Source organism: Stegodyphus dumicola, chromosome 3, assembly GCF_044657685.1.
Source record: "Stegodyphus dumicola isolate Sdum_Otavi_A_Nest chromosome 3, ASM4465768v1".
Classification (NCBI taxonomy): Eukaryota; Metazoa; Arthropoda; class Arachnida; order Araneae; family Eresidae; genus Stegodyphus; species Stegodyphus dumicola.
Window position 1 is genome coordinate 25834166 of NC_140770.1, and position 72089 is coordinate 25906254.

Here is a 72089-nt window from a genome sequence, read left to right on the forward strand (position 1 = left end):
TTTATACTCAATAAAAATGTCTAGTTAAGGAATTGCTCTTTAATGTACTTAATAACACACAGAATGATACTAAAAATGTAAGTAGTATAAAAAGTTACCTCTAGAATCAATACACAACTATTCTGATGGCAAATAAACTCTTGATGGTATATACCTCATTCATTTAGTTTCACGTTAAATAATTTATTGAAGACGGTACGTCACATAAAACAAACATTCAGTATGATGCATGTGTTAAATGTGAGTATGGAAGGCAATCTAATTGTTTATTTATCATTAAAAATAATAAGTGTTTGATATGTAAATTATTTCTCTAATTTCCTTTGTGAATAGTACTTAAAGAGTGCTTCTAAGTCACGTTGTTTGTTTAAAACGGGTTGTGATAAACTTCTGGAACTGATAAAAGCCAGCTATTGTGTGTATTATACGTATTTTGCTAAAAATTTGATAAGGTCAGCCATTATAATTGTAGCTGATAAGAACAAATGATAATAATGGCAATAATAATTCGTTTCAGAAGAAGAAGAAAAAAAAAAAAAAAAAAAAAAAAAAAAAAAAAAAAAAAAACGCTTTCTGTGAGATTTGATCATTTAGATTATATGGTTATTTTCTGCTTAGTAAGAGAAAAAATCATTTCCAGATCGTGAAACTAGAGTATAATGTTTCAGCTTAATAAAAGAAACACTTGAATTTTTAACACACACGCATACGGTTACAGCCGAAAACATCGCGAACGAAAACGTCGTGGAGAAAACAACGCAAAGCGAAAACGTCGTGGTACAAAACATCGTGGAAAAAAAGAAAGCAAAGAGAAAACATCGCAGTTCTAAAAGATCATGCTACAAATCATCTTGGTTGAAAATAACGCGGTTAAAAAAACTTCGCAATTTAAAAAACATTGTCGTCAAAAATATCGTAGTAAAAAATAAAGTACCTAAAAATCATCGCATGCCGATAACATCGCACACATGTGTTTTCAGGTTTTAAAAGTTCTAAATGCATTTTCGCATAATGATTTTAGAGAACAAGAAGTAAAGAGGAAAAGAGAGTTAAAATGTTAACGACATTTTGAGAATAAACGGAAACAAAACAAGATATAATTTTCACTAAAACAATAACAGATTAACAAACGTGAAAGAAAATAATTTGATAATTAACTAAGCAATTTTTCTAGAGATAACCTCATACAGTTATTTACTGTTTTTTTTTTCGAAGTATTTTTAGACTTTATTTTTAATAAAAAAAAATTATCAGTAAAACTTATTAAAAGAAGGTTAATATATTAATTAATTATGTAAATTTAAAATTCTATTAAGTTTTATAAGTTGCATTAATTTTCTACTCATTTTCACTTTTTTACCACTGTATTTTCGTCGACGATGTTTTTAAACTGCGAAGTTTCTGAACCGCTTTGTTTTCGATCACAATATTTTGTACCATGATGTTTTAGAACTGCGATGTTTTTCCTTTGCTTTCTTTTCTCCCGCGATGTTCTGTACTACGACGTTTCCACCTGACGTTGTTTCTCCGCTACATTTTCCTCCGCGATGTTTTTGCAGCGATGTTTTCAGCGGATACCACACATACCCCAAAAAACTGCTTTCCATATTTTGCTTCAGTAACCTACTAATTTATGTACGTTTTATGTATCTTTTAATTAAAAAGGAGTCAAATGTGTGTTTCTTATCTCTTTAACTAAAAGAAGTAAAAAAAAAAAAAAAAAAAAAAAAAAAAAAAGAGGTTCTTAGAATTATTAGGTTATATTGAAGCAGAAACAGGAAGAATATGTACTACCCCCACAGAAATTCGAACTCAAGAGCTCATGAAAATGCGCTAAACGGGCTTTCAGTTACACCACGAAGGTATTCGGAAAGGAGGGAGTAAATACCTTACATAGTCCCCCTTTTAAACCCTTTTAAAGGGCGACTGAGGGTGACGCGACCCAATCGCCAAATCCTGGTGGTGAAGAATTTTCGTCCATCACCTTTTTAGCTGAAATATAAATGAAGTAAACGGAAAAATATGTTTTAAATGCATGAAAATATTCACCGATTGTGAAAGTATGAACAGTGATGAATACTGGTATTAAATTGATAAAATAACTTTTACAATTAATTGCACTTACAAAAAATTTTTAAAAACTAATTCTGTGATAATTTCTATTTTTATTCGTGATTGACATAAATCATTATTATACTAGAATAGAAAATTTAAAAAAAAAATCTAATTAAAATGTTGGAGACGCCGCTTAATGTGATCATGGTTAATGCTATCATTCGGATAATTTTACCGAATTTCCAAAGTCCATCCGTATACGTCCATGTATACGAATACAAGGAAAATATTTATCTTATTGTCATAACAACAATTTGGATAATATGATAAAAATATTATAAAATAAAATTTTTAAGCTGAATTAAATTCATAAAATAAAGTCAGAATAGTTTATGAAAATTAGAAAGTAACAGAGAAATGTAGAATAATAAGGAATTAAGTCACCAAATTGCTTGGTTTAGATTGTAATTAACCATTCATATTAAACGAAAAAGGAAACCTTAGTTTGGCTTAAATTTGAATATATCTATTGATTTTGAATGCGATCAGACACAGGTCCCTGTTTTCAGAAGGAAAGTTAATTCTACAGAAATTTTTTGGAATTTTCTTCACTTTCTGCAGAATTCTGTAGAATTTTCTTTCCCCTTTCTGCTGAAAACAAAATCCATGAAAATATTTATTAATTTTGTTTTTGCCTTATTTTTAATTGCACATTGGCATGTTTTCTTTCAAGAAAGGACAAGTGTCACGAGCAGTTCATAAATGAACTTTTGCTTTGAAGACATTACGAACAGTTCATCAACAAATGTTTACCTTTTTTCAATTAAAATGCTACGAAAACTACTTTATATATGCTTATGATTATATTGCTATTAAATTAGTTAAATTCTATTGATACTTTTATGGCATTTTTTTCTCTTCGTTTAATGTTATCATTCGGCTAATGCTATCGAAATAGTGGTGGACAAACTTGATCACATTCAACAGCGACGTCGCCTACTGTATATAAATATTAAATTACAAACATTTGATAGTAATACATAAAATCAAAGCTCTTGATTTGGATTTCATAAAGTCATCCATTTGAGGCGTTTAAATGTGGATGATTCTGGAGGCAAAGAAGACACCCATTTCTGAAGTCCAACTGTAATCACAGAAAAACTAATTAAAACGGCTCCGCTGATGCTAAAAGCATCCGGAACTTCACGGAAAAATAGCGTTTGCCACAAAAATGCGAGCACAATATCTGCGGCTGCTCGCATAGTCGAAATAGGTCCCGCGTTTTCACACTGCAAAGCTATCGTTAGCATAGTCTGTCCTATATAACTGATTATCCCTAAAACAACGATGAGGATACTGTCCAAGCCACAAGAATGCCACTTGAAATTCCCAAGTAATAAAGTAAGTATTACAGATTCTATTATGGCCACCCAACTCGAATTGAACATGATGACAGCATGATGGACACTCTTCACTTTTCGCAGGACAATGAACCTACCTGTGCTGAAAATTAATGAGGCGAAAGCTGCTAAGATGCCATAAATAAACTCGGTTGAATAAGTGAAAGAACTCCCTGCCAGCCTACTGGGAATCTTGGTATTAAACATTATACCGACCACTGTTAAGAAAACGGTAAGCGTTTGGAATATACCGCAAGGTTCTTTTAGGAATATTTTAGCTGCCACTGTGACAAATATTGGCACGCTGAAGATGATGATAGCAGCTTCACCGAGAGGAAGGTAACGGAAAGCTATAAAATTTAGAAATAAGTTTGTAGCACCAAAGATTCCGCGAATCATGAGCAAGAAACGAAGATTTTTAGGTCCTAGTATATTTTCACCACTTTTTATTGATTCTGGAAAAGAAAAGGTAAGTACTGCCAGAAATCTGTACGTCGCAAGTTGTCCCGGATGGAGGCCAGTCATTTTTTTTACAATCACAGCAGTTGATGAATAAAATAAACCAGATAAAAGTGCAAGCAACAATCCGGTGAAAACAGAGAATTTGCTTCCACTAGGTTTCGTTTGCAGCTCCAATTTTTCTTCGGAGTGCTGGAGATGAAACTTCTTTTTCTTATGGATCATGATTTTAACTAAACATGTAGAGTAGCATTTCCATAGCATATCGATGACGTCTGTAATCCTCCTTGGTGAAAAGCTATGAAAGATAAAAGAATAACTTTTAAAAAGTAAAATACCACTTAAATTGAAGGGAAAGTTTACAAAAACTCCTTAAGAAAGGATTTGTAATAAATTAATACAGATTTAATCCATAACCCGTAATTTTAAATTTGCATGTTTTTTAATTTTATATTTATTACTACGTTTGAGCAAGATAAAAATTTCAATAAGCGAAACTTATTTTAAAAAGCTTAACTTATCGTTAATATTGTTCATTTTATACACTGTAATACTATAGCCAAGAATATTTAGAAACCTACTGCATATTAAATCCTTAATAGAAGGAAGAAAAGAAGGTGAATCTTCGGATTATGGTAACTTGGCGATTTTTTGGTAATTTTTACTATCCATCATCTTAAAGTAGATGCATTTCTAACCATAACTACAAAAAATTAGACTTTTTTATTCAAAATTTCTGAAAATGTATATGAATTTATACATTGGCGCGTTTAGAAATTCGGCATATTTGTTGAAAGCGATAATAACATCAAATGTGGTTATTCAGGTTCTTTTTTAAAATTGTTTAAAAGTAGGAACTAAGTGACTTTTTTGCCGCTCTCGCACAATGTAAAAAGGAAAAGAGGTTGCCATATATTAAGAAGTTCGCCTAGTGAATTATTCTTGGCGCAAACTGGAAAAAAGATTAATAAGATAAATTTTTCTTTTTTTTTTGGACGCCATTTTGTTTTCACAAAGTAAATGCATGTTTATTGTTGTGTTTTTTAACTCAATATTTTTCTAACAATCTGCTAGCCGAATTACGCTTATGCTAGAACTTTTATGGAACAAAAGTGCTTAATCATGACGAAGATTAGGGGCGTAATTGGGAGAAAGTGCAGAATCGTCCACTGCTTGCCGCGTTTTTAAGAATTGCACATACACGGTATCCATGTACACGTCGACATATTTTCACTTAAAAAAATCTCAGAATTGCACAAAAATGGCATTGTGCACACTCTTGACTTTATCCATGTACACATCGACTCATTTTCACTTAAAAAGTTAAAGAAAATTGACACAAATCCAATTCTTCTTACTCTTATAAAAAGCCTCAAACAAATAAGTGGACGATTCTGCACTTTAGCGGCGAAATTGTTTCTAAGTGCTTATTAGCTAAAATTACGATTGCAATTTTCCAGAAAATGTTACATTACATGTCTCATGATCTCTCATTTCTCTGAGACAAAATAATCTGCATTCGAACTGTGTACTTCTCAGATCATTGCTAAAGTCCTAGCTAGTAACCTTTATCGCCTTACCAAAATGTCGCCAAACTACCTGTTACCATATTCCAAAGATTAGCCGAAAAGAAAATAAACAAGAAGTAGAAAATTTAAATTTGTACTTAAAATGAACTGTACTCGTGTTTTAAAATTTTCGAATCAAAAATACATTGATAAAAATCAGAGTAAACATTCCTTTAACTGCTAATGATTAAATTTTGTTTTTGTACATCTTTTGTGCTGATGTAGACTTTTGTTCATTAATTTATATTTCATTCGCTTTGTGATAAATTTGTGTGCATCTATTTTGTATCTATACCTACATTTGTTTTATTACGCTCCAAATTTTGTATAGTAACCATTTAGTACTTGTAAACAACTATCATAAAGGCACAGAAACTAACTAGATTAGCAACGTTTTTCGAAAAATCACCAAATTTGACCATTTCTGAGGCATTTAGAAATTATGATTTGAAAGATGGGCAGACACTTTCATGAAGAAACGTTCTGTACATTTGCACTCAATAAGTATGTCAGTGGCAGTTGAGAAAAAATAATTTAATGGTTTCTCTTTAGTTAAGTGACAGAATCTGCAATTTTATAGACACATTTCCATCCAGTTTTGGTTTTTTCAACTAGTGTTTCGAATAACATTCACGTTCTTTGCCCTCAGAAGCTATTTTGGAATGAAATTGACGTTCGATTGCTTAACTGTGTGTTGTCAAAGAATAATAAATATAACAGCTGGGTGGAAAACCACTGGTGAGTAATCCAAAAGTGCCAAAGAGTTTTCCAGAGAAAGCCGGAAAGCGTGAAAAATCTACTTATCTAAGAAATTCCGCGAGCAACCAAGAAGTATGAAACAGAGACGAAATGATGACCACGACACGACGAAAGGTCTAGGCAGTAGCCGAGAAGACAGCGTGTTCCACGACTGAAATAACCTATTTGGGGATTACTTTGAGGAGAAGAACAGCTAAGCATAACAAGAGCAAGTAGCTCAGCTGAAATTCCTTTGTTTTCCATTTCAAGTGGAAATTTGGTCATTTTTGTCTGTGTAATTGTTAGTCGCGATATATTTACCTAAATGAAGATGTCTCAATTTAAAATCATAAGTAGAATATTCTTTTGTTTAAAAATTTTAGTCTAAAATATAAAATTTACGTTTTGTCACAAAAGTTGTGCCACAAACCTGATATTTCTTAATCAAAACTGTAAACAGTCTGGCAATCTCAAAGTCATGCTATTGTGAACAGTCGCAAATTTTTGCATGAAATTTGTGCTTATCTGAAATCACCTGAAATTAATATCAGTAAATTCAAACATTATTTTGAAAAAATTATGAAAGTGGGCCATTAAAAAATTCCTTTCATTTTCATGCAGTACAGTATAGACCTAATGTTTTTTTGAAGAAAATCATTTATGAATATCGTGAATTTTGAAACTCCTGAGAAAAGTATAAAATGCAATAGACAAATTCGCACCCTGAAGCGAGCGTTAAAAGTCACGTTCCTTGCCATGTGATATTCGAAACGAACTGAGGATGTATTTCATGCTTTGCCAATTTCTCATTTGGTATTCTACAGAATGCCTAGGAAATGCTAACTGTTTCATACATTACCGGCCAGTTTTTGGTATTCTATAAAATGCCTAGGCAGCCTAGGTATTTCCGGTAACGTAGTCAAGCCTTACGCGGGAATCGAACCCACATTTGACCAATTTTCGGACTAGTAATTTGCTTGTACTAACCACTGTACCATTCAAGGCAACAGTTTCCTAGATTTGTGTTCATAATGTTCATCAAAACTTAAAATAAATACATAATATTATAAATATTTAATTTTATATATACAATATTTGATGTAATTTATTATAAAATGTATAAATGATCTGATAAGATGAAATATGAATGTATCATCATGAATATCATATGAATATGATGAAAACATCTGAATCTCAGGGAAAGGATCAAATATCCACAGCTACGCGATTCATGATTCATTTTCCGAAAAATCTGATGTGGACATAACATGACTTCCTTGTATGGCCTATTAAATTATACACATTTTCTGCCGAATTTCATTTAAACTTAATCTTCTCAAGTTTCATTACAGATATAATTCTCATTCAATGAATTCAGTTCTCCCTTCGCGGCAAAGCAAAAACACATAAAATCTCAAAACACCTTAATTAAAAATTGTGAAACACCTGATAGTATTAAAACAGTTTTAAAAAATGTACAATTAAAATTGCAGTTTTTACCTAAAAACAAGCAATTCGGCTTACGGAAGAGTAGGCAGTTTTTTTTTTTTTTTTTTTTTTTTTTTTTTTGTGCAAAAGAACTGAATGTCTTTTTAATCCCACTCGGCAAAAAGACATTGAAAGTGCAGAAACAGAGTTAATTCACTATTCTATTGCGTTTCAAATGTAAAAAGATGACGGTTCATTAGGATTAACCCGCCACTTTAAATTGTTGATAATTCTGCAACTATTTGCCTGCAGATAAATTAAAGGCATGAAAACCTTAACAGGGACATAAAAGCCATATAATTCAATCACTTTTAAAGCAAAAAAAAAAAAAAAAAAAAATGCAAATTTTACCATCATATAAGAAAAATAAATTAAGCTCACCAAGCCAGGTAACATAGTGGGAACATATATATATTTATATACGATTGCTACAGCTTACTGAAACGAAAAAGAGGTATGCACAGCTACATGTTATAGTAGCCAGGTTACCAAGCCAGGTAACATAGTGGGAACATATATATATTTATATACGATTGCTACAGCTTACTGAAACGAAAAAGAGGTATGCACAGCTACATGTTATAGTAGTCCCATATACAAAATTTCAACGTTCTACGGCTACTCGTTCTTGTTATGCGAGATACATACGTACGTATGTACGTACAGATGTCAAGAAGAAATATCTTCTGAATCCATTTTAAATCTAGTTTACAAACTTTTCTGCCAAAAATCGTCCATTATTCTGTCCGTGCGCACAGATGTCACGCAAAAATATCATTCAAATGTTTTTGGGAGCGCTTGAAATGGATATTTTCGTTGAAATATAATATCCTAAATCTTTCGCGATTACAATACTTCGTACAATTCCTTTATTGCGTACAAGGAAGTAAAAAAGGATATTTTTAATTTATTGAAACATGTTTATTTATTATAGATTAAAAAATATCGTATTGTTCTAAATATTTTAACTGAAGTGCGAGGATTAATGATGAAAGAGGTGTTTTAACTAATGATTTTGTTTTATCGAATAATGTGATTTTATTTAATAGTTTTAATTCACCCCCAACGTTTGTGTCATCAATGGTTGAAGGATATACTGATCTTATTATTGGTTTTCCGGGTATAAATGTTGATGATTACGAGTTTGAAATACTGGATGTTGAGAGTTTAAGTAACCATTGGTACCTTGTTCTGAAGAAAAAGAACTTGAATGTTATCAAAACAGCAAGGACCAAATTCTCTAATAATCCGAAAAGGATTGAAGCTTTCTGTAAAACGATTAGGAAGGATATTTACTGCTTTTATTCGAAATTAAAGAATATTAACGGTAAGAAAGAATTGGAGGACATTGTGTCCGAACTGGAAAAAGTAGTTGTTGAGAAATCAAATAAATGTTTAAAAGTTAAATTCAAAAGACACTATACGTCTAGTTGGTGGAACGATCAACTTCAGACAATAAAGAGAAAAGTGTGAGCTTTGAGGAAGAGTGCTCAGGTGAATGCGATTTCTGAAGATGTTAAATTGAATAGGAAAATATTGTATAAAAGAGAATTGGCAAGATATAAAAAGTTAATTAAGAAAGTAAAAAGAGAGAATAAAATAAAGCATTTTTGAATACTACAAGGTACTATGATGGATTTTTTAAAATTGCTACTGATAAACTTAAAACAAGGACTGTATTTCATAGAGATGGAGGTGGCTGTCAAGAAAATTTTGATGAAATTTCGACAAAGATTATTTCTGAAGTTTTGGATATACAGAGAGAAAATTCCCAGGAGAGGTTTGGTGTAATTGAATTTAATAATGAAGAATACATTTCGCAGTGTAGTGAAACTGAGATCTCATTTACAGAAGATGAAATCAGAGCCGCAATTAAAAGATTACGGAATAAAACTGCTCTTGATTCAGATAACATCAATGCTGTATTGTTAAGGAATATGTTTGTGCGCTTCTCTAAATTTTATGTTTTGCTTTATAATAAATGTTTTGAATTGAGCGTCTTTCCGGGTAAATGGAAAATAGGAAAGATTGTTTTGATTCCCAAGGAGGGCGGCAAATACCGTCCAATTTGTCTTTTGAAGACTCATACAAAAGTCCTTGATATATTGATTTCTAATAGGCTAAACCATTTTGTCACTAAAAATTGTATAATTTCACAGAATCAATTTGGGTTTAATGCTAGAAAGTCAGCGGACGACGCGTTATTTGAATTTAGTAATTTTATTAGAGAGAAAAGAGAAATGAATCATGTGACTGCTATAGCTTTTGATATACATAATTCTTTTGATATGCATGTCTTTCGATTCTATATATTGGCTTTCCCTCTTGTGTGTTGTAAAGCCACTGAACACTGGTAGTTCGGTCCGAGGTTCGAATCCCGCGAACGGGCTGGCTGCATTGGCGTTTTCGTGGTTTTTCCCCATGTGTAACGTGTATACGAACCAGTTTCCCTTAGAAAGTCCTCCACGAAGGCATCCCTCCCTTTAGGCAGATAGCCCTCGTGTGCTATGCTGTAATTGAATAATCCAATCCAATCCCGCGTGTACTACTTTGCATTATAGTACTGAGAAACTGTTTTGAAATTTTGATAAACTATTTTCAAGATAGACAAGTTGGATTTTCTGTAAGTTCTTTTGGGGATAAATTGTTCAAAGTCAAGAAAGGATACCCATAAGGATTTAATAGCGCTCCGCTGCTTTGGAATTTGGTTACTAACGATCTTTTACTTGCGGAATTCCTTTCAAGTGTGAAACTGATTTGTTACGCAGATGATTTGATGTTATTAATTGCTGAGACCTCCCTTGAAAAAATATAAAAGGTATTTTGTCAGATTTCAGATATTATGGAGAATTGGCGACTAAATAGAAAACTAAAGCTATCTAAAACGTAATATCTAAAACGAAAGCGTTCTTTTTTTCCAAAAGGAGGAAAGAACGTTAGAAACCCATTGCTGAGATATAAGAGAATAAAAGTCAAAATTGTTGAAAATCTGAAATATTTGAGAGTTATTTTTGATGAACATTTTAAGGCTATACATAGGAAAACTGACTCTGTTTTACAGTTTTATAAGAAATCGTTTTCAAACTCGATTTTGGCCACAAAGAGTTATATATTGAAACAAATCTATAATTGTGTAGTTGTCCCCACAGTCACATATGGAATTCGAGCATGGGGCGCCAGGGCGGCGGAGCTGCTGAGGATTAGAAATAAGTTAAACTCTATCCAGAGGGGCTGACTGTTGTCCATAACGAGATTATTTAGAACTGCGTCCGTTGAGATTGCGAATGTTTTAGCGGACATTCCGCCCCTCGCATTGCACCAGGAATTTTATTTATAAAACTTTTTACTGAGAACCAAAAGGATTGACTTTTGTGAATATGGTCAAGATTTTGTTTTTAATACAGACTTTTATGTATTTAATTATCATGTAATACACCGAAAAGGTAGAATTTCTATTGGATTTAATAAACAAATTCCTGTTTGTAATGAAATCGACGTTTATACTGATGGTTCGGGGTTGGAGGAGAATATTGGATTTGCTTATGTCATTTACTATCATGGAATAGAGATCCAAAATAACAATTATGAATTAGAAAAATGCAATTCTGTATAGCAAGCAGATTTGCTTGCAATGCAAAAATCTCTAGAATAGCTAAACAAGAATCTTGGAGAATCCTACGATATTGTTATACATTCGTATTGTTATGTCTGTTCTCCAGTCCTCTCCAACCCCGTCCAACAAAACTTGAATATTCAAACTGCGAAGGAACGTTATGTTCAAATCAGGAAATATCACCATTTATATCCATGTTAAGGCTCACAGAGGATATATGGGCAATGAGAGGGCGGATGCTTTGTTGAGATTATGGATGTTCAAGCTTCGAGATGAAATGTATTGATATTATGAAAAATGGGAAAATCAATGAAAGCTGTCCGTTACATAATACTGATCTATTAAAAGAATTTGTTCCGGGTAAAAATATGAAAATAATAAATGATATTGATCTTAATCAACGTATTTCCCGACATGGCAGATTCCCTAGGTATCTGAAGAGGTTTGGGTTACGGCAAAATGATAAATGTTTAGTTTGTGATAAACTTGGTGACCATGTGCATTTCATCGAACAGTCTAGCTTAACAAAACGGTGTCCGCCGATAACATCGCGGCAAAAACATCGTGGACGAAAACGTCGCGGAGAAAACAACGCAAGGTGAAAACGTCGTGCTACAAAACATCGTGGGAGAAAACATCGCAAAGAGAAAACATCGCAGTTCTAAAACATCGTGGTACAAAACATCGTCGTAGAATATTAAGCGGTTCAAAAACATCGCAGTTTTAAAACATCGTCTTTGAAAATACCGTGGTAAAAAAATAAAGTATCTACAAATCATCGCATGACGATAACATCGCAGACATGCTTTTTTCAGGTTTTAATAATTGTAAATGGATATTCCCATAATGATTTGTGAGCGCAAGGTGTAAAGAAGGATAAAATTTTACTTTCACATATTTTATTAACTAATAAATTTTTGCTGAAAACGTAAGAAGGAAACTTAAGCATAGAAAATTAAATGTAACTTATAGATTATACTTTTCATGAAATATTACCAGTAAAAACTTTATAAAAATGATTTATTAATGGCCTTTGTTAGTTAACTATGTCGGTTTAAAATTCTATTAAGTGCTATAAGTTGCATTAATTTTTTATGCTTAAGTTTCCTTTTTATTTTCTCAGCAAAAATTTATTCATTAATTAAAAATATGCAAGTAAAAATTATCCTTCTTTCCATCTTGCGCTCATAAATCATTATGGGAATATCCATTTACACTTATTAAAGCATGTGTGAAAAAAGCATGTCTGCGATGTTATCGTCATGCGATGATTTGTAGATACTTTATTTTTTACCACGATATTTTTGACGACGATGTTTTTAAACTACGATGTTTTTGAACCGCTTTATTTTCGACGACGATGTTTTGTACCACGATGTTTTAGAACTGCGATGCTTTCTCCCACGATGTTTTGTAGCACGACGTTTTCGCCTTGCGTTGTTTTCTCCGCGACATTTTCGTGTGCAATGTTTTTGCCGCGATGTTTTCGGCTGTAACCTAACAAAACATGTGGTTTGTGCGGATCTTCAGTTCATGAGAAGAGGTATTGGAAAAGCAAAAGACACTGCCAGGGAAATCATGGAGATTATTAATGGAAACAGAGAAGTTATAGGCATAGGTTAAATGTTTGTGTGTTGTGTGTGTGGGTGTCTTGGTGTGTTTGTTGTTATACTAATATTTCTTTTATTTTATTTTTTATTATCAACTCCCGATTTTATTTAGTTATTTTACTTTTTTCTATTCTCCCGGTTTTATTTAGTTATTTTACTATTTAGTTATTTGGGTTAAAGGAAACTCCATCCCGGAGTTGAACTGTGACAGAGCCATATCGACTATCATAACCAGACTTAGGACAAATCACTTAAAAGGGATGAGGATTTCTGCAGACGGACAGCGTAGTTACACCAACATTTGTCCTCATTGCCCAGATGACATCCCACTGTCTCGCCATCACATCTTCAGCTGCCCAGCAATCCAGGCCAGACTGTTTAACATCGGCATTGAAGACCCAGTGGACCTACTTTATACTGATGAAGCTGCCGAGGTTGCAAAAGCTGTCTTTGACAGCTTCGAAGCTATGTAATTGCACTTTGTCATAGACACGACATCATCATCACTTTTATCTTCTTTCCTTGTGTGTTTAAAAATAAAAAGATTCAGCAGCTATATAAAGAAATGCTGACTCAACTCTGTTCCCCAGTCTATCTCCAGCCCCGTCCAACAAAACTTGAATATTCAAACTGCGAAAGGAACTTTATGTTCAAATCAGGAAAAAGCACCATGTATTATTTAATTGGGGTAAGGCTCACATGGGATATATGAGCAATGGGCAATGATTGTTTCTTTTGTTGCGGACTCGGGGCCTGGTTTCCCGGTGTTGTTGATAGTTTTTAGTTTAATTTTAGTTAGCTGCTTGGGACATGGCTGGGTTGCTGGATGCCTTCGTTTGTGGCTTTCGTTCGCAGCCCAAAGGAAGGCAAATTTCGATTTGCAAGAGGGAATGAACTTCTCACCGTACTCAGGAACTGGTGCAATAATAATTATTTCAAAATTTCTCAAAAATATAAATTTTCAACAAGGAGAAAATTTAAGAACTCTGCAAAGCGACTGTTCTGCTCTAATTTGACACCCAGATTTATTTAACTATGTAATAAATATATTAATACTTAATTATTTCGTTAAATTATGTATAAATCATCCTGAATGAACTTAGTTTTTATATAAATAATCTTAAAGTTGCATTCTTAGGTTTACATAAAATAAACGTAATGCACCAGTGCTTGGATTTTGGTGACCTAAAATTTCACTGAAAATGTTCTTAAAAATGGCAAACAAAAATGCGTTTAAAATGGGAAAAAAGTGCCCTTAAAAATTAAAAAAGAAGTTAGTAAAAATGTTTAATAATAATATCAAAAATGATGCAATTGACAAACGAATTAAACCTCAAACAACTGACATTTTACTGTTACTTGAATTTTATTTTTTCTTCCAAATATTAAACTTTAAACACATGTATTATGATTGCACTGAATTATTAAGTGCCTTTTGATCTTTTTGAAAGTTATGTCTGTTGTCAGTATGCAAATTTTTAGCAGTTTCGTGGGAAGCTTTCCTCAATATCTACTGCAGTTTTTGGAGCATACTTTGAAACCAACTGCATCTTTTAGCTTTAACTTTTCTTTAGTTTCAAAAGAATCTGCTTCTCCTGTCAAGGTAAGGGATATTTTCTGCATAGTTTGGAAGCCACAATTTTTAGTCGAAACAGTGTTAACAAATGCAGTATTTGAAACTTTGAATTTGGACTTTTTTTTAAAACGTCACCTAATTTACCAGCGTAATTTACTGTATCCGCCAGTTCTATATTTTGTTCTTGTAATTTTTTTTTCTGGTTTTCAACATTTCGTGCTCCACAAAGCATACTATGAGGCTTACAAAAATACTTTACAGCATTAACAAAATAAATAAACAAATGAACAATAACACTGAAAAGATGGAAATAAATTCTAACAAAAATAAGTAAAAGAAAAATAAGAAAATAAAAATTAGTAAAAAAAAATCTGAAAGCTTTCAGATTTTTATAATACGCACAAAAGAGCGTTTTTTCAACATTTTGTGTGTTACCTTTATTTATTAAATATTATTTCTTTTGCACTTAAACCATATAAAATTCAATTCAACAGCAGCATAATAAAATAGTTTAAAAACAGCATACCATAGAATTTCCGATACAATGTCTCGCGCACTGGAGATAAAAATGTTTTTTTCTGTACTTTTAGTGTTGCCATTGCTCGTTTCGAAATAGTTGAGTTTGATAATCAAAAATTCGTTAAAGTTTTATATTTGAAATAGATAATAAAACAAATACAAAATTTCAAAATTCTGGCTTCCAAGTGCCCCTGTTCGGATGGAGGACTACGCTATTAAAAACTGGATGGCTCTAGGTACCGCTGTGTTTTCACAATACGAGAAACCATCATGCATTCATGCAGATTCTTCATTATTTAGTTTCTTTAAATAAAATACAGGACGATAATATTTGGTGGCAACAGTCTGAAAAATGAATAAACGCAGAAACGGAAACGACGCGAAATGCCGTTTTGAGACAAGTAACACTTTGGGTCTAAAGCCCCTTTGGGCTAAACAAAAATTAGTAAAAGAAAATAAGTAATGCAAAAATATTTTTTGAAATGAAGAGAACTTAATCATCTTAATCGAGAACGAAATTCTGAATAGAAGAAATTGTCTTTATAGTCCAAAAATGTGCAGAAATAATTGGTGACCAAGTTACAGACAAATGTTTAAAAGTCGCCTGAAGTATCTTCCTCTACCGGAGATGATGAAAAGTATTTAATAGTTAAAAATTAGGATCGTGAAATTGGTTGCGATGTACGCATGAATTTCCTTCAATTTTGTCTGTGAAGAAAACGTTTAAATCAAAAAAGGACTATAGCATAGGGGGGGAAATATGTAAGCTTTCAGATTTTACATTACGCCCAAAGGGTCGTTTTTTTAACATTTTATGTGCTATCTTTATTTATTAAATATCATGTTCTTCGCCCTTAAACCATAAAATTCAGTTCAACAGCAATATCGCAAAATTCTTTTAAAATGAGCCTATCTTTGGAATTTCCGATACATAGCCTCGCACGCTGGAGATAAAAATGTTTTGTTTTCGTACAATGTTGTCATTCTTCTCTTTGAAATCGTTGAGTTTCTTAATCAAAAATTCTTTAATGTCTGACAAAATATGAGAAGATAATAAAAAAAATTCCATATTAGGGCTTCCAGATGCCCATATTCGCTGGAGGATTACGTTATTCAAAATTTGATGGCGCTAGGTACCGTTGTTTTATCACAATGCGAGGAACATCATTTATGTAGACTCTTCATTATTTAATTTATTTAAATATAATACAAGGCTGCAATAGTCGGTGGCAACAGTTTGAAAAGCGAATCAGCGCAGAAGATGAACAGACGCAAAATTCCAAACGAAATTAATAGCATTTCTGGGTTAACGCCCTTTGAGCTAAAGAAAAAAAAAAAAAAAAAAAAAAAAGGGGGGGGTTCTTCGAGTTTGAAAAACATATTGCATACAACTGTGAGTGTGTAATTCAAAGAATGTGTCTGTGGAGTAGCACTTTTCCCTGGACATGTAATCCTATGGAAAGAAGCATGCACAAAATATCATAAGAAGCTAAGAAATACTAGTATGGAAAAATTCTTAGAATTGACACTCATACCATGCGGAAAAAAATCTCTTGTGATAAATAGGACTAACAGATTACATAATCAGTTTTCTGTGGATAAAACATGCCTGCCTGCTAAAAAAAAAAATGAATTTACAGGAGTCGAGACAATGCTATTTCCAGGGTAACTTTATTTCTCAGTTTGGTTACTAGAATGTGCCTCAAAATGCTCTGAAATGCTAAAAAAATGACATGAAAAAAGTCATTCCACCAAAAAAAGTTGGAAAATTTTTAAAAATGGTTAATAGAGAAAGTAGTTATGGTTAAAAGAGAAAAGTACTCAAAATGAAAGATAAAAAATACATATATCATCAAAATCCGGATCATGACATTTCACAATATTTTTATCAGAAAAGTGTATTTAATCCTTTCCGGCACGCTACCTTTTAAAATTGGAGTTTTGATTTTAAAAAAAGGTAGGCAGTCTAATTAGGCCTAGAGTAGTACACAAGTAAAATTTTGTGAAGGTAGCACTTATCGTTTTAATTCTGTGGATGTGCCCAACATGGCACACTGATTGAATAGAGCTTCGAAAAGAGTGCTGAAACGAGCATAGTTGTCAATGAACTGACCGATGAGATGCGGAGAAACAAAGAATATAGACTCTCAGTTGTCCTAGATGATCGGTGAGCCCGGTCTGTGCACACCAAGGTTTCGCCGTTTGATTTTAGGCAAGATTTCAAGGTAAAAATTTTAAACTAATATAGAATAAGGAGATTAGCATACAGCCAAAAAAATAACATAGAAATTTCTTTTCAAACAATTCCTTTTATACCCTAAAAAAATCTGTAAGATTTCTTTGAGAAATGAAGGTCTTAAAAAACTAAACATGGCTAAAATATATGGACTGTTTTGTGTTGAGCTGCCATCTACCATAAATAAAGAAGGTTCAGAGTAACCTATAGTAACTTATAAATCCTTTTTTCATTCAATTTTTCTGGGCGTACAGAAGGAGATTTTTCGGTGTCCAAACAGGACACACTGTGCCGCTAGTTACACAAAACTAGAATTTTTAAATATTTCTTCGTAATCTCTGCGACTATACCATATCTCATAACAAAGAGGAAAAGGCAGTATATATGCTTGAATAGCATCCAATAAATATGTTTGAATTCATATAATAACAATAGAGTTGAAATAACATAATTTTCATAAGATAATTTAAGCATGAATTAATTTAGGAATTAATTACTAATGTTATCACTTTGTGATGTTCCTAATATTCAAATAAACGCCTATAACTAAATATCGAAGAATTAAGAATCAAACAAACCTATTTTAAATAAAAATCATTCAGAAGAATATGAGCATTATAATAAATGAACAAGTAATGTAATTGTCATATAACCACAATGATAAATATTTAAGCATTTATTTCTTACTTACTTAAAACATAAATTCTGAGCACTTCTCAAAGGCTTTCAGAAAAGAGATTTAAGAAAGAACGTTTCTCAGCAGCTGCCATTTACGAAATTAAGTTGCTGCTGTCAGTTAAAGAACTCAAGTAAAACTAACATATTATGTTCTTTGCTGTAGGTGTTTCGAACTCTTATGGAACAATTCAAGGTTATTTTAGTACTTTCAAAACTTTTTTTATGGTCTCCATATTACGCCCTTCTCACCTTTATTCTTAAGATTACGTTCAAGATATCATAATACGTTCTTAACTTACGTGTCCAAACAAAGAATTTGTGTTACAAAATAATCCTATCTCCTTTATTCTGCCAGTAATTTACGCCATTATTCGTCAACAAACCCGACTATTGCATTCAGACAGCTGATTGTTTGATTGCATTTTGAGTGACATTAGTTTGAAATCTAAAAGATGAAAAATATGCATGACGTTACGTAATATAATTACTAACCTGTTTAAAAACACTGACGCATCCTTCTTAAATGCCGCAACAAAGGAAGAGGCGAAAATGCGAAACAGGGATGCTTCCAGAAACTTAAAGGAATTAAAATATGCTTTAAAGCAGTAAAATAGGACTGAAGATAAAAATGCCTCCATGATATTTTTACCTCTATGAAAAGTAACAGTTTGAGAAGATTACATTGATTTATTAACGACAGCATTACCTTTCACTTGAAGTAAATGAATAAAAGTAATTTTTTGGACGTATTATTACCTCCTGCGTGCGTCTCCTTGCGTGCTCTTGACGCTCACAAACTACGCCGACCCGGCGGTAAAATAAAAATAAGAACCTGAAAAGAAATAATAACAAGACTCTAACTACGAGGCTCTCTAAACGTAACTAACATCACCGCGTTTTACAATACCGCTGCTAATTCAGCAAACTTTGAATATCACGTTGAACAATTAACAATTCTCCGAGGCAAGCACACAGGCCGAAACGCGGGGTTCTTCAATTTCTGGCTAACTACCTCCGCGCTCGTGAAGTACGAACAGCACACCTCGAACTCGTTTCCATTCTATTTAACTCAGAATACTTCCGCTGATAATTTGAATCCTTACGCGTTCTAGTAAAATTTACATACTCTGGCATTGGCAGTTCCAGGGGAAAGTAAGGCTTGACAGGAAAGATAGTTTAAACTTAAAATAAATGTTAGTTAAAATAAATTTAAACCCTACAACTTTACGAACAAAGATTTGTTTTCTTTTCTTGAGTACCTCTTAGTCACTGTAGGCGGATAAATTGTACCAAAGTTAGTTGTCATAGCTATGAAGGAATTGTCGTCCCATCGAATTACTGCAATGCCATGCTCTTCATCGAATGCTCTACGTTCTTATTCTTCCATTTTTTGTTTACATGTGTAATAGGACCATTTCCCAATCTGTATTCAAGAACTGCTCCAGCCGCAAGAACTCATTCAAATCCGATAACAACATGTGTAATGTAAAAAAGTTGCCGAAATATACAGAATGATTTGAAGAAACTTCCACTACTGTTAAAAGATGTATTACAACGTCTCCGTGTAATCCAAGGTCAGTCAATGTCTTTGAAGAATTTCCTGAATATATAGTTCGACCGCCTCATCCGCGACCATGAGCGCAAACATGCATGCGCCATTCGGACCGAATTATTCTCAAAATAGGGTGGAAGGATGGGGACTTTCTAGCAATTAACGAAGCGAAGAAAAACATGGAAGTAGCGCAAAGAAAACAGAAGTTATATTATGACATGAAATGACGGGAAGTGAATTATCAGGTAAGGAACGAAGTGTTAAAAATTAAGCATTCGCTTTCTTGAGCACCAGAAGATAAAATAGCCAAGTTCTGTCCACGATTTGAAGGACCATATGTGGTCGAAAGACTAACTCAGGCTATAGTGGTTTTGAAAGCAAAGAATGGTGAAACATTTAAGGCAAATATCGACCAAATCAAACCCTATTATAAGACATACAAGTCCTGACATAATAACTTTACCTTTTGACTCCAATACACAATCTAATGCTTCTAGAAGATTGGCGTGGCTTCGCAATATTATTTGATTGGTTGTACTTTCTACACAATCTACTCAAAATCAAAAGAAGAAACAACTTTTTTTTTTGCCCAGAAACAGTGAAGTTTTATCTGCAATATACCGACAAAAAAAGGTTTATGAAAATAACACTGTACAGAAGACGACAACAACAAAATGTTGTGAAAACACGTCATTCCTTAGTGGGTTTTAAACTGTTTTATAAAGAATGCTTACGCATATATTTTGCGATCGAGTAAATCTTAAATTAAAAACTCTTATAAAGCAAATTCTTTTTACATTCTTTGCGTTCTTTGCGCTGATAATGATTCAACAGTTTTTAGTTACATTTAATTGTTTTAGCAGTGATTGCAAATTCTATCGAAATTCCGATGCTTGAAACTCATGACAAGCGTAAGAAATTTAAAGGCCAAATGATAAATCTGCTGAAATTCGCAAGGAATCCTAAAATAATTAATACATTTTAAATTTTGTATATGAATTAAATACTGCATTTATAAAATCATAAATAGAACTATTTCAAATGGGAAATTTTCAAGTTTGAAATCTACTTGAGAAACACACAATATGAGCTTCTTTGTCTGACAAGACAGGTTACGTTGTTTGAACATGACAAACCAAGCAAAGGCCTAAAAGGAGGGATGCCTTTATGGAGGACTTTCCAAAGAAACCTGATTCGTATTGATGTTACGTATGGGGAAAACTGTAGCATTTAGCCAGTTTGTTCACCTGCCTTCAAATCTTGGACGAACTACCAGTATATAACAGTCTCTAATTGCTCAGCCACTGGTGCAGCATCGGATGGGACATAATTTGCAATCCAGCTTACCATAAACTGGAGAAGGCTTCGAAATTATTCATGCGATATTGCATAGTTAAATGAATTCACCCAGGATGAATAGCCTCTGCGCAATGTCTTTGAAGCTCATGAGTTATTCCTACTCTTTGAATTATTCATACTCTTGAATTATTCGTATTCTTGAATTATTCATACTCATGAGTTATTCACACTCATGTTGAATTATTCATACTTTTTCCAAAATATATTTCATGTTTTGCTTATTAATATCAAGTGAAACGAGTGGTACAAATGTTTTTTTTTTCTTTACATAGACTCACAGACAAGGCACTAGAAAGGAATCTTGGAAGACATGGCGGCTAATTCGTACATGTTTTCATCTTGAGCTGCTATTTTTCAATTAAAAATCTTGATGGCTTTTCATCCAAGGATTCGGAGACACTTATATGAAATGAGAAGAGTTTTCGTCTTGTTCAAGATGAGTGCTTTTGATTATTCCACGCGTTACGACTAAATCCATATCTCAAACATATTCAGATAATTAATTTCATTTGGGGTAATCTTCAAAGAGGGAAAATGGTCCAGAGACTTGGGTCTAGAGAATTACCCAGATAGCATTTATCTTGAACTAAATCATTTCATGCTGTGATTCAGCATGTGAAATTTATGAGCCCTTCACCGCCAATTTATGATAGTAATTTTGCTTTGCTATAAAACCAATATGGAGATTTTCAACAAGATTAATTTAGAAAATTAACTGTTAAAAAGTTAAAACTGAAAACGGTATCAAAGTTAAGAGATCATTTTATTTAATTTCTCCAGAAAACAGCAAAAAAACTAGAAAAATTTTTCTTTTTTACTTACATGGTTATATGTGCATATATTTAGCTAATACTTTCTTATATTTAATCCCCAAAAATAGAACATTTATTTAGGAAAACCCTTAGCATTTTAATCGAGAATTCTATTATTAGTAATATACACCGCTCAACCTCGGTAAGATCAATAACCCAAAGGAAGGGTCGCCCAGGTGGTCTAGTGGTTAGGGGAGGTAAACCGCTGAGTTGGCTTCCGACCCAGGTATAGATATATCCATGCAGAATTGGTTACCAACTCGGCGGGAGTCAACCACTAGCTACCAGGCCGCAGCCCTGGGCAGCCACGGCTGAGCAGACAACATTTATAAAATGCAAAAAAGAGATATACATATGCAAACAAGGCACTTGAAGAAGAGTACAACAATGTACAAAGAAATATATACATGTGCATGCAAGGCACTTGAAGAAGAGTACAATCAAAATATATGTATATACATATAAATACAAATTCATATACAGATATATACACACTTACATACATAGATATTCCAAAACAAATAAAAGCATACATACTCTCACTCATATTGATATATACACCCATACATATACGTTATCATGATAGTTAAAGTTAACAAGAAGCATGCCATTGAGGCACGCGTGATCCTTAGTATAAATTAGGTACCATAAATAAAAGATATAAACATGTACAGATACATTACAGCATTCAGATACAGTACGAACTTTATGTATGAGAACCTGGCACAGCATAAATACAAAATTACATATTGAACATACATATCACATACTCTGTTGCTGACATATTGAACTAGCTTATATAGACTTTTATGACTACTATCTTCCAGTTTCAGAAGAGTAATTGCTAGTACAGTAGTCAATTATTGTTTTCAGTTTCCGCTGGGCAACTCTGTTACTTTGTAGATTCTGGAACCAATTTGGCAAGAATCTGGCTCCTGGCTGCTTGAGGCTGTTAAGTGCTATGTGTGGGCAGGAGAACACAAAATGATCTGGATGACCCTCCTCCCCACATTCGCAGTTACCATTCTCTCTCAAGCCATAGCGGCAGAGGTATGAAGGAAAGGGCCCATGACCAGTGAGGAAATACGTCATGTAATTGCTATTAGTTTGGATTATTGTCTTGACCTTGGGAATGAGATAGTAAACACGTCTCCCTGTGGAGGCTTGATCCCAACGTTCTTGCCATATTCTTAGGAGCTGATGGAATGTCCGACTCTTTAGGTCCGAGACTGGTCTAAGAGTCGGGACTTCTCGCAAAGTGGATGAATCCGCTGCTTCTTTTGCGAGAACATCTGCTGTCTCATTCCCTTCTATTCTCGTATGAGCGGGCACCCAGATGAGTGAGGGTCTTTGCGAAGCAGGCATGTGTGTTAGAATGTCTCTAATGCTGCTGACGATTGGACTGCGAGAACGAATTCCAGCTATCGCAGCGAGGCTTGAGGCTGAGTCTGTGTAGATGATATTGGGCACTGTGGGATTATTCTTCAGGTGGAGAAGAGCTGCTCTGATTGCTATGAGCTTCGCCTGAAAGACAGAGTTTTCGGGAGCCTACCGCGATACCGAAGGGTCCGGGTTCGAATCTCGGAGAAGGCAAGGATATTTGCAAATGTATAGTGTCTTTGCGGCATGAGGGCACTCTAAATATAAAGCGAGCCGAAAGTCCTCTCGAAAGATTGGTGGTAGAGGAATAAGGGTCTGAGACTGTGGAATCCGTTCCTCTGGGGTGCTCTCCATCAGAACTGGGGGCGAAACTAAGCGAAGTCCTACTGCCACCGGTATGGTACTCAAGACTCTTGCCAAGGACAGGCTCAATCTTGCTTTCCTTGCCACGATGAAGTTCCCGGACTTGTTCTGATGCTACTATCAAACAAGTGAGATAAGTCACAACACAACAACACTCTAAAAAGGAAAGGTCCTAAAACTGTACGAAATGGTAAGATAGCAGTAGATGTGCAAAAAAAGAGAGATAGAGGGAGAAAGTTTACACACGATCAAAATATTAAGTGTCTGGCTCCACCCAGCGAACTACAGGATAAGCTGAAATGATTTTTCAGGTAATTACTCCGTCTTTTATAGAATAAATAAAAAAACATTTGTTTCTTTTCGAAGAGAACGACAAATCTATACAAAGTTTTTTCTAATAGAAGCTCCGTGAAAGAATAAGTCGGGTTGGTTTGAAACAATCCAGTCATCAATCCAAGTTTTAATAATGCCTGATTGAACTGAATCGGTTTCCCAAAAGATCATTTGATTGGATCAAATTAAATGGTAGTCCAAAGGAGAAATACCTGATGTAGACGGTCAGGTGGTGCAACAAATCCAAGCTAAGTACTTTAGAATTTCCTTGACTGGTCTTGCAAAATGTTAACATGTCAGAAGAGAACATTGTCGTGTCTGTCGAACTTCTTTGCTTCTTTTCCAACTGATTAGCTGTTGTCTGTAACATTCAACATAGATTGTTTGACTCCGTTGCAACAGCTAAAATTTTTGGTGGTGTTTCATGCTCTTTCATATGTGTATCGAAATCATTATTTTTGATTCATCGAAATCACTTTTTGAAGTAGCACTTGATAAAGCATATTCATTGTAAACTTCCAATAGCAATGGCAGGTTTCTGTTATAGTTCCCTTTGCAAAAAATGCAATGAAGTAGAACTTCTAGCAAATGCTGTCTTTTTGGCCCAAAGCTCGACATTTCAATGAGAAAAAAATAATTTTTAAACAGATATTAGATAAATTGCTTAAAGATTGCTATAACACAAATCTTTCAAACACAAGAATGCTAATGTTCAATTACTACGTGCTAGCAGTATTATTAATGATCTATGTCCGAAAAGAACGAAATAACAATTATACACATAAAAGAACCCTTATCTAATGCAGTTTTTGTTTCTAGTACATAAAATAGAAGTCGAATTATAGAATAGAAGGCTTATAGTTTGAGAAGGTGATTTATTGAGTTCATCGACGGTCTGCTTGTTAAATCACCTGTCACAAACGCACAAGGACAAAATCCTTGAACCTTGATATGTTTGTTTATCACTTTGGCAGATCACTACGTTTTGGGTTGAAACGTTGGAGCTGTTAAACGTTGTGTACCCCACTGTTACGAAATTAACGACGGACTCGGATGACAGCAAGCAATGAGCAGAGGTGAACATGTGCTTGGAAAGATCGTCAGCGTAGAACAACGGCACTTAGAGATCATTACTTTGTAAGGATCTTAAGTTTTACTAACGTTTATTTTTATTTTAAATCTTTACTATCACTTCTTATTTTCTACTTCCGGCCAGAATTAAAAGCGTTAACTTATTTATGCAAAATTTGTCTGGCGAACGCCAAGTACTTAAGTTGTGGCTTTTTGCCAAGCGAGAGAGAGGAAGGAGTTAGTCGAAGCAGGCCGCTTACCTTAGCAGTTTTACTCAGCTGCTGGTTGCCTTCCAGGCCAGAGGTTTAATCCTCATGATAATTTTTAAACGTTTTGTAGTGTTAACAGTTCTCTGTACTACATATGGCTTCCTGTTAATATAAGGCCAATCTTCCCCGTAGACCCTTGTTTATTATTCCAAATTTAAGTTAGAGTTTATTTAGTATTTTTATATTCTTACGTTCAGACCACAAGTAGTTGGTCTCTGTATTCCGAAGTACGGAAATTATTGTAAAGAGTGAAAAATAAAGGGTTTCGTATACCCTTCCCGTGTATCTTGTCTACTTCCCACATTTATTGAACATAGCTTTAGTAAGCTCCCTGTTCCGAGTCAGGTCTGTGCATGTTCCCAAAGAAAGTAAGACGGAACACTGAACCTGATAACTTTATTGTTAGTACATACGAATGTCACATGCTAAACTTAGGCGGCACAGCAGTATCTACTAAGCGATGGTGCTTCCACGAAATTGAGCCAGCATATAGGCGACCAGTAAAAAGTATTCCATCGACCCTAAATCACTGCCCTCAAAGATTATCATGGCATGGATGTCATTAGAAGCTAGAACTAAAAACTATTTTCTTCAGCGATGGAGATCGCTTTTGTCTGGAATGCAGTAATGCCAGGAGATCGATCTGAAGACGACGTGGCCAACACCATCAACAAATTTTCACGGGAGACCAAGGCCATCAATAATCCTTCACAAGCGATTTTCATACCGAATCTGCTACTGGAATAAAGAACAGAAGTGGCATAAGAAATGGTAAGCGTATCTCTCTACACTGATTCAGCAATCATTCAACGTTATACTGATTTCGTCGTGAAACCAGTGATATAGCTATTCTTATAACGTGTTCCACGATATTTTTTTGACTCGATTGCATTATACTGCATGTTGTAATCATAATTATGTGAATAGCTGTACTGAAGAATATTGTGAGTAGCCTTCATAGAGCCTAAAGTGCTATTTTGGCTTGTTTCATCTTCGAATTTATTTTTCATTGAACACATTTGAGAATCTCGATTAGTTGCAAAAGAAGCAGTCAGCTGCTCATCTCATGTGTTGCCGTGTCCAACTGCTTACAGCATGGCAAACCGCTCCTAGGAAGGGTGTCCGCCGATAACATCGCGGCAAAAACATCGCGGACGAAAACGTCGCAGAGAAAACAACGCAAGGCGAAAACGTCGCGCTTCAAAACATCGTGGAAGAAAACATCGCAAAGAGAAAACATCGCAGTTCTAAAACATAGTGGTACAAAACATCGTCGTCGAAAATAAAGCGGTTCAAAAACTTCGCAGTTTAAAAACATCGTCGTCGAAAATATCGTGGTAAAAAATAAAGTATCTACAAATCATCGCGTGACGATAATATCGCAGACATGCTTTTTTCAGACTTTAATAATTGTAAATAGATATTCCCATAATAATTTGTGAGCGCAAGATAGAAATAAGGATAATTTGTTTTTCATATTTTATATTAACTAATAAATTTTTGCTGAGAAAATAAGAAGGAAACTTAAGCATAGAAAATTATTATGCTTAAGTAATGCAACTTATAGCACTTAATAGAATTTTAAACCGACATAGTTAACCAACAAAGACCATTAATAAATCTTTTTTTATAAAGTTTTACTGGTAATTTTTCATAAAAATTATAATCTATAAGTTGCATTTAATTTTCTATGCTTATGCTTCCTTCTTACTTTTTCAGCAAAAATTTATTAGTTAATAAAAAAATGTGAAAGTAAAAATTATCCTTCTTTACATCTTGCGCTTACAAATTATTATGGGAATATCTATTTACAGTTATTAAAGCCTGACAAAAGCATGTCTGCGATGTTATCGTGATGCGATGATTTGTAGATACTTTATTTTTTACCACGATATTTTCGACGACGATGTTTTGTACAGCGATGTTTTAGAACTGCGATGTTTTCTCTTTGCGATGTTTTCTTCCACGATGTTTTGTAGCACGACGTTTTCGCCTTGCGTTGTTTTCTCTGCGACGTTTTCGTCCGCGATGTTTTCGGCCGTAACCCCTAGGAAGATAATTATTGATCTCATTGGAAGCATCACAAGGGATGCAAGAGGTGCATTTGCCATCATAGCCTTCATATTCTATACTTAATAAATCAAGATGATTTGAATTATTTTCTTTATGATATCTCGTGTTTATTACAAATGTCAATTACTACTTTTTATGGAATTTCCTTCTTGGTGTTGCATAAATTCTAGTACTGAGTGATTGGGCAAAATATTTCGTAACTCTGTTCATTCGATGTAAAACAAGTCCATTTCTCCTCAGAAAAACATTGGTATTTAGAAGAAATAACCCTCGTATTCTTCCCAAATTACAAGCAATTACGTGTACTCCATCATATTAGTGCCCAAACACTTTATTAAGGAAGTAAACACATAATCAACCAGTTTATATAAGACTGCATACATATGTTAATTTTATAGGTTAGTTATAAATATGTATAGCAAAACGTTCCTCTGCAAGCAAGAGTTTTCGGTATGAAAAGGCTGCTTATTAAAGAAAATTATTATTAAAGAAAGCGATTAAATTAGATTTTGCGTTATATTTTGACAAAATTTAAACTAATGTTGACACACTAGCTAGACCAGGGATTTCCAATCCTTTTCTTGCATCGACCACTTTTCAAAAATGGTTTTTTTATCGATCCCCCTTACATTTTTCTCTATCATAGGTTTCAAACAGCATAATCAAAATGCAAACAACTATATGTAAAATATAAAAATATAGCTTTCAAATAATAAATTAAATAGACCTTTAACTTCCGTTCCATTCTAAAAATAACACAACAATAATTTTTCTAACTAAACGAAAAAGATGCGACGTCATTTCAGTCAGGGAAGCATAAGTAGTGCAGAGTTGTTTGCATGGCAGAAGTCAGGAATATAGGGAAGCGTGGTACTCGTGACTCAGTATTTATACTTCCGTAGGTGCAAAGAGTATTCTAAGCTATGATTGGTCAATATTAGTTTTAGTTACCTTTTTCAAGCAGTCTTATGTAATTTGGAATGATCTCGAATTTGGGAGAGCAGATGAACTTAGGGGGGGGGAGAGCACCAAATTTAGAATGTGAATTTTGAGGTCGCCAGTTATTTTTTAAAGCAGCCATCGTGTTTTATTATATCTTATATGTATAGTCTCCATAGAACCTAAAGTGCAAACAAACTTAAAAGAGAACAATTAAACGAAGTACGAGCAAAAGATTTGAAGAAATGGTTTATTAGATTTATGCTTTATTTTTTGTATTATGATGTTTTTAATTTTAAATATAAGAACTAGTTTTCAGAAACAAAACCACAGACACTAATTGCACAAAAATTCGATTTTAATGAACGTGACAGGACAGCTGGATTTCATAAAATATTGTTAATTTTTTCCCTATCGCGGACACGTGTCATCATACAGACGTTGGCCACTACTAAAGCCAGAAGTGGTGATCTTTTTATTATGGAGGCACCTAATAGGTGAGGCACCTTTGCCTCCTATGAAGGGACGGACAGTTACAACCATGCCTTCTCCGTGATGTACAAAAGCATTCTGTACCGCGCCATGCTCTTAGGGGAATATTCATACTTATGATTGGACATACTTTCCTATGACATCGTTTTCTTTTGGCGTAATGACGTTTAGGAGGAATTATTACGGTTTTGGTTCGTTGAATGACGCGCAAAGCGTGAAGATTAGCGTTTGTTTTCTTCGAAACAACAACAAAAAAAAAAAAAAAAAAAAAAAAAAAAAAAATTAGCTGCAGCGTTCTGCAGACGGCTTTCTATGGAATAATAGAATTATAAAATCTTCCAAAGATGCTGTTAATATCAGAAGCAGGTTTTAAGTGTTTAGATTATATAAATTGCTGAGTTGATGACTTTAGTGCAAAAACCAAAACACAACTATTTCGATCCAACTATAAAGGGCATTGTGTGCTAGTTCAGTATATTATTATTATTGGAATTTTGTTGCATTCTGTCCGTTTCACATTGCAGAAAATATTTCCTTTTCAAATGTGCTATTTCCATGTTAATGCATTTCTAATATTCAGCTGTATTAAAGGAAAAAAATCAGTACTGTCGCTGAATTTAATACATGTGTGTAAGATCTGTGTACATATTTATCCCCTTGGAATTGCCGCCAGAGCGGACCACACACTACGGCCTATGAGGAACATTACTGAACAGCCCATGTGTGTAAGAAAGAAGCTTCCTTCTCTGACAAGCCCTATTTTTATGCAAAACTACAATAGATGTTATACATTAAAAAAGAGCCAATATTCATAAAGTAATATCATTCAATTTAAAATATGTATCTCTATTTCTCTGTTCGAAATCTGTATTAATCTAACTTCAAAAATAAATATATATAAAAAAACAAAATCTGAAATGTTTCAGATTTTAAATTACGTCCAAAGGGGCGTTTTTTAACATTTTGTGTGTTACCTTTCTTTATTAAATATCATGTTCCTCGCACTTAAACCATAAGATCCAGTGCAACAGCAATATCGCAAAATAGTTTTAAAACGAGCATATCTTTAGAATTTCCGATACAGAGACTCACGCGCCGGAGATAAAAATGTTTTTTCTGCACAACGTTGCCATTGCTCGCTTTGAAATCCTTGAGTTTGTTAATCAAAAATTCGTCAAAGTTTTAAAAAATAGGAAATCGATCATAAAACAAATTTCAAATTTGGTCTTCCACATGCTCATATTCGTTGGAGGATTACGTTATTCAAAATTCGATGACTCTATGTACCGTTGTTTTATCACAATACGAGAAATATACATACATTTATGCAGATTTTTCATTATTTAATTTCTTCAAATATAATGCAGGACTCTAACATTTTGTGGCAACAGTTTGAAAAGTGAACCGACATTTATGAGTCCGACACAAAATGCCAAAACGAAACTAATAGTCCTTCGGGATTCAAATCCCTTTGGACTAATAAATTTTACTTTTCCAGACTTGATTATAAATATTGCGAATTTACTGTGTACTACGTTAGTTCCCAACTCGTAATAATCTTTTCCAAGATATAAACAAACGGTATGGAAGAGTAAAGTCAATAGCAAAGTCAATGCGTTCCTAAGCATGGAGGAAATGACGTCAATGGAAGCCATATCCAATCACGAGGAGGGTTTTTCCATATGTGCGTGGTACGGTACAGAATGCTTATATGCCTGCGGGATTAGAAGCCCGGCCTTCTGGTATCACAATCGACTGTTCTAACCACTATATCGTCTGGAAGGCATACCGTTAACTTTTAAAATTTTAAAAATATTAGTGTATTTTCTCCTTTATATTAATTTTCTAATTTCGGTCTTATTACAAGAATATTATATGAATAAAGAATTAACTATCAATTTCACTAATATTTTCGGGGGATTAATGGGATCTTCATTATGCCGATCAGTTGTCGGTGCATATTCCACTATCGACCTCCAATCCACTCCTTGATCATCATTGGCCCACCTTTAAAATTTTTTCGATCCCCAAAGAGTCAATACCGACTTCGTTGGGAATCCCTAAGTCTTAAATCCTTAAGTCTTAGGGACCGCTAAGTTCCTAAAGCCTTAGGAAGTCTTAGGGACTGAATTTCATTATTTTAAATATTCCATTTTTGGAATACTTAAAATGTTAAAAATATGAATATTATATGCCTCCGGGACTCGAGTCCGGGCCCTTTGGTATCACAGTCGACTCCTCTAACCACTATATCGTTTGGGAAGCATACTGTTAACGTTTAAAATGTAAAAATGTTAGTGTATTTTCGCCCTTATGTTAATTTTCTAATTTCTGTCTTATTGCAAGTATATATTAGAACTGTCTACCTATAGTTACGAATGATTTTGCGGAGGACGTTCCAAAACTTTGTAGGGACATTAGGTATTTTTTGGAAGCAGGCAAGATGAAAAATATGCAATGTCCTTCCCGGGAATCGAAGCGCGGACCTCTCAATTACGCGCTGAGCTTGCAGACTACTACACCACGAAGGCTCGCTAAGAAGGCAAGAGAAATACCTTACATATTTCCTCTTTTAAAAGGCGACTGGAGTTTTTTTAGGGGACCCAATTGCCGAATCCTGGTTGAGGAGAATCATCATCCAACATCCTTTTAGTTCGGGCGCCACTGTAGAGACATTAGGTATTTTTTGGAAGCAGGCAAGATGAAAAATATGCAATGCCTTCGCCGGGAATCGAACCGCGGACCTTTCAATTACGCGCCGAGCGTGCACACCACTATACCACGAAGACTCGCTAAGAAGGCGGGAGAAATACCTTATAATATGAACCATATTTACTTTTCGTATTATAAGAAAAGTAACTATGTAAAATATGTAAAATAATAAGTATGTGTAATGGGTAATAAGTAATAATGTGTAATAAGTATGCAAAATAATAAGTATGTGTAATGTGTAATAAGTATATATGTAAAATATGTAAAATAAGTAAATTATAGAATTTCCAAGTACTTTCTGTTCCAGCCTTTTATCGCTGGAACAGGAAAGCAGCATTTGTCATTCGGTTACGGGTCACTTAAGGGAAGTGAATATTTTAATGATTAGATCAGAAGAATAGTGTGTCGGCATTAAAATTTTAATATCTTAATTGAAAAGAGTTTGATATCTTATTCTGAATGATGTTATCCTAACCAAATTCTTAAATTCTGACAATAACTTAGTTTATTAAATTACTTAAGCCAGATACATAACAGCAAAGGCCTATTTCTGGACGTGCGAGCACAGCCCCACATGGAGAAAACATGAAGTTTACATAAGGTGCACAGCTGTGCAATCAGATCTCGTGACTGGAAAAACTACACAGAAGAAAATATCTCTAGTTTACTTCAACATCTTAATTACTTCAACATCTTAAGCGTGTCATCATTTTGAAAGACTTCCATAATCGAAAAGAGATTAGGGTGGCAAGTTTGGGAGATAAAATAATTTTACAAAATGTGCTTATACCCATTCCTTTATTTGGCACACAATTTTTACTTCCTTGTACGAAGTAAAACGGAAGTATTGTAATCGCGAAAAGTATCGGGCAGCATATTTCAACGAAAATATCCATTTTGACCGCTATCGAATGCAATTTAACGATGTTTTTGCGTGATATCTGTACGTAAGGACAGAATAAAATACTCTTTTCCTTCAAAAAAATTACAAAACTGCTTTAAAATTAATTCTGAAGAGAATTTTTCGTGGCGTCTGTACAAACGTATGTACGTACGTGTCTCGCATAACTCAAAAACGAGTAGCCTCAGAACGTTGAAATTTTGTATATAGGACTGCTATAACATGTAGATGTGCACCTCGTATTTCGGTGGCAATCGGCCGCACCAAACATATATAAATATATTTATATATATATCCACTCTGTCACCCGGCTCAGCGATCTCAGTTTCTTTACTCTTATATGTTTGTAAATTGTACATTTTTTGCTTTAAAAATGATTGAATTATGTTATTCTTATCTTCCGATTAAGACTTTTATGCCTTTAGTAAATCTGTATGCAATATTTTTAGAATTATCAACAATTTTAAAGTTGTTTAAGTGCCGCTAAGCCTAATAACTTTTTTGATGGCGGCCATTGCTTGTTTATATTTGAAACAGCAGAGTAGTGGATTTGTTGCCAATCTAGAGAAAAGTAGCTACGCAACAACAAAGACAACGCCTTCATTTATTATTGCCAATTAAATCATGCTTAATCCTTTCTGGAATTTTTTCGAGGAAATAAGTGTTTGAGATATACTTCATAATTTTTACTATAGATATTTTGAGTTTTTATGTATTTTTGTCTTCTCGCGAAGTGAGAACTGAATTAATTCAATGAGAAATACTCAATCGTCTGTGAAAAACTGTTTGTTTTTTGTTTTGTTTGCTTAATATCTTTTATACCTCATTCTAGCTTTATTATATTATTTGAATAGAACATGTGGCAACGATTAGATAATTCTATTCTTTAAATGATATAAATTTTGTGTATTAAGAGTTATAATATGAACGAAATATATACGTTAACTGTTATGTAATTATTGGATTATATAACAGTTAACTTAGTTTCCGTTACATAATTATTATATAAGTTAACTGTTATATAATTATTAATACTGTTAAGTGAATCTAGCGCCAGAGTGTCGCTATGGTTAACAAATACTAGAGTGAATTTTAAAGAATGCATTTATTCTATTGTGGTTTATGCGCTGTCGGCGAAGTAGATTTAATTCAATCCAATAAGTTTAAAATGTGCGTATAATTTAATATTCCACTACAAGGAAGTCATGTGGTGTACACATCAGATTTTTTAAAATTCAAATTAATGATAACAAGCCCGATAAAAACACTATCTTGTCATCAACCTTCTGCAGCGTGACTAGAAATCTTTATGCCGTTATCAAGAAGCTTTATAATTTTAATGATGTTTAATGAGCTCGCATCATTATGTACTTAAAAGATACATGCTACAGTACAGTAGGTGCCGCATTATCTGATCATGTTTATCCACCGTTATTTTGTTAATATTAAACGATGATACTTTGATAATATTATATAAATATTTGATAATATTATATCATATGATGATATTTTTATAATATTATATCATATGATGATATTTTTATAATATTATATCATATGATGATATTTTTATAATATTATATCATATGATGATATTTTTATAATATTATATCATATGATGATACTTTGATAATATTATAGCATATGATGATATATAGATAATATTATATTAGTATTATCAAAATAGCAATGCCTACCGCTATTTTGATAATACTAAACGATATCCAGAATAGCAGTAGAAAATAACCAATTTAATATAAATATAACTAAAAATATATGAATATTTTTATCTTGCAGAGTATTTTAATTAGAAAAAGGCAAAAGTTTGCTCATTAAGTGTTCATAATATCTCTCTGAAGTAAAAGTTCACTTGTGCATGGTTCATAACATTTCTGGAAATTGTTTGACCGATATAAACCCATAATTTTTATATTCGGAGAACATTTCTCATCGAAAGAGATCTTGCGCATGCAAAATTTTAAATTAGAAGTTAGAGGAGAAAAACTTAGCTTATACCGGTGTTGTTTAATCGCTCTCGAAATCTATAAGAGTTATTATTTGGGTACTTTATTTTATTAAAAAAAGTGTATTCTATAATAGTTTGATCGTATTAAACGAATTGTTGATCACGATAAGGAAAGTACATTTTCTATGTTTTCGTATACAAATGGCGAGACTTCACGGCAACTCAATAACAGTATGCGAATGATAACATTAACCACGATCATATTATGCGGTGTCTATTGTGTAACTACTATTACAAGCAGCTTTAATGGATAGAGTGTATACTAGTCAGTTTCGCTTAGAAAGTCCTCCACGAAGATATCGCTCCACTTACGCAGATAGCCCTAGTGTACTTTGCCATAATCTATCAAAACAAACTAAGCGGCGTAAACAGAACTTCGTCGCTTACGCCGCTTGGTTACGCCATCGCACATACGTATATCTCGCATAACTCAAAAGCAATTAGCCGTAGAACGTTGAAATTTTGTATATGAGACTGATATAACATCTAGTTATGCACTTCCCTTTTTTCAGTGCAGCACCAAAAGTATATATTTATACATAAACTCCCCTTACTTGGCTTAAATGTTCTTTACCCGGCCTTTATTTTTGCAATCGTTGGTTGCAGTCATATACTTCCAATTGCAGAAGTGTATTAAATGACGAAAATATCCCCGTTTTGACAATGTAAACTTAAAAAGAAATTAATTTGGGCAAATGACGAAATCTAACTGTTAATGCTTTCTTCCGCCTTCTATATTTGGGAAAGATTTACATTCGTTACGAAAAAATAAAATCGTAGGAAGTTTGACTTCCGTACGAAAAAAATTGACCGGGATATTTAATTTGAAAATTTGAAATTTTTTATGCGACTTTTATTTTGCTTTGAAAGACTGAGTTAAATATGTTAGAAAAATTAGAAAAAAGTCTGTTGAAATGAAGTGCAGCGAAAAATGTATTTAATTTAATAGACCGTACAAAAGAAGCCATGTAGTATCTACATCAGATTTTTTTTTGGTGGGGGTCGAAGTCCGACACTAATAAGAAATTAATTTTAGAATTACTACATAAACGTTAGATTTAGAAATATTTTGGTCATCATTGGAAAGATTGAGAGTAATAAGAATAAGAAGAGAAAAAAATAATTTCAGAAATATATATATGTATATAGTGGTGGCCAAACTTGTGAACACTTTTGGAAATTTTTATGTTTTTGAACTTTGTATGCTTATAGAAAACGTTACGTTTCACAAAATGCAAACTTGTATATATCATTTTAAAGAGAATTTATTACTCAATTCGATACAAAACACAAAATTCAATTACTTGCAATACAAAAAAAGTTAAACGATAATAGTTATCGATATACATTAGATAGTGATGATTGCAGTAAGTTATCAGTACTTAGAAGGGTACCTTTTATTTTTGATTACAGTTTCACATCGACGTTTCATCGAGCTGACAAGAGTTTTAAGCTCTTCTTTCGTTATTACATGATACCAGGAAACAATTATAGCCTCAATTTGTTCCCTTTTATTTGATGGGCGCCTCATTCGGACAAGAGTTTTCAAACGGTGCCACACATTTTCGATAGGATTGAGGTCAGGACTGTTTCCTGGCCATGACTACAATTTAGTGCTCTTTGTACGAAACCACTCTTTCGATATTTTGGCCGTGTGGCAAGGAGCAGAATCCTGCTGAAAAATAAACGAAGCATTGTTGGGAAAGAGATCTCTTATGGAAGGTAGAAGTTTTGGTTCTAGAATAGTGTCAAGGTATTCTCTGGTATTCAGTGTCCCATCGATGACATAAAGGCGACCAATACCATCTGCTGACATGCATGACCAAATCATAACACTAACTGGGTTCTTCACAGTTGCTTGAATGCAGTCAGGATGTAGCACTTCTCCTATTCTACATCTTACATATTTTCGCCCATCACTACCGAATAACGATATCTTAGTTTAGTCACTCCATATAACTTGTGACCACTGGTCATCTGTCCAATTAATCTTTTCCTTTGCCCATTGTAGTCTTTTCTTTCGTTGCTGAAAATTAAAATAAGGCTTTTTTCGTGGAATTCTACCTCTCAGTCCAACATCTGTTAATCTTCTCATAATTGTTTTTGATTGTCAGAAGTAAAGTAATGCTAAACTTACTTTTTTTTTCCGCCATGGTGTTTTCCTTTTTTTTTTTTTTTTTTTTTTTCTTTGTCAATACTTGCCTTTGATGAATATTAAAATTAGCTTCGATTTTAAAATATAATTATTAAATAATAAATTTAAAATTTTCTATAATGAAATACATCTTTGCATTTCCATCTCACCAACACCAACATAAGAACTTAAAAAAATAATTTTATAACAATAAAAAAAAATAATAACAAATTTTTTATCAATGTTCACTCATTTCTGTCGTTTTTCGTGCCAAAAAAAAGGTAAAATAACGGATGTCGTAAAAAATACGACGCGCGCGTGCTCATGTAACATTGCCGAGCGCGCGTGCTGGAAGGTTATATTTTGTCTTTAAATAACAGACTTCCATAATACGTCTGTAGAAGTTCTTAATAAGTAAAAAAACAAAAAGCGCAATCTGTTTGGCTAAACTGAAAGCGCTTTCTTTTTTTCAGTTAACTCACTTCAGTTAAGTGTCCAACAAACGATAAAACTTCCAAAAAAGGTTATTTTCTCCTCTTCCCCTTCCCATTTCCTTCTGCCTCCCCGCTCTGTTATAAGTCATGGCCAGAGAATTAGCCAACTATTACGTGTGCGTAATGTCATTTACATTACTTCATTTTTGAACTCTCAGTATTAGTTCTCAATGAAATTTGGCCTTCGATGTTTGTTTAATTTTTTTGTGTGGTTAAACAGGAAAAAAATGCTTTTAGGAAATTTTCCGTGCGTGTGCAGTGTACTGCGCAGTAAGACCCTCACGCTTTCGACATGCTCGTAAAAGCTACCTCAAATAATTCGTAAGTAGACAAACACGAACACTTCAGCGGTTTCTTGAAAATTACCGTGGACTAAACTCTTCATGAATCTGAACAACGTGATGCATGATGTGACGAAATACATCATTTCCTGCGGCGAGAAAAGGACACCCTTAGAAATTTTAGCGTATAATTTTAATATTATGCAAGGTTCGCGACTTGATTCGTTTGTATTTTGGAGCAGCTATAGGCTTCATTAGAATAAACTTCCGAAAAAACAATTGAAATTTTAGAATTTTCTATTACCTGGGTTCTTTAAAATATATATTCATAAACGACACATTGAGATTATTTTGTCAAAAATGTATTTACTAATTTGCTAATTAATTATTAACCAACATTAATTATTATATTAATATTAATTGTTGTTAATTAATATTAATTATAATTGATTGATATTTAATTAATCATTTATTAATTAGTCAATAAATATTTTTTTCATTCGATTATTTATTAAAAAGTCTAATTGTTAAAATTATACACAGAATGGCTATTTATACCATTCAGCTATTAAACTGTTATCACAGAATACTAGAGACAATATCAATCTATGATGTTTACATTCAGAAATACTTTTTCAGTATAGGCTAATATCGTAGAAATTCGAGGATGACAATCTAAAACTTATCTCAGTTTTTTCTATTTCTTACAATTTCTTCTCTAGGTAAGGCATAGTGTTGTTGAGATTATTATATTTTACCATTTCGAATTTTAATGCAGTACCGTTTAAGTTACTTGTAACATTCGAATGTACCAACTTTTCGATGGAGATAATTCCTAGCGACTAGGCGCTTTGGTATCAACCCCCATAAAAACATCTGCGAACTAATTATCCATAAAAATAATGCATATTATTATTTTCTGCCGTATTTACTCGCATAATCTCCCCCCGTTTTTCTCCTAATTTCGTCGTCTGAAAATTGATGCAGAAAAATTATGCGAATAATTCAATTTCCGAAGGATGTGGTTCTGACAGTGACGTCATATGTGGATGTGGTTCTGACAGTGACGTCATATGTGGATGGGGTTCTGACAGTGACGTCATATGTGGATGGGGTTCTGACAGTGACGTCATATGTGGATGGGGTTCTGACAGTGACGTCATATGTGGATGGGGTTCTGACAGTGACGTCATATGTGGATGGGGTTCTGACAGTGACGTCATATGTGGATGGGGTTCTGACAGTGACGTCATATGTGGATGGGGTTCTGACAGTGACGTCATATGTGGATGGGGTTCTGACAGTGACGTCATATGTGGATGGGGTTCTGACAGTGACGTCATATGTGGATGGGGTTCTGACAGTGACGTCATATGTGGATGGGGTTCTGACAGTGACGTCATATGTGGATGTGGTTCTGACAGTGACGTCATATGTGGATGTGGTTCTGACAGTGACGTCATATGTGGATGGGGTTCTGACAGTGACGTCATATGTGGATGGGGTTCTGACAGTGACGTCATATGTGGATGGGGTTCTGACAGTGACGTCATATGTGGATGGGGTTCTGACAGTGACGTCATATGTGGATGGGGTTCTGACAGTGACGTCATATGTGGATGGGGTTCAGACAGTGACGTCATATGTGGATGGGGTTCTGACAGTGACGTCATATGTGGATGGGGTTCTGACAGTGACGTCATGTGTGGATGTGGTTCTGACAGTGACGTCATGTGTGGATGTGGTTCTGACAGTGACGTCATGTGTGGATGTGGTTCTGACAGTGACGTCATATGTGGATGTGGTTCTGACAGTGACGTCATATGTGGATGTGGTTCTGACAGTGACGTCATATGTGGATGTGGTTCTGACAGTGACGTCATATGTGGATGGGGTTCTGACAGTGACGTCATATGTGGATGGGGTTCTGACAGTGACGTCATGTGTGGATGGGGTTCTGACAGTGACGTCATGTGTGGATGGGGTTCTGACAGTGACGTCATATGTGGATGGGGTTCTGACAGTGACGTCATATGTGGATGGGGTCCTGACAGTTCTGATGTGGCGAGAGCATAATAAGTGAAACGTAATCTTAGGTAAATTGCAGATAACTATCAAGACATTATTTATTTAACCCGCGGGAAGGCGCGTGTGGGGTGTATCATACCCCAACCCTACATAAAAGTGGAATATTCCTAACTTGTGAAACTGAAATTCTGTGCCGCTTTCAGTAGCTGAGTTTCTAATTGTGGTTGACTTTCAGAAACGCTTTTTCTTTGCCTGTGTGTTTCAGAAAAATATTTTTAGCTATTTTGTTGGAACTAGGGTATGACACAACCCACGCGCCTGTCCGCGTAAGTGTTTTTCTGACCGAATATTTAGTTCAGAAATTTATATCTAGAGTGTAACAGTAAATATTTCTACTCGCAAGTGATTTTAAAGTACATGAGATTAAATTCTTAAAAATTTCTAACTGCATTATGGTAAAAAGAAGTAGTCCCTATGAACTGGAGATGCAACGCATGCGAGATTTATTAGAAATATTTGAAAGCGATGAAGATTGCATTTCGGAAACTGAAAATGAAACTAAGAATATTTTCTACAATGTTTTGGTTTCGAAAAAGATAAAGCATTAATTCCTGATGTTCCTAAGAAAAGAAAAACGGTTCTTATGCTTTCAACATTATGTAACGATCATACTATAGATGATAATATTGGAGAAAATAAAAAGTCAGGAATTATATGTTTTAATAATATGACTAAAGGAGCAGTGGATATGGGGGATGAAATGTCAGTCAATTATTCAATTGCCAGAATAACGAGAAGGTGGCCAATGGTAATTTTCTTTCCTGCACTGAATGTTGCTGTAATAAATGCTTGAATTATATTACATTCAACTGCTAATCCACCGACAAGAAACATAAGTCTGTTTTTAAGGACTTAGCATTACAATTAATGAAAAAAAAAGTATTGAACAAAGATCAGAGATTAATACTTTACCAAGAAATTGACGTACTGCATGCAAAACAAAAGCAGAAGTTTCGATGAAGAATTAAAACGAATGCATGAAATTGGAAACAAGTAAGTATGAAAGATGTGTTAAATTTTTTGCCCTCGCGCCAAGGACAGAAGAACGTGAATGCAATGTTTAAAATGTGAAAACATTCTGTGCCAAGAACACATGAATGTATTTCGTTCAAAGTGGGAAGATATAAAAAAAGCATGGTGTATTAGAGATGCAATGAAACTTAGAGGCGTGATGTTTATTATTTTCATTTATCTTAATTTTAACTCTAAGATTATTTCGGAAATTAATTTTTTGAAACCCAATTATTATTCACTTATTTATAATACACGAGAACGAAAAAAAAAAAAAAAGTTTTAAAACTAAATAATACTATTTTTATTGTATTTTAAATATTGGGGTATGTGATACTCCACGCGCCCATTCTAGTAACTTTTCTTGGTGCGCCTTCCGCCGGGTTAAGAAACCTACATTCCAATAAGAATACATAGTAATATTAACATTACAATAACTAATAGCGTACCGCCATTTTTACTTGTTTGTAACCTGAATCTTGCCCATTCGTATTGTTGTCTCTGCTAGTCCTCAAGCACCAAATCACCCCAAATAATAAGAGAAGGTGAACGTTTAGCCGACTTGGGAAAAATGATGTTTGATTGGCCATGATTGGTAGATTCTAAATACGAGGAAAAAGTATCTTTTTGATTGAAAAGTGTTCTTGAATCATTTGTAACAAAATTATTTCTTGTACTTTACAGACTCTGTTGGTAAGCGATTTCGTATTGTAATCAATATCCTACCTCCATACAGCAAATCCATACAGCAAGTCACTGCACAGTTTTGGATTACATTTTTATTAAATTGGAAGTAATTTTAAAGTTTCATTACTAAAGACGCAATTTGCTAAAAAGACACCCATTTCAAAAGAAGGGAAAATTACATATCGCTGTGAAAGAAGAAGAATAATTGAAGAATAACTGAAAACATTCAAAAATGAAATGCATAAACTTTAAAGATATAACCAGAAGCAAATCTGAGAACAAGAAAAAATTGATTGGAAGAATCTGAAGAAGAAATTGAAAGGAAAAATTTGAAGAAGAAATTGAATGGAAGAATTTGAGTGCAAAACTGAAATGACATATCTTGGTGTTATTTTAGATTGTGAGCGTTCAGCTACAGGTTGACACACTTAAAAAAATCTTCATCATTATTGACAGTCAAAGGCCATTTTCAAAATTCCAGAATAGTCCGCTTCTAATACAAATGCTGTCGCCATAGTCTTTACATAAAAAAGTAAAATGTTGCTATTATTATATGAAGTAAAGGGGGATAAGCCATCTTTTGATAATCAGGAAAAGGAAACTTTAATTTAAAATAAGATAATCTTATGCAAAACAGTTTCAAAATTGCAGAATAAACAAAAACTTCGGTTTGTTTTGCTCGATTATGGCATAGCGCGTGAGGGCTATCTGCTTAACATTTTCCGGCACGCTACCTTTTAAAATCGGAGTTTTGATTAAAAAAAAAAAAAAAAAAAAAAAAAAGTAGACAGTCTAATTAGGTCTAGAGGAGTACACAAGTAAAATTTTGTGAAGATAGCACTTATTGTTTTAATTCTGTGGGTGTGCCCAAATTGGGTAAATTGGGCACACTGATTGAATAGAGCTTCGAGAAGAGTGCTGAAACGAGCATTGTTGTCAATGAACTGACCGATGAGATGCGGAGAAACAAAGAATATAGACTCTCAGTTGTCCTAGATGATCGGTGAGCCCGGTCTGTGCACACCTGGGTTTCGCCGTTTGATTTTAGGCAAGATTTCAAGGTAAAAATTTAAAACTAATATAGAATAAGGAGATTAGCATACAGCCAAAAAAAATAACATAGAAATTTCTTTTCAAACAACTGCTTTTATACCCTAAAAAAAAATCTGGGAGATTTCTTTGAAAAATGAGGGTCTAAAAAAACTAAACATGGATAAAATATATGGACTGGTTTGTGTTGAGCTGTCATCTACTATAAATAAAGAAGGTTCAGAGTAACCTATAGTAACCTATAAATCCTTTTTCATTCAATTTTTCTGTGCGTACAGAAGGAAATTTTTAGGTGTGTCCAGACCGGTCACACTGTGCCACAAAGGGTTAAAGGAAGGGATTAATTATTATAAGGTATCTGTTTCTATAAAAATAATAATGTTTTGATCTCTTCGACAGGTCTTGAAGAAGCCATTAACGTACTGAACCATTAAATCAAAACTATCTAGACAGAAAAATACGTATCGTGTTAGAATTTGAAGTAATAATGTAAAAAGCCAGCAGACAAATGAAATTTAAAATGCAGCACATAAACAGGTTATAAAACAGATTGTAAGGTTTATTTATATTCACTAAACAGTTATTTTATCTTCCGAATCTGTATCATAATCCAAATTAGCTCTCGTGAATTTAAATGAGGGTTTAATAGTTAGAGCTTGGTTTAGCTGTTGAAGACCAGGTTACGAGTTGCTGTTCTAAGATTAGCGTTCCTATCTCCGCGTTGCTTTATTCTTGTCGATAGTGCTGTTACGCTGGTGTAGGTTTAATAGCCAACTTCCGTTTCAAATACCTCTGCGTAGCCTTTAGCTAATAGCAATTTAGATTTAGTTTCTAGTATTTAAAAGTCTACTTTTTTAAAGTCTCTCCATAAATGCTGGCTGATGTGTAAGCACCAAGCTCTGCCTCCTGTTTAACTTATTAGTCTATTTTACACCCTTCTTAAATTCTGCTTCATAATAGACATAGCGATAAGTCCCTTACATGGCGATTGGAGGATTTATTACAAGTTGCATTTAGTTACAGGCACAATACTTACATCATGTTTATAGAGGATGTGTAGGTAGCTTATTCCTGCATCATTTCGTAGCAAGCAGTGCCGTAGAGCTTCAATGATGCATCTGGACAGTATTTCAAAGTTTGTGACAAATAGGATAGCGATAAAATTTTTGAATATGTCCAAGCACATAAAAGTTATCAGCCAAAGGAAAGGGATGCCTTCGTGGAGGAATTTCTGTGGAAACAAATTCTTATCCACAATAAGCAATGGAAAAACCAGAAAAATGCCCATGCAACTAACTTGTTTCCCGGGATTTGAACCGGAGTCGAACTAATGAACTAACGGAGTGTTCAGCAACTTTACCTCCGGTGAGCCAACAAATAAGTCTTCGGAAGACTCGGGTAATTCCAAATAAAGCTGTAAGAAAGATTTCATAAAAATAATGTAATACACTAGGAGTTATATACTACACCATATAGAATCTGTTAAAAATAGCGGTTTTGTATTCTCTCAGCATATTGAAGGACAGGAAAGAAAAATTTATCAAACGTCAAATACACAGTCCCTTTCTCTTGACAGCTATCTGTTGTTGGTTTTTAACTCCGAGTAAACGAAATTAAAAAACCGAACAAGTATCTTATTCAATTAAATTTTTTAAAAGCTCCCGAGTGGCTAGCATCGCCTCTTGCTGGTGATAAGTGATAAGTGACGGAGGACGTGGGCACTGTCCCTTTACCTTATTGGTTAATCAGTACAGCACCACGTCCGCCATTATCCAGAGCCGCCAATGGGGTTCGTTGCCGTCCAACTGCCCGGGTCCCAGTGTTTGTTGATATCTGAGAAAAATATAAGTACATGGCCATACAGGGGCTTTTTTAACATGCTACTTTTACAATACGTTACGATACTAATGATTCAATTATAATACATTTAAAAACTAATTTTGCAGCATGCACTATATATTACGATACTGATTTATACAATTCATACATTACCAATTATACATTAGAGTACTAATTATGCAATTTCAATACATTATAATACTAATTATGCAGTACACACATAGACTTTACAGTGTATGTTACGATGAATAATAGAAACATTACCAATTATACAATTATTATACATTACAATACTAATTACATTACCAATTATACAATTATTATACATTACAATACTAATTACATTACCAATTATACAATTATTATACATTACAATACTAATTATGCAGTGCTACTGCTAGTAATTCTGATAAATATTACACATAGTTATGCAGTAATTCTCAAATGTATTCTCAAGCATGTAAGTACATATTCAGCAATTTTGAACAGTTTGGCACTGATTAAGCCTAAGGCAGAAGGTATGTGCATGACTTTTATTATTATATTCACGCACCTCTTGCTGGTGATACATTTCTATCCCGCTTTATTTACAATTTAGTTTGGAATTATCATGACGTCGTCAGACAATGAAATGCGGGACAATGAAATGCGGCGCAGTGGTCGGGTCGCCAATCTTACCATATATGCAAAGACAACTTTTCATGAAACCAAACAGATTAAGGTAGCTCGCAAATGGTTCTTCCTCAGTGAAGAATTGCGTGAGCTTCTGGATGCCACTTTTGAGAGCTGCATCATCTTTTTGAATAAAACTTAACACTCTTCTGCCATTGTTCCAATCAAGTTGCCGTTTGTTATAAAGAAGTTGACGCGTCGAAGACTTTATATGAGAGACTTGCAATTTTATGCTGAGGGGGCTAATATTAATTTGCCACTAATTTCGCTGTCTGCTCAGTTATGTCATTGCCGGCAGCTGAAGCAGCCATTATCAAGCAGGAATGGAATATTTCATGACAGCAAAAATTAGTAAAATTATCTACCTAATGGAAATGAAATTTTGATGGAAGTCATTCTAATGAAAACAGGCTCGTATTTAAATAAGACATCGGAAATATCCACGAAAGAGCCGAATCAACTAGACCCTTGTTTCAGCTGCTTCTTGCTACTATAGATATACGAAAGAAATTACCAATATTCATCTCTTTCGTATTTTTGACCAATGATGGACTGTAGCGAAAACTATAGAAGACTACGAATAAAAAGGGGAACATATTATAAAATACGCAAATGTTAATTATTTAATTAATAAAAAAGTAAGGTACTACTTTGGTAGACGGTTGCACGGATTTTTGGCGATTTACTTTGGAGCAATTGTTGGCACGGTTCAATCGTCAGCCATCTTGAAAAACGCTGTTTTTACGTATTTTTCGCATAGTAAAGTATTCGAAACTTTAAAAAAATAAATATCGTTAAAAATATTGGATTAATTTTTTGTTGAAGACACTGTTTTTTTAAGACGTCAGAAAAATGTAAATAAATATATTTACTACGAGTATAAAATACTAAAGTAAGGTTAAACTATTACTTTCACACAGCAAAGAAATAGAATAAAAACACCTCTATAAAAACATTGCATTAACGTTTAATTGGATTAAAATATTACGTAAATTGAATATCGAATTAAAAACCATCATACCAACGTTTAAATAATTAAAATATTACTTAAATTCAAATACTTTAAAATAAGTAAATAAAAACGCTTCGTACACTAGAGCTAAAATGACAACAATTAGTTTATTGCTGGTAAAAAAGGAGGAATGTCTAATACTTTTTTTACTGTTACAGCGGTTATTTCTTCCACCGTAACCACAATACCATATACGGCCGTCCTCAGAATCGGCTCTTCTACCGATCTTCATCTGTTATCCACATTTCTCGCACTTCATTAAAGAAGCAATTAGCGAGGTTTCCTCCAAAAATTTCAAATAAATTTCCTCTGACACTTGTAGCAACTTATAAATAAATCTTTGATTAGGACAGCCAGGTTGGCCAAAATAAGGTCTCAAAGGACAATATTTTATTCCGATACCAATAATTCTTGGTATTTACAAATAACAACATTAATCTTTGAAAGGAACATATCCGTTTCCTATGAAATCTAAGGAATTCGAAGTGATGAATAACAAAATTTTAAAATGGTGCGGTAATGCGCAAATATTCAGTAACTAATCAGGAAGCTGATTACAGCTCGTTAATGCACAAATATTTAGTAACCAATCAGGGAGCTGATTACAGCACGCCTAGAATTAAAATTATTTAAATAATCATACATAATAAAATCATTTTTCAAAAAAAATTGCAAAATTAAATTGTATTTTAATATTTAACAGCCATAAATAATATTTTAAACATTAGCTTAAATTTATAGATATTAAAACCAATTACTTTTGAAGGAAAGTGACGCCATTGATTACATCATCCACAACATAAATTATACAAAATATCATAAATAATAAAATTTTTATTTCAAAAAAAAATGCAAAATTAAATTGATTTTTAATATTTAGAAGCCATAAATAATTTTAAAATATGGAAATTATGCATAATAAAAAGCATTATTTTTTAAATAAAATGGCAACAAAGTATCGGTTACCATAAATAACTTATCCTTAAGTCGTATCGCTCGCCAAAAAAAAAAAAAAAAATCGCCAAAATCTGTGCAACCGTCTACCAAAGTAGCACCAAAAGTAATTGAAAAATATTAAGCATTCATAGATTTGTCCTTTTGAAATTCTTTAATTGAATTCCAAAATAGTTTTTAAAATGAAGAAATATTTTACATTTGTGAAAAAAAAAAAAATAATTGTTTTGGGTATTGTGATTAGGTTATTTTTTGGGGAAAAGCACAGCTTTCGCTATGCATGTAAATATGTAAATTAGAATAAATCACAAATATATGTAAAATTGGAATGAAAGATAAATAAAGGCTTACTTATCTGATGCTAATTAATATATATTAGGTTGCATTCACGTTGAAACTAACTTTGATCTTTGATCGTGATAGAATTGTATAAAGTAATCTCAAGAATCCACAGAATAAACGTTTCAGATACTACTGAATAATTTTAATACATTACTGCATACACTTTTTTAAGGTCATTTAATAATCTTTTGCTATTTATGTCCCCCAAAGTATGACAGTTTTAAAAGCAATGATTGAAATCTTTCCTGAAGTAAAGTTTGAAAAGTAGACAGACAGACTTTTAATAATTCATTTTTTATTGCTGTTGTTAAATAATATTTTAAAATTTCGCGGAAGTCCATTAGCTCGCGCCGTCTAATTCAAAACCGTTAAGTTTTTTTCACTAATTTTTAACAGAATAAGGAAGTAGTTTAAATTGTCATTGTCTTTAAATGAAGTGTTTCAAACTTTTCCGTTGTTATTTCCCATTGCTAGCATCAGATATAGCTGTAGATGCCTATTGCTTTATTTCTGAAAACGGGTAATTTTTTATTTTTTTTACTATTTGAAAAACACTAAAATACAAGGAGAAGGTTTTCAAGGATTATGAAATTTTATACAGCATTTTTGAGGCGTATATTCTTATCAAAATGCTTTTTAGTTAACATAAAATTAACAAAACAACAACCTTGTGTTAGATAGACTTAGTCAAGAACTCAGTCGATTTCGAGGGCAAACAGGTACATGAAGCAGAAAGCCCATGTACGATTATTAGCCCAACACTGGCACTCATCTTTATTTAAGGAGCCGAGTCTCTCTAAGTACAGATCTCAGGGCAAACAAGTACAGGTCCCTTTTCTTCACGGGCAAACAGCAGCTGGCTCATCGATCTTTTTACTTCCTTGTACGAAGTAAAAAGGAAGTACTGTAATCGCGAAAAGTTTCAGGCAGCATATTTCAACGAAAATATCCATTTTGACCGCTATCGAATGCAATTTAACGATGTTTTTGCGTGATATCTGTACGTAAGAACAGAATAAAAGACTCGTTTCCTCCAAAAAAAAATTATAAAACTGCTTTAAAATGAATTCTGAAGAGAATTTTTCGTGGCGTCTGTACGAACGTACGTATCTCGCATAACTCAAAAACGAGTACCCTCAGAACGTTGAAATTTTGTATATAGGACTGCTATAACAGGTAGATGTGCACCTCGTATTTTGGTGGCAATCGGCCGCACCAAACGTATATAAATACTATATTTATATATATATCCACTCTTTTACTCGGCACAGTGATCTCAGTTTCTTTACTCTTATATGTTTGTAAATTGTACATTTTTTGCTTTAAAAACGATTGAATTATGTTGTTCTTATCTTCCGGTTAAGGTTTTTATGCCTTTCGTAATTCTGGAAGCAATATTTGTACAATTATCAACAATTTAAAAGCTGTTTAAGTGCGGTTAAGTTTTAAATAACATGGCGGACATATTTATTTACATTTGAAACAGCAGAATTGTAGATTTGTTGCCAATCTAGAGAGACTAAGCTTCGCAACAAAAAATAACGCCTTCATTTATTATTGCGAATTAAATCATGCTTAATCCTTTCTGAAATTTTTTTCGAGGAAATAAGTGTTTAAGATTTACTTAATTTTTAATAATTAATTTAATTTTTAATAGTTAGTAATTTTTAATACAGATATTTTGAGCTTTTATGTATTATTGTCTTGTCGCGAAATGGAAACTGAATTAATTGAATGAGAAATACTCAATCGTCTGTGAAAAACTGTTACTTTTTTGTTTTGTTTGCTTAATTTCTTTTTACATCGTTCTAGCTTTATTATAGTATTTGAAAAGAACATGTGGCAACGATTCGATAATTCTTTAAATGATATACATTTTGTGCATTCTGAGTTATAATATGAATGAAATATAATACTGTTAAGTGAACCTAGTGCCAGAGTGTCGCTATGTTAAACAAATAGAGTGAATTTTAAAGAATGCCTTTATTCTATTGTGGTTTTTGCGCTGTCGGCGAAGTAGATTTAATTGAATCCAATAAGTTTAAAAGAAATGCAAGAAACAAATGCGTATAATTTAATATTCCGTACAAGGAAGTCATGTGGTGTATACATCAGATTTTTTATACTCTACTGCAGTAAAGCGAACTAGAAGTTTGCGGCATATGTCGGCAAAAACAGAACGAAATTGTAAAATTAGGTAAATAAAAGTTTAAAAGCATTAGGCAGGATTGGATTGGACTTACGGTCATTAACTAAATAAACTTTTCACATTCACAATTTGTTTTTGTTCAGTTAATGACTTTAAAATGCAATCCAGTGTCGCTAATTTCTCTTTCGTTTGACTGAGATAAGGTAGAAATACGTTCCTTGTAATCCTTACAGATTTCTGTCTTCCTGATGACGAGGGATCTGTACCTGTTTGTCTTCGAAATCGATTGAGTTCTTGACTAAATTTGCGCCAAACATAAGGTTGTTACTTTGCTAATTCTATGTTGCATTTTGGCGGGCTTCCTTTCTGTTTTGGTTTTAGATAAATTTATATAAATTTAACTAAAAATTCCCCCTGGGTAAAAATTCCCTGGGGTAAAAATTCCCCCTTAATCGGTTTGATAGAAAGTCGCATAAACGTTTTAAATGTATTTTATACCCTTTATATATCATTTAGAATTTTGGGTACTTTTCCGTTTTGCCGGCGCAAGCGATAAAGTCGCCAATAATGGTACAAACGATGCCAAACGGAATATTCTGGCTGGTAACCTTTTACGCCTCATTTTCAAAACAAGTCGCAGCTTTTTCTTATCAGATTGATTGTTTCTTTCAATACTGGCATATAATTACACAGAATTTTTATCAGATAGTTCAGTTTTATGTCTAAGGCCATTTTCGGTAATTAGGTTAATTAGGATGCAATCACAGCTCTTACCCGAAGCCGAAAATATAGAAAAGGAAAGTCAAGGGTTAAATTCATCAATTCTAATGAGAATGCATTAGTGAAGTAAAGCACTGCAGTTTTACATAATTTCTGAAAAAGCTATTCGTACGCATTGCAATATTTTTTGCATTTAAACTTGTGCTCCAAATTAAGATTTGACTTGAAATTAATGTAGATAATTACTGAGAGCATTAGATTTCTGTAGAGTAGTTTACGTGAGATGAGATCGCTTGGAGTCACGTGATATGAACCGGCGAATTAGGATGTTGAACCATGAAAGCATAATAAATTCTTAAATTAATGTCTTTTTACGAATTTATTGTCTTTATTTATTGGCTTTTTATAAAGTTTTAAGCGATATTAAAATGTTTATGCCTTCAAAAAAAGAAAAAATCTTAGAACTAAAATTTTTTATGTGTATACTGTATGTTGTCGCCAATAAAGTCTGCTTGGCGAGATTTGCGCCGGCGAAACGGAAAAATACCGAATTTTGCTTTAAATCGCTAGTTTGGAAACTGAAGCGAATGCGAAAATTTTTGTTGAAAGGAGATCACAAATTTTCTACCTTCGAATGATTTTCTCCACTTTAAAGAATCACGTTTGAAGCTTTCTTGTGCTCTTCTTTCAAATGATGTGTATCGAAGCGTGAAGAGACTTTAAAAACGAAAAACACATTTTTTAGTTTTGGTTATTGCTCTTTTAAATGGGCGAGAAAATTTATGCTGCTTCTTTAATAAAATACCAAGTTACTGAGTCTGGATATTACGTTCGGTTTCAAACACTTTCCTTACTCTAGTAAAAGTAATCTTCCTGGTCTGCAATCTTTAACTGAAAAGTTTCTCTAGTCTTGTAGAGTCATTAAGTTATTTTGTAGCAGGAGACATGAAAAATGAGCGATGTCATCACACTACTCAAATCTGGATCTCTCGAATACGTGCCGAGTGTGCTACCGTTACAACACGAAGACATGTTGGAAGGAGGGAGAAAACACCTTACATACTCCCTCTTTCAAAGGGCTACTGGAGATAAGAAGACTCGGTCGCCAAATCGTTGTGGTGACGAATTATTATCCACCGCCCTTTTAGGTCGGGTGCCACTTTATAGTTATTAGGATTTTCGATGCTAGAAACGTGAAAAATGTGCAGTGCCTCGCCGGGACTCGAACATGGACCTCTCGAATACGCGCCGAGTGTGCTACTATTACACCACGAAGGCATGCCTTATAAGCTAACATAAGATTATGTCTCTGTGTACCTTTTTCTAACAAAGACGATTCTGTATGTTTAGTTACTCAGAACATCTCGAAGAAAGTTAAGGGAATTTAAAACTGGGTCTCACATTAGTGGTCATGGTTCTAGCAGTTATGAAAGCCTTATGGCAGCAATCTCAAACTGGCGGTCCGCAGACCGCATGCGTCCCGTGAATGCATTTAATTAATGAGCATCATTATTATCATTGAAATTCGTTTTATTATCGATTTCATATTTTGTAATACTTCAACGAATTTTTGATTAACAAACTCAACTATTTCAAAGCGAGAAATGGCAAAACTGTACGAAAAAAAAAAAAAATTTTATTTCCAGCGCGCAAGACTATGTATCGGAAATTCTAAAGATATGCTCATTTTAAAATTATTTTGCGATATTGCAGTTGAACTGAATTTTATGGTTTAAGTGCAAAGAACATGATATTAACAAATAAAGCTAACGCACAAAAGGTTAAAAAAAAAAAAAGAGTTCCTTTGCATGTAATGTAAAATCTGAATGCTTTCAGCTTTTTTTTTCTTTCCTTAATTTTGCCCGTCATCTACTTTGAGCTCGTGCATTTGGCTCACGTGTAGTTTGAATCCGAATCCATTGTCTCATGTTATTATGCACACTTCTGGGTCAACATAGACAATAGATACCATATTTTGCTCATATTTGTTGATAAAATACAAAAGTGCAAACAATACGCATTTGAAACGCAAAACAGACGAAAAGATCGTATATAGAACTTGGAAGAAAAATTATCTTGGTTAACACACCGTCGTGGTAACGATAACGTTTCTCTTACCTCTTCGTATAAAACCATACCACGAATACCATATTTTCTCATAAAACTGCTGTTTGTTGCTGTGAGTTAGTTCACTTCACATCAGAACAAGCACACGAAGTTCATCGTGGCAGGGAGTGAGAGATTGCTCCTGTCATTAGCAAGAGCCTTTAGCACTTTGCAGGTGATAGTATACTGAATTAATTGAATGAGAAATACTCAATCGTCTGTGAAAAACTGTTTCTTTTTTGTTTTGTTTGCTTAATTTCTTTTATACATAGTTCTAGCTTTATTATAGTATTTGAATAGAGCATGTGGCAACGATTAGATAATTCTTTGAATGATATAAATTTTGTGCATTCTGAGTTATAATATGAACGAAATATAATACTGTTAAGTGAACCTAGCGCCAGAGTGTCGCTATGGTAAACAAAGTGAATTTTAAAGAATGCATTTATTCTATTGTGGTTTATGCGCTGTCGGCGAAGTAGGTTTAATTCAATCTAATAAGTTTAAATAAAATGCAAGAGAAAATGCGTATAATTTAATATTCCGTACAAGGAAGTCATGTGGTGTACACATCAGATTTTTTATTTAAGCTGAAGGAAACGGACTGGTTTACGTGTACGTTCGTGAAAAATTCCTCCAGATAAGGATTTTGGAATTTTCTTCCAAACTGTCACACTTTACATTAAACGGTAAATTGCAGAGACAGATTTTGAATGAAAATTCGGACTTCATTCATCGTCCCATCATTTAGAGATAATAAGCATGGGCAAAGATTTTCTAAAACACCAAACAGTCCAAAAAATTGGTGAACTTAGCATGCTGAAACCACCGCTTAGCCTGTAACTGGCATTGCAGTTTTATTATTTAAAAGAAATTAGAGACTTTCTTCGAAGCTGGGAAGCCGAAAGGTGAGTTTAACTTATACTGTATTCGAGCACAAAGGCACTGGTTCAAAAAAGTATAATATTTCTTTATTTAATTTTAGAATATATTTCGTCGTCAAATCGATGCTTGTTTTTATAACTTCCGTGTATTCCCGCTTTGCATTTGGGTGTTAAGCTGCAGACGATCCTTGCCTACTGTTACATAAGAATATACACAAAAGAATCCAAAGGACTGTCAAAGAATGTAATTAGTATTCTTAAGAGGTTATATATATAAAACACGTGAGCAGAAGCTCTTATAAAAATGCTTATAGAGAAAAACAAATGCTTATAGAAAAAGAAAGCATTTGCTTAAAATACAGTGCTAATAATATATAAAATGCTTATAGAAAAAGAAAATGCAAACAAAATTTTAATGATATTTTCTGGAAATTTATACCAATGGATGTCATTGTGGAATTACAAACTCTTAAATTGGGGCGTATATGGCTGTTATACACTTTAACAGAGCCTTTCTAGGCCTACTAGATATTTTAAATTGTATAAGTATGAACATGGTAAATAAGCAGTCGAAAGATTTAGTAAGCTCGACATAAAGTGAATAAGTAAATCAAAATATCACTCACTACACAGAGTAAAAATTGCCACATAAAACAAATAGGCTAAATATAAGCAGCAAAACAGATAAAGTTGAACTAAAGGAAGGTACAACCTATAGATATGGGAAGTTTTAGGTATCTGAGGGAAGATTTAATAATAAAAATATAGCATTTTAAACTTTAAATGCATTTTTCTCAAAATATCTTTTTTCTAAAATCTTGCTTACTAGGCGCAAGATAAATCCAATTATTATTATTTTATTTTTATGAAACTTTGTATACTTAATCCATATATGACTTACCAGAATGTTTATATGTTAAATATTTTTGAAATTGTAGCCTGTTATTAAAATAATGACATCGTGAATTTATCAAAAATCTCATATAAAAAATTTTCAAAAATCTGAATTTTTTTTTAAGTTATCCTTAAAATTCTATGGCATTCTCTAGATCAAAGCATGTAATGTATTGTTGCTTGCGTACGGGTTCGTTATGAAATGAATGCACAAGTCCGATGAAAAATGAACAAAAATGCTTAAATTTTCTCAAATTATCATGCAGTATTACAATATCTCACAGTAGTTACCTTTTAACTACTCAAATGTCCAATAGAACGTCATTCAAAACAGCTAAAGAACGCTAATCCGCGAATTCGCTACAATCAACAAGAGCAGTTTTCTAAACAAAGTAAGCAACAACTACGAACTGAGATGTTTTCCTCCTTTTATAAGATTCTAAAATCGCGCGCTAAAATTTTCCAGTACTTTCTCGAAATCAAAAAGAGATATTTATTTATTTAATGCACGCGCTCTTGTATTTTCAATTTTCCGGCTTAGCTTTCTTTTAATATTCGTCACGCGCTGCACTGCGCGAGAAATAAAACCATTTAATTTATTATTAAACTAACATTAGCTTTTTAAATACCAAATTCGTAACAGTATTATTGTATGACTTTTGTAATATAACTTTAACATTTCTGCATACAGAATGTTTCAAATTGTTTTAAAATTTGTTAAAATTTCACGCATATTTAATATTTTTTGCAGGATAATAATAGTATATATTAAATTTTGATATACCATAATTAATCTATGTAGAAAATAAATAAAAAACATGTTTATATTATACTTATACTGCTTTTTTGGAAAAAAAAGTGCTCCCGACATAGTCGTATGCCTTAAATAAAAATGTCACGTATATTTTGCAAAACATTTTCAAAATAACTTTTGCTTTAGATGTTTCAGTTTAGTTTGCAAAGTAAAATAAATAAGATATGAATAAAAACGTTCAGTAGTGTCAAATAGGGAAATAGTTAATAAAGTGTAGAGTATGCAAATATATTGTACAATAACCACGATAAACTTAATGATATTTTAACAAAAATTTCAACAAAAACACGTTAAATTCATACTCAGTAACTTCAGAACATGTTGTCAATTAAGTATGAGGTAAAACAAACTTACAATCACTTTCGCTTATGAGAATAATTGTACAGGACTCTGAAAAAACACTTTCTTTTAAATGTATGAAATATTTCTTAACATATTTGTAAGGAGAAAGTGCAGCATTCTGAGTTCAGGACTCTTCTGAATATGCAGACAATTTCTTATTTACGGATAACAACACAAAATAAGGCTTCAGAAAATATTATTTATCACGTATAAAAATCTGTTTTGTGACACAGTAATAACTGTTTGTCAATGTAATGACGATTTAATTGAGATTAAATTCTTTGGAATTATTGAATTCATGAAATGATTTTGACTTAGCCTTTGAAATTTATCATTACAGGCAGATTTTGTTGATTGTTATGCATGCATTAAAAACATCACAATTATTTAAATACACCTGCAGAGTTTTCAGAAATGTAATGTTCTTATCTGAAAGCTCCGCATTCATTTGTAAATTTTTATTCTATTGCCAAATTGTTATACAATACTGTGATTACAAATATATAGTACTTTTAAAATCCTTGCAATTAATGAAAACAAATTATACGTATTTTTTCCCACAGTAGTATTCAGTTTATTTTATTGACTTCGGACCTTAATGTCATTATTCTGGAAATTATTTTAACCAAGAAAAGGTAGCGGGACCCATGCATAAAACAACTCATCTAGTTTTTCAGCAATAGTGTTATAAAATAAGCAAAAAAATTAAAAGTAATGTCAACGATATTCAAACTCATTATGTTACGTATATCTTTGGCAACCATTCAGAGTTTAAATTACGTTTCTAAATTAGTATTCTGAAATTATTATTTATATTTTAATAAATTTAAATATGCTAATGATTTTCAAATCACATTACTATAATTTCCACAATTAGCACAGGAAAACAAAATCTACATATTAAATTAGGAACGAAATCAAAACATCTGCATTAGCCATGTTTGGCGAAGGGTACGTTAAACCGAGAGTAATTTAATAATAGCTGGTGTTACAGAAATTAGCAGATACGTGGTTACTGTACACAAGAATTTCACGTTACTTGCACATTATAAACATTTGAGAAAATATAAACTTTAAATGAAGTAATAGAACACTGGTAGTTCGGTCCGAGGTTCGAATCCCGCGAACGGCTGGCTGCATGGCCGTTTTCGTGGTTTTCCCCATGTGTAACGTGTATACGAGTCAGTTTCCCTTAAAACGTCCTCCACGAAGGCATCCCTCCCCTTAGGCAGATAGCCTTAGTGTGCTTTGCCATAATTAAATACACACAAATGAAGGAATAAATAATATTATACTTACTAGGCAAAGGTGAGCACCTGAACCGGATTTCCAATTATCTCTTCGGCAATTATTTACCCAAATTTTTCTTTTTCCTTCATTTTTAGGAAATATTACCAATAGATAACCTTTCTGTGAATGATTTGAGCACTTAATAGCTGCACATTCGCCCATTTTAAACAAAAAAGCACAAAGTATTTTGCACCGCTAACTATGCAGCTGTCATTGCTACTTGGACTAGCGCAGAGTTTGTTAAACTGTGGTTTGCGACCCCCACGGGACCTGCAGCAGGGAGTCGCCAAAAATTTTAGCAGTTATCATATTTCTTTAACTTATTATAATAATTTTACAATTACCAAATATTTTTACACAATGTATTCAGACAAAGAAAGAAACGAAAACTATTCGACGCATTCTTTTTATAATATAAACGTTCATTTTACTTGCTTTGCACGTGACGCTGTCATTTCGTCTGTTACTTATTTAAAATTTTAACATTGCTCTATGTCTTAAAATAAGAAATTAATGTCCTAAAACTGCAATAGTATAATACAGTACAAGTGTAAAAATTGACAGCTTCACTCACGCGTGTGTCAGATTTGCGCAATACTTATGATTACCCACAAAATTTTTGTAAATATTCTAGGATCCTGGGGGTCACGAAAATATCTCAATGATAAAAAAAAAAGGTCACGATTGAAAAAAGTTTAAGAAATCCTGGGCTAGCGGATGATTCAGCCCAGTATATAAGAGCCTTAGATGAGGGTAGTATTTTCAACACCTCCCTCAACATACTGTACATTTGCAACAGCACATTACAGCCTTCATTATAAGGTGATAGGTCACATATAGACTTGACTATTTTTAACAACACTTTGTTTGTTGTACTTTAGGATACATTCATGGTTAGATTATTTCACGCTTTTGTTTCATTTTCTCTAGCTTATTTAGGCCCCTAAATAGTTTTTTTACATATGTATTTTTTTACATTTTTATCAAATGTATTTATATAGTGTTAACATCTGGGCTTACTTCTCTCTTTTTAAAACACATTTCGTATCAAATGCTACGAAATTATTTTTCTCTGAAAAATCTGCCTCGCACTATTTGCTTTTCCTTCTCACCTAAGTTGGATTTTTCGCCCAGCGGGCAGAAAGACTTAATAGAGTACAAAAACTGCGGCGAAAGCTTTTGATTTGGGGTGATCAAATGTTGTATGTTTCAAATGTTTTCTTTTTTCCCCCTCCCTTCATCTGCATCTTGAAGCAGTGAATATACATTTTTTTGTTTAATATTAATATGAAATTTTCATTCTTTTCAACAAAAACCTTCGCAAACAGTGTATGGTGATATGCGAAATCTGTTGAGAAATTTAAAATAAGCGCCTTCTTCAAACTGTCAAGTACTGGCCAACATCATGTAATCAATCTAACTTTTACGATATAATTGCGTAAATTTATCCTTAAACTTACATATATGCTCGGGCAAATATGTGAGGTATAAGAAATTAATTTTTAATGAAGTACTCTTGGAAACCAGGGTATGCTGATATCACACAATAGATCGCACAATATATTTTCTATTTTTAATCATGTTAACCACATATGTATTTGCGCAAGATACCAAAAGCGAATGTAAAGCAATCAAAAACTACTTTTGATAAAATTTCTGCTAACCAATTTCTATTAGTTCTGCACAGAAGGTGAATATCCTTGCGACATATTGTGCAAGTTATATGATATGAAGCCTGTCAGTTTGTGGTTATCTCTGTAGGGCAGAAACTGCATATATAAGAGCTATGCAACCAGTCATTTCGAAAAAAAAAAGCAATATTTTAAATGCAATAAACCTCATGTGTGAGATAGGTAATTAATTATTTAAACTAAACGGAACTGAAGAATGATATATTTCTTCATGCAGAAGAAAAATGTCGTGTGTGTGGCATGCAACAAATCACTTAGACGAAAGAGTTCTTTAATTGATGATCTGCTTCTTCACACAAGAGAGAAGTTTGTGAAGTATATAACAAATCATTCAGACTAAAGGGTCATTTAAAGCACCATATGTGTATTCAAACAGTAGAGAATTTTCATATATGTAAATTATGTAGATAAAAGGGTCCATTAAATGTACATAAGATTATTCACACACCAGAATAACTTTGTGTGGGAGATATGTAGTGAGTCATTTAGAGTAAAGTTTTTTAAACAAGCATGTGCTTTCTCGCATAGTAGAGAAACCTGATGAATGTAAGGCATGTAACAAGCCATTTACATTAAAGGCAGTTTAAACCATCATATGCTTATTCACGCAGTAGATAAATCTCAAGTGTGTGAGAGATATGTTACAAATCATTCAAACTAAAGGGTGATTTAAATAGCCACATGCTTATTCACACAGGAGAAAAACCTCTGCGTGTGTGAGGTGTGTTACAAGTCATTCAGAGGAACAGGTCTTTGAAACCTCATGTATGTAAAATACGTTACAAATCATTCAGATTAAAGTATAAACTAAATAACCATATGCATACTCATACAGGAGAAAAACCTTACATGTGTGAGGTGTGTGATAAGTCATTCAGAGTGAAAGGTCACTTAAACAAACATATGCATGTTCACGTAGGAGAGAAACCTCATGTGTGTGATGTATGTGGCAAGTCATTCAGAATAAAAGGTCAATTAAACCAACATATACGTATTCACACAGGAGAGAAACCTTATGTGTGTGAAATATGTAACGTCTCATTTACATTAAAGGCTGTTTTAAGCCAACATATGCTTATTCACACAGGAGACAAATCTCATGTGTGCGAGATATGTATCAAACCATTCAGACTAAAGGGTGATTTAAATAACCACATGCTTATTCACACTGGAGAAAAACCTCACATGTGTGAGGTGTGTGGGACATCATTTAGAGGCAAAGGTCAGTTAAACCAACATATGCGTATTCACACAGGAGAAAAACCTCATGTGTGTGAGATATGTAACAAGTCATTCAGGTTAAAGGGTACTTTAAATAGCCATAAACGTACTCATACAGGAGAAAAACCTCATGTGTGTGAGGTGTGTGACAAGTCATTCAGATTAAAAGGTCATTTAAACGAACATATGCGCGTTCACGCAGGAGAGAAGCCTCATGTGTGTGAGATGTGTAACAAAGCATTTAGATTAAAGGTTGCTTTAAATAAGCATATGCTTATTCACACAGGAGAAAAAACTCATGTGTGTGAGATGTGCAATAGATCATTTAGACTCAAGTACTTTTTAACCAGGCATCTGCTTTGTCATACAGGAGAGAAATCTTATGTATGTCAGGTATGTAAGAAGACATTTGGACGAAAACATTCTTTAAATGAACATATGCATATTCATACAGGAGAGAAACATCATCAGTGTCAAGTTTGTAAAACATCATTTAGACATAAGTGTGCTTTAAACAAGCATATGCTTATTCATACAGGAGAGAAACCTCATGTATGTGAGGTATGTTGCAAATCATTCAGAATAAAAGACCAGTTAAACCAACATATGCCTATTCACACAGGGGAGAAACCTTATGTGTGTGGTTTATGTAATGAGGCATTTACAGTAAAGGCTGTTTTAAACAAGCATATGCTTATTCACTCAGGAGAGAAACCTTTTGTTTGTGAGGTGTGTAATGAGTCATTTACTGTAAAGGCTGTTTTGAACAAGCATATGCTTATTCACACTGGAGAGAAACCTCACATATGTGAGGTATGTGAAAAGTCATTAAGTTCAAAGTGGTCTTTAAAAGAGCACATACTTATTCACACAGGAGAGAAACCTCATGTTTGTGAAGTATGTAATAGATCATTCACATTAAAGCATCATTTATATAGGCATTTACGTGTCCACACAAGAGAGGAATCGTGTGAATTATATATGTAATGTTGTTTGATAAGAGGAATTTACATAAATGTGTATTCAGATACTTCTGACTTATGCCTCTCTTTGCCCTCTCTTTTGTGTCTTACTTACATATGCAGTATGGACTTACATATGCCATGTAACAATGAAACCTAATTATATGGCCCTAACATTAGTATTATTATTGAAATAGATTTCTAATTATGTTATTATAAAAAAGTATGTAGTTTGCTATTTGATCAGAATGCTCAATAAGCTATTTATTTTATTATTTTCCTCAACAGCAAAATTCTGGCATAGAAATTTAGCATAAATTTAAAAAGAGTACTTTATATCTGCATTTCAGTGCATGGAGCAATCTGATGCCCATTGGCTGAATGATGGCTATACCTGTGTGAAACTTTAAATGAACTATAAATAGTACAGTTTTTATAATCAGCACTGTTTCTGTGCCATCTATTAAATCAATGGATTTCATATATTGTCAAGCTTTGGGTATGAAATGATTTTCAGGTCCATTAAATGCCCAATGTTGTATGTTTTTCTGATTAAGAAAAATGTACATTTGTGCAATCCTACAGCTTGCATATGCCCAAATCTGTGTCTAACTATGGAATCTTTGATATCACATCATACCTTTTTGCAAGCATTTCAGCCAGAAACGTTCAGTTTATATCACCATTAATATGTTCAAAGAACTCAAATTGTTTCAATTATCAATGGAAGGGGTTTTTGCCTAAATAGAAAGTTTAGCTTATATCATGCCGATTTATGCCTTTGGTTAACTGTGTCAGATATGTATAATCCATTTCAGTCCATTTCACCATTGAATTTTGGCTTGAGTCGTTACTTAACATTAGACCTATCAATGGCGATATATAAAAGCCTAGTTGTGATATTGTCTTATCCATTCAATCAACCCTTTGTTGTGATTATCACTGTCAGAATAATGAATAATTTTTTGGTTATTTATTACAAATGGGGTATCAAGAAGAGAAAAAAAAAATTGTAATATCATAGTTTGCTGAATTTGTAATAGCAGAAGCTTGCAATGCCTTACTGGGGCAATTCCATGTTGTGTGTTGATTGACATCAAAACATGGTTCCGCTTCACAAGTCCGAGTTTTCTTCCACAAAGAAATAGTCAGCAATAGTGCCTTTTGTTGCCAAACTTGCCAGTGGTAATGGTTTTAGAGACATGCAATTAAAATTTGAAATAAAACGGGATATGTAATGTAGGGCAAATTTAGTGTTTTAACTCTTTCGCATCGAGAGACGACCAAATCTGTTTTCAACAAACATCGAAAACGCCTGTGTTTACGAATTTGTCTTGGAATAGTTTTCCTTTCCCCCTTGCTGCTCTTGGAGGTTTTTCTACGGTTTCTTCCATTGTGTGCAGTTTCGCCTTAGGGCCGGATTGCACCTGCGAACGTCAATAGCTTTCCGTATTTCTCCTTTATTTGCTTCAAAAGAATGATTGACATGTCTTTTAACAACTCGCGAAACCAATGAGCCATACACTAACGTGGAGGGGAAAGAACTAGGTAGAAAATAAACGAGGCGGGGCGGTTTGACGTTGCCTGAATGAACGGGCGGCTTCGATGCGAAAGAGTTAAACATGATATTTATTGCACAGCATGTTACTAGGCATATGTAAGTTAAATTTAGCTAAAAATTAGTTGATTAAACACATGTAGGTTAAATTTAGCTTGTTAAACATGATAATTAGTACAATTAAATTAAATTAGAAAAGCATGATATTAAACATGTGTATTTAAAAATTAGCTTGTTCTGCATGGTATTCAATGCATTTCAGGTTGGCTGAAAAGCATGATGTTGAGCGTTAAGCATATGTAAATAAAGATTAGCTTAAAAGGTAAAGGTAAAAGATTAGCATAAAAAGTAAAGTAAATGTTAGCATTATTATTGAAATAGATTTTTAATTCTGTTATTGTAAAAGAGTTTAAAAAAATGGTAAAAGTTTACAATTGGATGCCCCTTGCTTTTTTGGTTATTCTTTTTTGACGCCAAGATTGGTGCCAGGAAGGTAAAATTTCAAGATGGTCGCTACACAAAACCAAAATAAGAAGTCAAAGAATTATACAAACTCTGTGCCCATGTGTACATCAATCTATTTTCACTTAAAAAAAAAAAAAAAATCAGAAAATTGCGCAAACTCGGCATGGCACACTGCCTTCATTTTGTCCATGTACACATCCATCTATTTTCACTTCAAAAAAAAAAAAAAAAAAAAAAAAATCAGGCAGCTAAAAACAAAGTTAAAACTATCATAGTAACTAGAAATGGGGTTTCATCACCAAAAATGAACGAAATTTGTCGCCAATCGAAGAAGCACCCAATTCTACACTAGAACAAAAAAAACTTGTATACTAATATCTGGCAATACTTCATTTCGTTTTTCAGATTCTTTTGGCCCTGACATTAGTATTATTATTGAAATAGATTTCTAATTATGTTATTATAAAAAAGTTTAAAAAGGGAAAAAAAACTTTTATATCTGGCAATACATCATTTCTGTTTAGTCCAAAGGGGCTTTGTCCCTGAGGGACTATTGTTTTCATTTTGCAATTTTGTGTTGAATCACTCTGTCTGTCTGTTTCACTTTTTAGACTGTTGCCACCAAATATTATCTCCCTGTATTATATTTGAAGAAATTAAATAATAAAGAATCTGCATAAATGTATGTATGTTTCTCGCATTGTGATAAAACAACGGTACTTAGAGCCATCAAATTTTGAATGACGTAATCCTACTGCGAATATGGGCATCTGGAAGCCCAAATTTCAAATTTGGAATTTGTTTTATTATTTATTTCATATTTTGTAAATTTTTAAGGAATTTTTGATTAACAAAACTCGAGGATTTCAAAACGAGCAATGGCAATGTTGTACAGAAAAAAAACATATTTATCTCCAGCGTGTGAGACTGTGTACTGGAAATTCTAAAGATATGCTCAAATTAAAATTATTTTGCGATATTGCTCTTGAACTGAATTTTATGGTGTAAGTGTGAAGAACATATTTAATAAATAAAGGTAACACACAAAATGTTTTAAAAAATGTCCCTTTGGACGTAATTTAAAATCTGAAACCTTTCAGATTTTCTTTCTTTCTTTTTTTTTTTTTTTCCCCCAGATTTTTTTTTTTTTTCCCTGAAAAGCCTTCCTTTTTCACAAAAACTTATGCCATTAAAATTATATTGCCGGAGATGTATTACTGTAAAAGCATATAATCTTTAATTGCGTTGAGAATTTTCATGAATGGATCTTTTTGTTTTGTTTAACTTCACACCAAAATCGGTATTCGAGGGCATGATCAGCTAATATTTTCTTTCAAAGACCTTTTTTTTAATGTAATTTTACTTCCAGAGGACACATGTTTGATTCATTTGACTGGGTATGTGCACCAATTACTGTACTAATGAAATTTGTGGAATGATTAACAGTCTGATGCACATAATACTCAAGTCTGCCATTCAACAGCTGTAAGAGTTGTTTTCTTTGCCATGTGCTTCTTAATCAATGGCATCAGAATCTTCATCGTTTGCTGTGAATATATTTTCGATGATGCCAATGATCCTTCTGAAATGCACCATTGCAGACAAGCATCCATCTCAAACAACTTACTTAATTGAACGAAAATAATTCCATCTATTCATAGTTAAAAATTTCAGAAAAGATAATGGGGAAATTGGACAAAATAATAACAAGAAGTGTGCACATGCATAGGCGAATAGCGTGTGTGATGCTGCAACATACAAAACTATGAACAGTAATGTAAGCTGCCAAAAAGCCCAAGTGGAGGCTTTTATGTACGTCCTGAGAAAGGGCCATCTGTCCTTCTCAAGTTTATGCGTCTGTCTTCTGAACTAAAGCAATTATTTACTTACCAGTTCTCAGGGCTCCACACATTTAACTATAAATGCTAGGTTGGAACATTACAACTGTAAAAAGTTAAAATTTATCATTTTATACCATCAGGTTTATTATGCACAAGAAGGTATAAAATGTGGACTGATTGCACAGAAAAAAATTCCTAAGATCCAAAATTTTTAGCGATGAAATTTTCCAGCACAATTTGTATATACTGCTGCAAAACTCTCTATTTTCTGTTTATGCAATTTCAAAAGTGTTGTTTACCTAAGCAAACATCTAACGATTTCAGAGTGCAAATACTGAAAACTGAAAGTGTATCTATTCATTGAGAGGGTCTGCTATTCAACTGAAAACTAAAGTCAGTGACATAAACAGCCCTAATGGGCCAAGGCCTGCAGTACCCGAAATCTGCTTTCTTGACTATGGGCCCTGGGGTGCATATGCAACAGGTGGTCAGCTTGTCGCAGCCCCCCCCCACCGGTATTTAATCCCCAAGCGAACTTGGTACTCATTTTATCGACCCAAGTGATGGAAATCAAGGGATGAAAGGCTGAGTCGATATTGCCGAGCCCGGGAATTGAACCACGCTATTCAACTATTATACCCTTTTTCAAGCGAGAATACCTCATTAGTATTTCTTAATTTCTGTGTTCTGCACAGTGAATGTTTACTGTTATTGTAAAAATATATACAGTACAAAGTCCGTAATCCGGACTTGTCAGGACTTTGGAAATACCGGATTAAGGGTTTTTCTGGATTATAGATAATCAATTTAAATCTGGCAAGATGGCATGCAGAAATTATACTATTAAAAATATGCAACCAGAATTTATGAAATAAAGAGCAATTGTGATCTAAAGGGTATCAAAATTTACAAAAAAAAGTTTAATATTTATTGGTTTATTTTAATAAACATTTCTTTCAATGTAAATCGTTTAAGTTGCTTCGTTTTTGTGCTAAACGCACATGCGTAAACATTAAATGTGCATGCATAAAGCATAACCCTCCAAAAAAAAGATTGTGGCTTTGAGGTTCCGATTATAGATCATTCCGGATAATGGATGTCAGGATTACAGACATTGTACTGTATATATTTCTGCCAATCAATGATATATAAAGATCTTTCATTCATTTTATATACTGTAAAAAGTTTAAATTTATAATTTTATACCATCAGGTTTATTAAACACAATAAGATATGAAACGTAGACTGATTGCAAAGAAAAATTCCTAAGCTAAGATCAAAATATGCAGCAATGAAATTTTCCAGCATAATGTATGTACACTGTGCAAAAAAAAAGGGGGGATAGTTCTATATCTCTTGTTCTACTGGGCCGATTGATGAAATTCAAACTGCGTTTTCCATGTCTCGAAAACGCAACTTAGGATATTTATTAGATTTATATATAGCATTGTTCTGATATAGGTTTTTTTTATGCAAACGCAGACTTTTTCTGAAATGACATACAAATTGTTTTCCATATTTCGATATTACGACTCAAATTATGCCAAATTACCAAGTTTTGTAAAAATCGTACGTGTAGTTTTTACAAAATAAGCTCTCAAAATTTTCGCTCCTCAATGTTAATTCAGTTCAATATATATTTATTAATGTCTCTTTTTTTTTTTTTTATTACACTTACTTGATTCCTTCTTTCACAGTTTGAAATTTAGGTGAACTCCATAAATAAAACTCACCCATTTTTTTACAATTTATTTATAGTCCAAAGGGGCAATTTGCCTTGAAGGACTATTAATTTCATTTTGGCATTTTACGTTGAAAACTTTAAAAGGCTGTACAGTACAAAGTCTTTAACCCGGACGTCCATAATCCGGAATGAGCCATAATCGGGACCTCAAAGCTACAAACTTTCTGCACATGCGTTTACGCATGCGCGTTTAATGTGTAACAGACAGTATAAGCTAGGCTAAAATTATCTATTTCGGTTAATGTTGCAGATTGTGTTGTTCCTTAATCTTCTAATTGGATCCAGCTTATTATTTTTTGAAGACTGTTAGAGCAATTTTATAAAAAGTAAGCTTGAACTTTCGATTATGTCAAAAAGAGTTTCAGATTCTGGAGCTGCCAAAGGATCTACAAAGCGAAAGCATGTATCGATGTCCATCAAACAAAAAGTGGAATTGCTGCAAAAAAATGGATAAAGGCATTCCTTTGTTTCTCTAACCTTTCCGAAATCTGTTTTTCAATTTCACGCTGCTCTGCGGGGGGGGGGGGGATGTCACGGCGTGCAATAAACTGGAAGTTGATCTGTTAGCACTATCCTTATCTTCAGAACAGATGTTTTTATTTTATTCGGCTCATAATTCCTTACTAAATGTAGTATTTCATCTCGATGTACTCCGTCTTTGATATGATTTAAATCAAATTCCTCGTCATATTAAATATCACGAATACAGATCAAATAGTTTTCTGGTTGCAATTTTCTAATTCCGACTATGCGTAATGTATGCGCGCGTTGAAAGAACTGTTTAATAAAGTAAACAAATAAATATAAAGCTTTTTTTTTTTTTTATAAATTTTGATACTTAGATCATAATTGCTGTTTATTTCATAAATTACGGTTTCATGTTTTTAATTTTATAATTTCTGCATATCATCTTACCAGGTTTAAATTGATGATCTATAATCCGGAAAAAACCCTAATCCGGAATTGCCGAAGTCCCGAAGAGTCTGAATTAAAGACTTTGTACTGTATCAATTTTCAAATAGTTTTCATCACATGTTATCGCCCTGTCTTATATTTAAAGAAATTAAATACTGAAGAATCTGCATAAATGTATGTTTCTCGCACTGTGTAAAACAACAGTACCTAGGAGCCATCAAAATTTGAATAATGTAATCTTCCATGGAATATGGGTATGTGGAAGCCCTAATTTGAATTTGAAATTTCTTTTATTATGGATTTCATATTTTGTAACACCTCAATGAATTTTTGATTTAGAAACTAAACGGTTTCAAAGCAAGCAATGGCAACAGAAGAAAAACCATTTTTTATCTCCAGCTCCCAAGGCTCTATATCAGAAATTCTAAGGTTATGCTCATTTTAAAATTAATTTGTGATACTGCTGTAGAACTGAATTTTATAGTTTGAGTACATAGAACATGATATTTAATAAATAAATGCAACACAGAAAACGTTTAAAAAAAGCCCTTTTGGACGTAATTTAAAATCTGAATTCTTTCAATTTTTTTTTTTTTTTTTTTTTTTTTTTTTTTTTTTTTTTTATTTTTTAAAATTTGTATTTTTAAGCAATTTTTATAAATTTTTGGGAAAAAATTTTGAATTATAATCTGTAAAATTTTTACCATCATCTTAAAGTAGACATACTTCTAAGCATACCTGCAAAAAATAGTTTTTTATTCAAAATTTCCGAAGATATACTTGAATTGATATATTGGCAGCTTTTGAAATTTGGCATATTTATTGAAAGTGATAATAACATCTAATGTAGTTTACGCCACTTTGTGAAAATTATTTGAAAGGATGTGACTTTTTTTCGCTCATGCACAGTGTAAAACGGTATGAACGATGCGACTTTTTTTCCTGTCCCTGCACAATGGAAGGAGAAGGAAAATAAGTTGCCATATATTAAGAAGTTCACCTGGTGAACTTCTTAATATATGGCAATTCTTGGCGCAAACTGAAAAAAATGAAGCAAGCTAAATTTTTGAATTTCTCTTTAAATTTCGCACCAAATTTTACAAAATTTAATATTCAGGCATAATTTGAGTCGTAGAATCGAAATATAAAAAAAAAAAAAAAAACATTGGTATGTCATTCCAAAAAAGTCCGATTTCGTGTCAAAATACCTATATTAGACAATGCTATATATAAATCTAATACATATAATAAGTTGCGCTTTCGAAACATGAAAAACGCAATTAGAATTTCGTCAATCGGCCCAGTAGAACAGGAGATATAGAACTGCCCCCCCTTTTTTTCTTTGCAGAATACATTGCTACAAAGCTAGAGTATTTTCTGTTTTTGTGATTTCAAAACTGTCATTTACCTAAGCAAAATAAACACTGTGGCCTTTTAAAATTAGTGTTCTTTTTGAGCAGAGTTTTAATCATATTCCCTAGAGGAAAAAAAAAAATATTTTTGGTAAAAATAACAATTACTTTTATCTAATTAAGAAGAGAATTGAAACATTTCTTAGCATCACAAAATTGTTTTTTAATGATAAGCTCTTCGAGTTACTGTACTTCTACTCCTGAAATATTAAGAATTTTTTAAATTGTAAAATAATTTAAAATTATCGGCTTAACCGTATATGTTACAAATTCAAATCTCCAATATGTGCTCATGTATAAAATTATGCAAAGGTATCTTTATATTTCAAGTTTATATTAAATTTGTCTGCTTAATGTTACATTCCAAATCGTAGTTCCCCCCCCTCTCTCAACTAGACTTTGACTGTTATGTAACTGGTCTCCCATTCTTTTTTTTCCCCCAACCTTACATCTCTTTAGCTTTACTAAACACACTCACTACACACACCTGGGAGACACTATTTAAAGTAAATGTACACAGGCTCCTCCCTTTTTGACTACACGCATGGACTAAATCGTATTTTTAGGAAATTTTCTACTTTTCTTTCTATAGGCCCTTTTTAATTTTTTCCACTGCATTACTTTGAGCCATTTATTTTAATTTTATTTTGTTCCATTTTTTCTTCTTGGCCTTTTTGAACTCGTAAAAAGAGAACGAAGTTCCTTTTTTCTCTCCTCTGAAACGCGAAATTGCTCGCATTCTGAGGTGGGACAGCGTTCGAGATAGATGCCTTATCGCTTCGCTTTCCGTTTCCTTGCGTTGCTACCACCCCGCTACTGAACCGAGTTCATCGACCTCGCCTCGCGGTCTCTGAACCAAAGAATATATATTGTAATAATGAATATGCGTAGGAGTTTCCTTGTTACAGTTATTGGCATGGTCATTGTTACCTTCAGCTTTCCTGGAGCTTTTGTTTAATCTGTTATATCAGTGATGTGATGCGAAAGTTATTCACTTTCTACTTCGAAAGTACCTCACACTTAAAAAAATCTATTCTGCTTTCATCATTGCTCCATCTAAGGACTACTCAGATAATGCATCATGGATATGTGTCAAGGTCGTTCCTGATTTGCGATGACTGTCATTTCATTTTAGCGTCTGCTTCTCTCATCTTTCCGTAGCTGCTTTTCCTGTCAATCTTCATTGATTGTTATTTCGTTGTATTATCTCCTTCTTTTAACTGTGTTCTTTCTGGTTTTGTGTTGCATACATTTCTTGTATGTATATATTGTTGCGAGCTATAGTGTCGTCGATGTCTCTTCAAATAATCGTTCCTGATGAGATGGAAGAAATTGACAATTTATTGTAATTAATAATAGTCACGGAAAACTAAAAGCCGTATAACTGAAGGAGAAGGCAGATATTAGGCAGATCATCTTTAACATACGAGAAATATCGTAAATTACTGGCATGACATTATTTGTCTGAACGCCTATTTTATGATGACTGGATCTGCGAACAATATTGACTCAAAAAAACCGGTATAGATAGCCATCACAACTTATCCGATAAAGCCATTCTGTGGTCCTCAGTTGGTGGGCGGGTGGGTCCATTTGACTTTACTGAAAGGGGACAAGGCTTCAAGGAGCTTTAGACCAATCGCAGTACAGACGAGTGACGAAATTTATAGCGCGCGCTGGCTGAAGTTCTAAGAATATTCTCCTATTATTTCACTAACTCACACGCTGCATTTGTAGTTTGAAAAAAATGGCACAAAACAGTATTATGACCAACACGCAGCAGAATATGCTGCAATGTTATCCGTTTTTTAAGGGGAAAGTTAACGCAGGAATTTAAGACTAAGAAATATGGAGTGATATGGGATACCATGAAAGCAACGGTAAATAGATAAGAGTAAATGAATTAAGCTTATCAAATCTTTTTAGCGATAAACAATTTTATTCATTTAAATTTATAATATGCATACCTGCCAACTTTTACGAATTTTTCGTAATTTTTACGAAAATGCGTTTGTCTTTACGATTTTACGATCGTAATCTATTTTTTACGATTTTTTCCTTTTTCAAGTGTTTTTAGTGATTTTTGGTCGAAATTTTAGAATTTTTCGCCAATTCAGCGATTTTCGCCAATTGCATCGTGTTTTACCGCCAACTACCGACTACTTCGAATCCAGTAACCTGCGGTTTCTCCCAACTCGCTGCTTAACGAATACAATGCGCTGAACTTGTTTCTCCCACACTTTTCTTTGTGGGCGCCAGATTATTTTTTTCGCGTTCGCTTCAGCAAATAAGTCACGGTGGAAGAAGCGACATTGTGAAGCATGTTAAGTCTAAAAATCATGAAGTTAATGCTTCGGCTTCGACAACGTCAAAGAAAGTGGATGATTTTTTTTCAAAATCGGCTACGAATTCGGATGCCGATGTCATTTTGGCAGAGTGTTTGTTTACTGCATTCCTCATCGAACACAACATGCCGCTAAGCGCTGCCGATCATGCCGGTCAACTTTTCAGATGGATGTTTCATCTTTTGACAAATTGAAAATTCATCTTTTGAAAAGATGCGTTTTTTTATTGATAAATTTCCATTTTTGTTAACAATTAAGGAAAATGAATGCCATAATGATGCTTTAGATGAATTACAGAACCAATTTTCTGCTGCACAGTTTGAAGACTTTGCCAGTTCTGGAGAAGATAGACTTGATGTCCTCGTTGGTGCCTTAAAAAGAATAAAGAGTTCATGGAACACCAAAATATGATAGACTAGCAAGAGTTTTTATGTGCTATTCTCGTAATTCCACACAGTAATGCTGAGTGCGAGAGAGTCTTCAGTGTTGTAAAGAAAAACAAAACTATGTTTCGTTCTTCAATTTCACCAAAAACTCTAGAAAACATTTTAATTGCTAAATGTTATGAGGAAACTAATTGTTATGACTGGAATTTTCCAAAGAATTTTTGGCTAAAGCCAAAAAATGCACTCTAAATTCATTGCAATAATTTTTTTGTGTAACATTAAGTTCTTGTTTTATGTTTCCTAATAAATTTTTTAGTTACTACTTAACTGAGATTTACTAATGTAATTATAATTTTCTTTTTTTTTATTTGTATAAATTGTTATTTTTTCAATATCAAAGCATGATATTAATTCTTCGTGTTCTTTTGAATTTTGGAGAAATCTTCTGAATTTTTATTTTTAGAGGTTGGCAGGTATGAATATGATTAATTTGCACTACAATCTAATTGCAAACTAAGTTTTTTTTTTTTTTTTTAATATGCTTACATTAAGCTGTTTTCACGCATTTTATTTTACAGTTAATATTAGAAAAATATTTCTTTAAGTAAGAAATTAGAAAGAAAATATTTCTTCCTTTTTTTTATTTTCTTTTTCTATGAAAATTATTTCTTTCAGGAAAAGGACTAAAATTCATTCGCTATTGCAGTACGGCCGACGTAGCGAGGTCGCCAAGAGCCGGTTATCCGAAAACTGCCTAATTGTAACAGGAAAGAAAATATTTTTTCAATATAAAATATATACCAAAATTATACTAATCTATCCTGTATGTGTGATTAATTCGTATTGTAATTTTTGTCACACAATTACTAATACTTTTTTTAATATTACATTGCTGTTATTTTAATTTCTTATATATATATAAACTGCTTATTTAAAATATTCTTCCTTCTGAAAAGATTTTATTCTGTGAAAATAATTAAAAGATAGTAATATTATTTTCACAATGCAAGTACCAAAATAAAAATAATCAATGTACGAGGTATATAGGAAATTGAGGAACAGGGTTTAAGATGAATCGTTACTTGACAAAACATTTCTTTGACTTTTCGCGATAATTTAAACTCGGATTTTCGTGCTTTTTTTTTTTTTTTTTTTCTCAAAATAATTAATCCATTAATTAATTTAGCGCGAAAAAATATTTTCTTTACCTTTACACAAAACGATATTCGCGTTAATAATATTGTAACTAAATGCACTTAGATAATTTCATATAAGAAAATCTTTTATATTAATTGAGATCATTTTATAAATTTATCAGTGTTTTTTAAATATACTGAAGGTGATTTTTTTTCCAGATTCACACTGTTTCTTTAAATATTTTTCTGCAGTTGAAGTCCTTGTCAAACCAGCGTTTCGACACATTAAATAGAAAACTAATAATAATCAATATCTCTTTTACAATATAAAAATAAGAACTCTGCTATGAAGAGTATCTTTTTTTTAAGTTTGCAAAGAAACAATGATTTTTTAATACTAATGGATTACAAAAGTACTATTCCATGAA

The 72089-nt window shown here is 33.2% G+C and overlaps 2 protein-coding genes across 2 annotated transcripts; one reads left to right on the forward strand and one right to left on the reverse strand.

Annotated features, from left to right (window-relative positions):
- Positions 1–1500: 1500 nt before the first annotated feature.
- Positions 1501–18037, reverse strand: LOC118202023 (solute carrier family 35 member G1-like). The gene is made up of 2 exons (XM_085812333.1): positions 17954–18037; positions 1501–4212 (listed from the first exon to the last, which is right to left on the reverse strand). Exon 2 carries the CDS (start codon positions 4176–4178, stop codon positions 3123–3125), a length of 1056 nt encoding a protein of 351 aa, XP_085668459.1. The 5' UTR covers positions 4179–4212; positions 17954–18037; the 3' UTR covers positions 1501–3122.
- A 39112-nt stretch (positions 18038–57149) lies between these two features.
- On the forward strand, positions 57150–62030 carry LOC118182245 (uncharacterized). Its single transcript, XM_035351567.2, has one exon. It carries the CDS (start codon positions 58496–58498, stop codon positions 59882–59884), a length of 1389 nt encoding a protein of 462 aa, XP_035207458.2. The 5' UTR covers positions 57150–58495; the 3' UTR covers positions 59885–62030.
- Positions 62031–72089: the final 10059 nt, after the last annotated feature.

Excerpts from the sequence above, each read along its gene's own strand:
- LOC118202023 (XM_085812333.1), bottom strand. The coding sequence starts at position 4,178 with ATGCTATGGAAATGCTACTCTACATGTTTAGTTAAAATCATGATCCAT.
- LOC118182245 (XM_035351567.2), top strand. The coding sequence starts at position 58,496 with ATGCATACTCATACAGGAGAAAAACCTTACATGTGTGAGGTGTGTGAT.